Here is a 72,089-nt window from a genome sequence, read left to right as displayed (position 1 = left end):
AAGACCCAGCCACCCACTTCTAAAAAGATGGGCCATGAAAACCCTGTGAATAGCAGCAGAGTGTTGTTTGATATAGCACCAGAAGGTGAGAGGATGGCACAAAAAGATCCAGCAGGGCTCCACCTTGCTATGCACATGGTCACTAGGAGTCCAAATCACTCAATGGCACTAACAGTGAAATCTATATTAAGTTGAAGAAGGTCTGTGTGACAGCTGCCCTCAAGAACCTGAAGATAAAATTGGAGCTCAAACATTTTCAGGGTAATAAAGAAAATTTTGTCACCTGAGAACACTTGTGAAACATTTTGCTTTCTCCCTGAGGGAAGCGTAAATATAAACTCTATTGTAAAGTGTAACTCAGTGGGATGCATCTTTGCGTCATGGGGAAAGTTAACTACTTAGAGTCACTCAAGACAAAGATGGAATCCTGGAAAGATTAGAAGCACAAGAGAGAACAGAGCAGCAAGGCCTGTTGGTCAGAGATGTAAACCACAGGGATGGGCTCCAGTTTAAAGAATTATAATTGCAAGAAATCTTTCATGTTGGTTAAAATGCCCAGGAGTTAAAAATACTAGCAGTTACCTTAAGTTTTAATGGGTTTCAATTGTTCGTTAAATCTCCAAACCAGCCATCATGGTTCCAAGAATTTTATGTTTTTAAGAAAAACAAATGGCCCCCATTTCTGTGGCAGTAGTTATTGGGATGCTTAAAGTAACACCTTGCTCTAAAGAGAAGTCTTTCTCTGCATCCATTCAGATAGGTCCATAGTGCATAAAGAGAGACCCTCCCAGATGAAGTACAATTAGAAGCATCCCCTTGTGATTGTTTCAGCCCCAGTCACATAATTATGCACTGTTGTTCATGATGAGTCTAGACTTCTACTGCAGTGGCTAGAATAGGGAAGTGAAAAGGACATGTTTCACGGCCTCATGAGGATCACATGGAGTTTCCAAAAATGAGGATTCCACTGCCAAAATAGGAGGCCAGGAAAACAATGCTAGCAAAACAAACAAAAAAGCTACCTAAATCCACTGCTTTCTTTACCCTGGCTATTTAATAAATATATACCCTTATCTCTAGTTTCAGTAAATATTTTTTGATCCAGAAAATCAAACTAACAATGGTTTAGAATGCGGAATCTTTTTGGTTTGGTTTGTTTTTACCACACAAGCAGCATTTGGAAAATAAAGAGCTGATGGTTGATTTTCAACAGCTCTGTGATAGCAGGTCCAGTACATATAATTTTATCAGTGTTGGCCATTTTTTAACACCACAAACTCAGCTGATACTGAGGCAAATTGGAATAAAAAGATTACCTAAGTTTAGGTTTAAAAAAGTACAGTTAAGGGGGCCATCCCGGTGGCATAGTGGTTAAGTTCCCTCTCCACTTCAGAGGCCCAGGGTTCGCAGGTTTGGATCCTGAGCATGGACCTACACATTGCTCATCAAGCCGTCTTTCGTGAATTCCACACACAAAATAGAGGAAGATTGACATAGCTGTTAGCTCAGGGCCAATCTTCCTCACTGGAAAAAACAATTATAATTAGGAAAAAATATTTTATTAAAACTTATGCTTTTTAAATCCATATCAAATATTTCAGTTTATATTTAGTGTTTTTAACGAACTAAATATATACTTGAATAGCGAGAATAGATAGAGAAAAGATCGATTAGATTTCTCTTTGGAATGTTGGCCTTACTTCAAATAATCACACTTCTATCATAACTAATAACTAACATATATCATCAAGGTATACTTTCTTTATTCTCTGTTTTCCTTACTGTTCAGCACACATCAGACAGCAGGAGCAGATCAATAACAAAGAACTAGGGCCATCGGGTCAAAGATCTAACAAAGAATTTAGTTCTCAAATCCAAATGTTACACTTGCCTAATCTCATATTTTCCTGAGGCTGATCAAAATCAACCTTCTTTTTTTTTTTTGTTAATATACTTAGAAAAAATTTTTGTTTATTTTTCAGTTAATGTAGTTTTTTTAAATCAAAATACCATGTTTTTTACATTTAATTAAATTTTATTACTTTTGGAAAATTGTAGAATCATATGGAGTCATAAGTCTTGGGGAAATATATTTAACAAAGAAAATCTCCCAATCCAGAAAACCTCTCCATGAAGGTAATGAAGAAAGAAAACAGTATTAATAGTGAATAAGCATTAAACCAGAATGATGTGCATGACAGGCAATCAGGTAAAAGACTGTAAAGACAGAAAGAAATCTCATCCTTTTGTACAGCCAGGCAGATACAACCCATTACATACATGTTCTCCAGATAGACAATAACTAGTCCTCAAGTAAGAGGTCTTGACATCACCATTTGTCACACACAGTTCATCTTAAATTAACTTGGTGATGGGATGATCATCTTTGTTAGCAGATGGGCTTTATTCAGAGAGAAAACAGACTTTCTCATACCTTTATGTCAGGAAGTAGTTTTGCAGCCTTGAGCAAGGAGCCCTCAAAAGTTAGGTTCCTATTTTCCTACAGAAATTGTCAGATTATCAACAGAGAGAATTATGCCTCTTATTTTTGATTTGTATTTGTCCTTACATAATAAATAATGCAGAGAGACCCTGCATCTGTCTTACTCAGTTTCCCGTTCTGGTCATATCTTACAAAACTATAACTACATTATACTATATATTATATATACTATAATATATATTATAGTACTATAAGTACTATAGTACATTATCACAACCAGAATATTGACATTGATAAAGTCAATATACAACTGTACTGTGGATTTGTTGAGATTTGTTTTATGTTTAAGTGTACTTTGCGAGAGGGATAAAAAAATACAATTACTTCATCTTTCTGGAAGCAAAAGTGCCATCCTTATAATTTTTAAGGCTTTCTCTTTGATAGCCAACCAAGAGACAATGACTGGGGTGTATGGTTTATATTTAGCCAATACATGCGTATACCTTTAAATGGATTACAAAATAAAATATAAATCATTCGAGTTTTACCATGATCTTAATTAGGTATACCTCTTTTCTCCTCTGTAAAAGCTAGATGGAAATAATACTAGTATGCCAGTGTTTGACAGGTTTTTGCTGTATAAATCAGAAAAATAAGAAAAATATAGGAGGTTAAAAATACAACCTTACCATCCTCTTATTTTAAAAAGTAAGAAAGAAATAACAAGATTGAGATAAACTCTACCCTTTATTACTGTAATAATTTATTTCTAAACAAAGGATATTTATTTTATCACTAAAATGTGTGTAGTCTATATATTCAGAATAAATAACCGATATTAGTGATATAGCACTGTTAGAAACTTTATGCAGACAAAATAGTCCTTATATGTCACGCATTTAAAGGGTTAAATAAAGAAAAATCACAACATAAAATTTTGTGATAGCATATTGAAAAATCACAGCATAAAATTTTGTTTTAGATGGATCATTGATGCAGTAGCCATCTTGACCCAGGTTGTTAAATATGGCAATCTGTTTATTGCAGTTCAACAGAAAAACAGCACAAAGTCCAACTTTTTTGTATATTTCATTTTTACAGGCATGATAAGAATTGAATTTTACATGGATATTTTGACAAATTTGAAGTACTATGCTGAAATTTATTTTATCAATTCATAATGTTTGAGGAAAACTAAGATAATGTAAGATTCAATACCCTCTAGGCTATCCATTGCATCAGTTGATGACACTAAGCCAGGTCTTTAGCTAGTTAGGGCTCTAGACAAGAGGACTCACTGTGTAGCTAACAGGTGGCAGCTCAAACTTTGTCTGGGCGACACAGTGCTGTGACTGCTCAGCAGGATCAGTTAAGAATTCAGCTGAAAGTCAGATCATGGAGCTGTGAAATTTCCACTAAAAATGACTATTGGTTCACAGGTGTGCAATGATGAATCACTGGGTAAATGGAAGCCCAGACCCAGTTCAAGTGTGTTCTATACATGTGTTCTCCCTTCCTTCTGGGGGTGATGCTGAAGTGGGAGGGGTCGGGGCAGAAAATGATGTCTGGAGATTTTGAACCCTAGCCCCTCAAGGTAATTTATTATGTTAAATTTTACCAGCAGTAGAACATCTGACGTCCTCAAGAATGAACAAATCAATATGCTAAAGACTAAGATAATTACATGTTTAGGGAAAAAATAGCTAGATAAATGGGATGGTGGTAGAACTTTTGAAGAATTATATAAGTAGGAGGTTGCAATTGAAAAGGCAGTAAACTTAGAAAAAAGGTGGCAAAAACCAAGGAAACCTTAGGAAAATAGTAGGTCAACTATTTCGTGGGTATTTTTTTCTTTAAAATATTTTTTTTTTTTTTAAAGATTGGCACCTGAGCTAACAACTGTGGCCAATCCTTTTTTTTTTTTTTTCCTGCTTTATCTCCCCAAATATACCCTGGTACATAGTTGTATATCTTAGTTGCAGGTCCTTCTAGTTGTGGCATATGGGACGCCGCCTCAACGTGGCCTGACAAGTGGTGCCATGTCCGCGCCCAGGATCAGAACCCTGGGTCGCCACAGCGGAGTGCGCAAACGTAACCGCTCGGCCATGGAGCCGGCCCGTCTTTAAAATATTAATAGTTGTTTTTAATTGCAAAACTACCATGTTTGCTATGGAAGTTATGGAAATCTGGAAAAATATACAGGAGAAAACTATCAAATCATTTCTTATTCTCTAACCTAAAGATAACTTCTGTAGAAAGATTTTGTTTTTGTTTTCACTTTAGGAGGGTAATTTCAAATGAAACTAAAAGATTCTTGGATTTTCTTCATAAAAAAGCATCTGCTAGCCCAAGACCCACCCCAGGTTGGCCAGGCAAGAGGTAGTGACATATAAATCAGAAATGAGAAAGAAAAGAGACTGGCATATAATAGAGCCTGAAATATTGTAAGCATGCTAGCTGTCAGTGGTCACTATTAGATGTATACTTGGACTTTACTTCAATTTTACATAATTCTTTTTAGAGATTTGCCCACACTTTAGCAAACACTGTTGTGAAAACGTTCATCTATGAAGTAGCTAATAGAATTGTAAAATGTCACGAGTTTTAGGGATGCAGTCTTAGGGGATAAAATTGCCTTGATCATTCTGGTTATCCTTGTAGTGATAATAAAGGTAACCCAAGAGGTGTGTTTAGGAATTTTGTTGGGTGATTGCCCCCCCCGTTTTTATTTTTGGTGAGGAAGATTGGCCCTGAGCTAATACCTGTTGCCAATCTTCCTCTTTTTGTTTGAGAAAGATTGTCCCCAAGACAATATTTGTGCCAATCTTCCTCCATTTTATATGTGGGATGCCACCACAGAATGGCTGATGAGTGGTGTGTAGGTCTGCGCCTGGGATCTGAACCCACAAACCCCAGGCCACCAAAGTGGAGCATGTGAACTTAGCCACTATGCCACTGGGCCAGCCCCAATTCCCCTTTTTTTATTGCAACATAATATGGGAAAATAATTTAGTCATTTATATGTCATTTTAAATGTATTATTATCCTCGATAAATGCCCTTAGGCCTTGAAGATATCATGAGGAATTCAATTTCCTGGTTAAATATTTACTCTTTATAACATCTAGTGGTGCATATAATACTCAGCTGAATCAAATTTTAATCACTTGTGATTCTGAACTAAATTTATAGATGTGATATTTTCAAACTCCTGGCTTATCATATAATAATTACCATTGGTGACAAGTTAAGATACTTTCAATAAAATTAATACAGCAACATAACATGATTATTTTGTACTAGAATGTGATGATAAAATAAACATTATTGTTATATTTTAAACATAATCAATATCCATGGTTTCTGATTATGCTTTCCTACCAAGGTGATACTTCAAAATAATTAATAGTTTGGAGAAATAGTTTGGAGGAAAAACATAATATTTTTATTTTGTAAAGAACCGTACCACACATCTTCAAGAACTGGGTCACAATATTTTTATGCAGCCACCAGATAATTTATAAGGATATGATATTAAATAAGCCCATGTCAATTATAGAGACTACTTGGATACATAGATGTGTAAAGATCACTGTCCTAGAGATTTTCTCACTGTAGACTGAAGTAATAAAAGGAATGCTTACCTCTTTAGCTGTGAATTTTTCTGAGCCAAATATTAGAACAAGAGTGAATATGCAAGAGAGGACAGAACTATTTGCTTTTCAAGTGTTTTTTTGGACTCTGTTGAGGGAAAAGTATAAAGAGACATTCAGCACTGACATTTTCTCCAAACTATTAATTATTTTGAAGTATCACCTTGGTAGGAAAGCATAATCAAAAACCATGGATATTGTAATACAATGATATTCCTTAAATCTCTTACCTAGTTTCCAAGTTGGTTCTATTTGGTAGTCACCATTCTTGAACTGGGGTTAATAATCTGTCCCTAGACCAAAGAGCTCACCCTTTACATGTGAGCAAAGCCTGCAAATATATCAATGAGCCTAGTAAAAGGGTGCTATGTATGAATTAGAAGTCAGAACAGAGTATTATGAAGCTGGTAACAAAACCCATGGTAATAGAGACTGACGCCCAAGGTTATGAATTCAAATTCTGTGTCCATTGAGGAGGAGATTTCCTGATAATTTCTAACCAGGAATTCGTTTCCTTTCTTGAAATTCATATCCAACTTATTGTTTATAATATGTAGTTTTACTTAATCATATACTTTCTTAAACTGGAGAGTATTTCATCTCACAAAATTAATTGTAAGCACTCTTGAGAACAAGAGTCATGTTTTGTACCTTTTTTCCTCCTACCCTCGATTACCATGAATGTTTAACAGGAATTTCTCAATGATTTTAAGTGGGCGAATTAATCAAACAACGTATGTATGTGATAATATAGATAAACTTTAGAATTATTTTTATGAAATAGTTTTAATCAAGAATCATATTTTTCTAAACTTTGATTTTTTCTTTTAAAGATTGGCACCTGCACTAACATCAGTTGCCAATCTTTTTTTTTTTCTTCTCCCCAAATGACCGCGGGTACATAGTTGTGTATTCTAGTTGTGAGCGTCTCTGGTTGTGCTATGCGGGATGCTGCCTCAGCATGACCTGTTGAGGGGTGCCATGTCCACGCCCAGGATCTGAACCAGTGAAACCGTGGGTCGCCGAAGCAGAGCATGCAAACTTCACCACTTGGCCACAGGGATGGCCCCTAAACTTTGATTTTTAATATTAACAATTTTAGCTAAACTACCTTAAGTCTTCCATCACATCTGAATTTTTGTTAAGGTAATCTGAAAAATGATGAATTTATTGTCAGAGTTTTTCACATTTGTCACAATTGCCATGAACATTCTTCATTTCCTATAATTGTCACACTCATAAACGTTGATGTTTCATCATGCCTGTAGTATATATCATATCTCTCTACATACATACATACATATACGTATATGTATATGTTACATACATATATGCCTGTATACATGCAAGTATGTACATATTTCTTAAAATTCTAGCAGCTGCTGCCAGTTTCTCTAAAATGACATACTCAAGGGAAACATTTTTTGCAGTAAGACTTTCCCCAAACACCTTGCAAAATCATTGGATTGGAAAACCTGAGATATCTAATATGTGAGTGTATTGCTGAATTTTGCAGTATAACTAGCAATGTAAAAAATGTCATTGGCATAGAGCAACAAACATCTACTTCTCATTCATGAGGCTGTAGATTGACTAGGGTAACCCGAAACTGGTAAACAGCCATTGGTGATTAGGTAGCTAGTAGCTAAAGTTTTTTTTTCTTTTTTGCAGTTACTGATTACAGCTTTTAGTTGTTCCCCTGCCCGTTGCTATCTGTGCTCCTTAGGCAATATGCTACATGACTCCCACTAGGTTCCTGTAGATAACATCTCCTTGATGCCGGGTCACCATGGTAATGGGTGTTTTAGCTGTTTTTCAGGATTTAGGACCCCCTTGTCCAGTTCAGGGTTGAGTTCAACCCATCAACTGGGCCAGCACAGATGCCCAATAAATGACCTTTTGACATCAAGAGGCTAAAACTCCACCCTCAGATCATGCTACGTCACCATTTTGTGAACACGCGTCTTATGAAGACGCATGAAGTCTGACTACACTTGCACAGATCATCAATCACCTCACCTCTCCTCACCTCCAGTCATCTATTTCCACATTTCAGACCACCTTGCCCTCTACCCTATAAATATCCCTGAGCCCTGATTTTTCTAGGAGGTGGATTTGAGACTCATTTTCCCACTTCCTCATGTAGCTGCCTTGTGATGAAAACTCTTTCTCTGCTGCAATCTCTTCGTCTCGGTGTTTGGCTTTCTGAATGACAGGCAAAAACCAATCTGATTTGTTAACAGCTTGCTTCATATTTCAGACCTGCTTTACCAATCTCTCATTTTGATACTTTTTTTTTTTTTACTGGGAAATATTTGCCCTGAGCTAACATCTGTTGCCAATCTTCCTCTCTTTTTTTTCCCTCCCTAAAGTCCTAGTCCATAGTTGTATGTTCTAGCTTAAGTCCTTTTAGTTCTTCTATGTGAGCCCCTTCCACAGTATGGCTACTGACAGATGAGTGGTGTTGTTCCACACCATGGAAACAAACCAAGGCCACCAAAGCAGAGCATGTCAAACTTTAGCCATTAGCCATCAAGTCTGGCTCACCAATCTCTCATTTTGGATCCAATGACTCTCTTCCTTTGACAAGCTGAAGAAGTACGAAAGACAAATGCAACTTTCTTGCCTTGTTTAAACCTTCTGCTTGCACTGCACACACTAGCATTCCAATGGCAAAAGCAAATCTCATGGCTAAAATGAGTCAATGGGACAGGACATAGATCATTGGGAGCTACTAAAAAAGTCTCAGTATAAAGGACATTAATGTATAAATCAATAACAAGAGAGAGTAAAGAATAAGGAACAATAATTATATCCACTACAGTAAACCACAAAGACTCTTTCTCCCTCTTTGGTCTAAAAATAGAGTATAATCAACACCTACTCATCCCTGATCTTTTTTTTTTTTTTGCACAAGATTAGCAGTGAGCTAACATCTGCTGCCAATCCTCCTCTTTTTTGTTGAGGAAGACTGGCCCTGAATTAACATACATGCCCATCTTCCTCTACTTTATATATAGGACACCTGCCAAAGCATGACTCGACAAGCAGTGCACAGGTTGTCACCTGGGATCTGAACCAACTAACACTGGCTGCCATTGCAGAATGTGCAAACTTAACCGCTGCACCACTAGAGTGGCCTCTAGATCCATTTTTAAATCACAAATCCCATCAGTCAAAAACGAAAAAAAAAAAAAAAAAAGGAGCACTATTGACTGATATAGTTGAGGAACCTGGTTTGCATTCCATAAATGTTGGATACCATTAATCTAGACAGCCCATGTTTAATCCTTTGCCCCAGGTCAGCAATTTGCCTGGTTGTTTGTGTCAGTCTCAGCATTTCAATAGGCTAGGAGTGCCTGGGGACACTCACCTGGGCCCTAGTGCTGTGAGCAACCACAGACACTTCTTTACTGGGGGTGGATGCTGTGGTTGGACCAGCCCTTGTGGTTCTTGTTATGATTGTAAGATGTACCTCTACAGCAACCGTCAGGGAATTTTTACAAACCTAGATTTATTACTCACAAATCCTGGAGGGTACATGGCACACCCAGGGTCACACAGTGAGGTCAGAGGTAGAGAGAGCAAGAGTGAGACAGAATGTAGACCTGGCATTCTGCCTTTATTGGAGTTGAGGGTGGGGTGTCTAGGGTTTCACGGGTGCATTCTTTATTGGTAAATTGAAAACATTAGAATGAGAATTAAAACTCGAGAAGGAAAAAGCAGGGATAAGCAAATGGTCAGTTATCTAGGTCAACTGGGGCTTTCTAAAAGAGGAACTTCAGGCTGGACTGGTGCTGCAGCAGTTAAATTTGCATGTTCCTCTTCTCGGCAGCCTGGGGTTTGCTGGTACGGATCCCGGGTGCAGACATGGCACTGCTTGGCAAGCCATGCTGTGGTAGGCGTCCCATGTATAAAAAAGAGGAAGATGGGCATGGACGTTAACTCAGGGCCAGTCTTCCTCAGCAAAAAGAGGAAGATTGACAGTAGTTAGCTCAGGGCTAATCTTCCTAAAAATAAATAAATAAATAAAAGAGGAACTTCATGGCTGGGGCAGCCTGGCTCTAGCTGTATAGCTTATTCCAGATGAATGTCTTTGAGATGGACACCTGGACAATCAAAAACTTAATGTCAGCCACTTAACATTATAGTCAAAAAAGCTCATTGTCAGGCACTTACGTTACACTGGTCCATTGACAATTTCTAATTTCCCATCTTATTGCTAACTTCCAAACATATTTGTAAGTTACTCCACCGTCACCTTTCCTTGTGCTACTGTAGGAGCATAGGCACTAGCCATATCGTCTCCTGGATTGCTAAAATACTGAACTACTCCTCTCTAGTCACCAGAGAGTCATGTGCCAGAGTCACCATTCAATGAAGCAGATGTGACCATATCACATACGCATACAATTCAGAATTTTGTAAATAATATGCAAAGCTTTTCATCGTCCAATCCTTGCTTTCTTCTCCAACTTCATTTCTCTCCTATCTTGATGTAGATGATGATTTCTAATTGGTTAGAACTATTAGCATTTTCTTGTGTAAGTTTTCTGAAACTCTCACATATATAATTCATTTTTGTTTTATCTGCCTGGAATTCCATTATTCTTATTCTTTACTTATCTAAATTCTATTTACCCTTAATTTCTTTCAAGCTTTAGCTAGGATGTTATATTTTCTAAAAAGCATGTCTAACTACTGGGTAAAAGCCAACTTATTGCACTATAAATTTTTTAAAACTCATCTATTTTCTTCATTTGTTTGAAATCCTGCTGACTACAATTGTGTCCTCTAATTTGATTCCTGGAATATGGCACATAATAACTGTTAAAAGAATAATTCTGTGCTACGTTTTAAAATGTCTTTGGTCCCCTATTTTTATATATACCTACTTTTTCTAAAAATAATTAATGCATTATCACAAAAGTTAAAGTCCACACTGGTCCATGTAAAGTTGAGAAATTACTATTTTCTGGAAGTTAGGCAAAAATCATTCACTCAAAATGAAAATTAATATAAATGTAGATCTATTTTTCTCCTGGTTTCTAAAAAGAAGTGTGGATGAAAACAATCCATAACCAATCTATAAATGAAAATTTGGGTGAGTTTATTCTGAGCTTAAATCTGAGGATTATAACCCGCGAAAGTCCTTCCACAAAGGAACAGAGCACTTCAAAGAAGTAGGGGTATACAGGGTGGTTATATACCCTCAAAGAGGATGTTTCACATATGATTGAAATGTCCCTTTTACAATAGTCACGAGGCTGCTCTGTCAGCACAGCGATTGATGGAAACAGCAGATAGGTCTGCTGTCTTGGTGAATACAGCAGGGTGGCAGGTCTGTTGCCTTGAGCTGGGTGGTCACAGGTGAGCGCTGCAATCAGTTCCTAGCCTAAGGAAAGATGCTTAATCTTTAAGGAGATGCCAGCGTTGGGAGGGGGAGTTGCACCTTTATCTTAAGGCCATTTGTTCTTGCCATAGTAAATGTTTTAAAGCAGAGATACAATGTGTGCTCAATAGCCACAGTCAGGCCTTTTTGGAAAAAACCAAGTCAGGCCAAATTAGGTTTATACCAAATGGCTTCCTCATATACTCCAATATATCCTATTGCTTGCCATTTTTATCTGTCAGAAGTTTCTTATTAAAGAAGATAAATTTATTTTTTTAAGTTATATGTACCCTGCTTGGTCTAGAGAAGGGGCAAGGTACAAATTAGAAATGAAAAATTCTCTAAGCGCAATATTCAGAGCAGTGATGAAGGAAATCTCATAGGACCACAGGCTTAAAACAAAGTCAACTTGCTACCAAACCAAAAGGAGTTCGCTTCCTGTTGAGTTAAAATGAGACTCTCCACCAGGAGTAGTCATCACACAGATCAAAGTATATTTGCAGCAAATAGGAGACCACGCGGAGTCATTTTCAAAGTTGTGGTGCTTCCCAAACAAAGGGAAGCAGGTCCTTTTATTTCTGATGTGGAATGAATATTTAAAGGAGAAGTTTTGTCATCACATATACAGGTGGGTATTAGCTGGCACAGGTGCAGTCTTAAAACATGCCATCACATACATCACATGCTATGCTAATAAGGCCTAGGATCCTCCTAGGGTGCAGATAATAGTATTAAGATAAGGAAAAAGGCATTTGCCAGTCATCTTCAGGTCATCTGTGCAGCCGCTGCCCTTGCAGTGGGGCTCAGTCTGGTTCAGGTCAATTGACATTAGTCTATCTTCCCCATATAGTTCCGAAAAACAACCTTGAGGGAGTGTCAAGCACCTTTAAACTTCCCTCGAGCTGCTTAGGGAATGCACTGGTGACAAACTAAGGTAAAAATCACACCATTAATGACTGTCTTAGGAACTGTATAAATACCTTCTGTGTTTTAGATAAAATTGAGCACTAACTACATTGTAGCCATACAATTGCATAGGTGTGCAGATACATAACATAAAATAAATTCCTGAAATCTCTTTTGTAATTAGCCTTGTGGAATTAGCAAAATAAACTGTCTGACTGTGTTTCAGGAAATTTTATACAGACTATTTTTATTTTTTCTCTCCGTAGAAAGAAGATATTTAAAAAAGCATTGAATATTTTCAACTTAAGATGAGTATGTTTTAGCTAAACTTTATCATATATAGCTTTGTTGTTGTCAGCACTTCCTAGTCTAAAGAATGACTTAATTTATTAAAAATTTGTTAAGATAAAGTAGAGCCATTTTTAAATAGAAAAATAGACATTCTTCTGTCCAGAATTTAGGAAGCAACATTCCAGTCAAAGATAAGCCACTAGTCCTGATGTAACAACTTTCAGAGGAGAAAGCACGATGAAGATTTAGTCATGCTCTTTGTTTCAAGAATTGGGGTTGAGGGGGAGGCTATGAGCCCTGCTCCACGCTAAACTGGTTTCTCCAAACCCAATCTCACCCTTTTTCCAGGTGCCTTGGCAGGAGGAAAGCCTAGCTAGGTCAAAATCAAAAGAGCCATTAACACTGCATCTGCCTTGAGCTACTTCCACTCTCAGGAAAAAATGCTCTGACCTAAAACTACCATGTGCCCCAAGGTGGGAAAGTGGGAGGCTATGGAGTTGATACCTGATACAGCTTCACTTTCTGGTTGTTCACCACATTCAACCAAAGGAAGCACTCTTTCTCTCTCTCTCTTTCACTGCCTAGTAAAAAAATGTACTGAGGGGCCAGCCCAGTGGTGTAGTGGTTAAGTTTGCATGCTCTGCTTCAGCAACCCAGGGTTCAAAGGTTTGGATCCTGGGTATGGACCTACACACCACTCATCAAGCCATGCTGTGGCAGCATCCCACACACAAAATAGAGAAAGATTGGCACAGATGTTATCTCAAGGACAATCTTCCTCACCAAAAAAAGAGATACCGATTCTATTCAATGATTAGACAAGCGAGAAAGAAGTGATTACTATCCTTAAATTATGCAACAAGAACAAAGCCATTCTGCAAGGTGCATAAACACACAAAGACTTTAATTAATCTTCTCTCTTTTTTGTGATTATCAACACCTGCATTTTTTACTTCCCTGATTTAAAAATTCTAAGTGTAGAAATATATTTCTCAATATATCAAAATCATCTTAAGGAAGTATCAAAAGAAATTGTAAACTAAGCATCTCACAGAATCCTATAACCTATCTACATTTAAGCCAAATAAAAACATATTTGTAAAGAATAAAATTAAATTATAAAAGAGTAGTGGAAGAACGAAAAATAGTGAGAGAAAAGAGAGAATTTTGATATGGTTTGATACGTTCAGTGGGTCTTTTACAGACAATTCCAATGATCAAAACGACAAATTAACTTCGTAGACCACATTCATTCAGTGGCCTGAAAGTATAAATGAAAAAGTGCTGGAAAATGCAACAATTTTCACAACAAGCATAAACCTTTGCTGTATGAAAATAGACGTGAAAACTACTAACTGGAGAATTTCATGCATCATAATTTACCTTTCTCCTCAGGAAACAATCATTGGTTGTTTACAAAAATATTGGCATTTTATTCAATAAAGTATTATTTCAATGAAAGAAAATGCATATTCATCCTTTACATTTGCTAGACAAGCTTAGTTTAAAACGTATATCTCAGAATTAAAGAGATACTAAAGTAATATAGGTATTTTCATAAAACTTATATTTTTGCTAAGATTAGATTTCTGTTACTGCATTTAGAAATATTAAAATCTCTAAAGTTCAACAGAAGTTTTACACACACATTATTTAACATAGATACTGTTTCAAATAAATGACTAATATAAATGAAGTTTAATTTATATGTTGATCTCATTAGAGCAATAAAACTTAAAACATATGACAGCCTTTATATGAGTTTTATACAGTAAATTCTTTGGAAAAATGTCCACAATACACTGTAATATCAGAAACATATACTTCTGTTATAATAGTGAACTCCACGAGATGAGAAGAAAGCAATGCTAAAACTGTGTTTTATGAAAGCCAAAATGCTCAAGAAGTCTTCAAGCCAAGGACAGCAGTATTTTTTCCTATGTGTGAATTTTAAAACACAATACTATATATTGTTTATGTCAAAATATACAGAAATCACATTTTGAAAAGCCTCAACATGTCATCTTGATTTTCCTTGTCTTAAAGGAATTGAGGAATGGAAAACAATTCTGGATTTCTCCGTACTATCTTGAGACTTTCCAATTTCAGTAAATTTAATAAATGCTGAACACAGCAAGACAGAGAGATTTAACCCAAAGTTAAATCACCAAACATTTTAAGACTCGTCTATTACCAAGGGACCTTAAAGATATGTAGAAATAGTTTCTCATCTCATAGATTTAACTAAATGTATTCAATAATTCAAGAACAGAATGTCAATCTTGAAGATAGTCTGACTTTTTACATTTTTAATAAATAATAACATTATCTTATAATATTGAGTCAAATATTTATGCTCTAGTTTCTTAACATGATAATTATATTTTCTAAATAATTGAGCAAAAAAATTTTACTTATGATAAACCCCTAGACATCGACTATAATCTGGTTATAATTTTGCAAGTGTTATTTATTGTGAGCTCGAAAGATGTTTAAATATCCAAGATGCTTAACCCATGTCATCATAGGGCATACACAAATAAAACTGCACTGGAATTCCATTTTTCACCAATTGGATTGGCAAAAATCCTAACAGTGGCAGCATATACTGGAGAATCCTAGCACGATTTTGAAACAAAATTGTGAATAACTCATTACAACTTGAATGTAAGCTTTCAAATAGTCTCGAAAACTGTGATTGTTGAAGAGTCTATACCTTGTAACTATGCCCCAGTTATCTCTTGCTAATGCAGCGTTGATGATTGTGCTAAACCAATATTAGATTTGAGACATGAAATTTCAAGTATCCAACCTTTCACCCAAGCTGATTTCTGCGCAGCCCATTCACTGGCTCTGGGGATGGAGCAAAAGATGCATCATGCACATTGCATTTCATACAAATCCATGGCAAATGACAAGTTTTAAAAATTATCTAAGATTTAGTTGAAGAACCACATTAATGTCAAATCACAGCCTTTCAAAGATAGTGGGATAAAAAGTATTTCCAGTTTTCTAAAGTGTAAATATATATTTTTTGACAGAAAATGATTCAGCAAAGTTGCAAATCTGCTTACAGCTACTTTTTTAATTAGTGAGGACTGTGAAAGTAAAATAAGAGCAATAATCATTCTTTTATGAATTTGCCCCAAATTATGCATCTTTCTTCATCAAAAATTCTGGGTCTAGAAAGCAGATACCAAGAAAAGAATAGAAGTGCAGCAGATTTAATGGGGATAATGCCCATGAAAAGATAAAGAGAGCAGGAGTAAGCAGGAAAAGCCTTCACATATCATGTGAGTCTGACATATCTGCAAAGAATGGGGAAAGAAGGACGCTTGGGCAATCTGAGCAGATGAGCATCAGACCACAACACAGCTCTGAGAAGGTCTCAGCCATCCCAACTGAGACACAGATGCAAGTTCGCCCATAGAGGAGTCACAGATTGAGCAGAAATGGTCAGCCACAGACTGGGGGTACCTCAGAAAAGCACGGACTCCAATCAAATGTCCTGGCAAATCCCGAAGGCACTGCAGCTGGAAAACTTTTGGCTAAAAGTAGTTCTCATAGTTTATTGGCAGTTTCTTACTTACAGAGAACTGATTGGCATGCTGCCATGACTTCCCTTGGGTCATTTATTCATTAACACGTGGAAACATAAAGTATTTGGCAGAGATGCATAGTGAGTGCCACGTTTTGCAGTGACAGCGGAAACGATTAAAAAAATTGTAACTATTTGGTTTTTTTCACATTCCTATTACACAAAGTAAGGGTTCTCAAGTTTTTTGTTTGTCTTTTTGTTCCCTTTTTAATTTTATAGACCACCTTGGAGAAGCAATAGATTCCTGGACAAATCACAGATGTATTTCTTTTTGCAATATTAATTCCAACAAAACAATCTTTCTATTTTAAATCTTTAAGAAATGCCTTTTTGAGGAGACAACTGTTGAGTATGATCTATTTTATATTAAATATCTGAAATGCATTATTAACTCCTTCAGTAAACTAAAATATGAAAAATCCTGTCTAAGTGCTAATATCAGCCTGCACATCACCTGGCAAATCCTTGTCTTGACCATTGTCAAGAGTTCTCTTTAAGAAACACTTTGCCAAAATCATATTCTTAGACTATCAAGTAGCCTAGCAATAGGGAAAACTCACAGGTCAGAAGCAAGCTAATTTTTACCTCCCATTAAAAAGATGTATAGTTAAAAGTATCTACTAAAGCAAGCAAAAATACTCGTTTAGCTAACTTATCCAACATTTGCAATTATACTGTTTTCATTATGCCAGGCAAATTTACCCTTGACTAAACAATCTATGTTTGCATCTATTTCTCACAGTAAAATTACTGAAATGAGACTTATGATAATGATGCATTTCACTTGCAGGGTTTCTCACTTAATTCCAAAGCATTTATCAATTTTAAAATTTTGAATTGAATACATAGAGATAATGTCTAGCATATTAATGACCTTTAAAAAAAAGAGGCTAGTGATGAAATAAGAACCAAAATAAAAATGAAAACAGACACATATTTTTCCCCTTTGTCAAGATATGGAAGAAAAACCATTAAAGCTAACATGACGGTAAATATCACGTGGTACATTTCCAAAACTGACAATCATATGTCACTTATGCTCACAATTAAGAGAAAATTTGGAACATAATGCAGTGGTAAGAGGAGTTTTTGATTCTGTGCGCTATGGACTGAATGTTTGTGTGCCCTCAAGATTCATATGTCGAAGTCCTAATCTCCAATGTGACTGTAGTTGGACATGGGGCCTGTGAGGAGGTGATAAAGGTTAAATGAGGTCAAGATAGGACCATAATCTGATAGGGCCTGTGCCCTTAAAAGCAGAGGAAGAGACCCCTGAGCTCTCTTTTTCCACCCTGTGAGCTAGAAGCCACTAACAAAGGCCTCACCAAGGAATGGATCAGCTGGCACCTTGATCTTGGACTTTCTAGCTTCCAGAACTGTGAAAAAATGAATTTTGTTGTTCAAGCCACTCAGTCTGTGGTTTTTGCTATGGCAGTCCAGCCAACTAAGACTTACAGTTAATTCTGTTATCTCACTTACTGAAATATGATCTACTCATCATTATTGTCTCTAACAAAATGTATACAGTTTTTACTTAAGAAAAAATCTAAGCAAGGACTACTATTATAGTCATCATGCAATCACTGTAGCTTTTCCAAATGCTTAGCATTGAACCAAAGAATATTTGAAATGCATTTTCAATCATTTTTTACATAATTATGTTTGTTTTTTTATAATGTGTCAGAATACAACATAACAAAGCTCTCTCACTTAGTCTGTTTGAAAGGTTAAGGGTTCCTCACTAAAGGAAAGTAATCAATTTAGCCCAGATTGCTCAAGATTTTGCTTAATTCAGAACTATTTTCCTGGGAATTTAAGTTTGTATTATGTGATTATATAGATTAAAAAAGTACATATTCCTAGAATATGAAATATTAAAAGCATTGTATTTTTCTTTTTAAAAAAATACCATTTTGGGAATAAATTGAAATTTCTTTAAGTCACTTTCCATACTTTTGATACTTTCTAATATCCTCTTAGGTCTATTGATTTTCTTTTTATAAATCTAATTAATAACAGTTTTTATATTTAATAATTAACAAAATTTGTAATAGTGTTTTTATCAGTTGTGTATGACTAATAATTAAAATGTTGACTCAGTCCTGGAGAAATTTGATAATGAATGCCTTAGAGTCACAGGGGACAATAGCTAATGTTTACATATATTTTTATAATTTATTATATATACGATTTATATATATAATTTGTTATATCTAATGAGTACATATTATTAGTAGTATAATATATATTTTATTTTATATACATATATGCATTCTATATATATGAATATTTATTTTATTTTATATTTAAATAAAATTGTATATATTTAAGGTGTACAATATGATGTTTTGAAATATATATGCATAATGAAATGATTACTACAGTTCAGCTAATTAGCATATCATCTTCTCACATAGCTACCACCTGTTTTTTGTGATGAGTGCACCCAAAATCTAGTCTCTTAACAAATTTTCATTATTCAATACAGTGTTATTATGTGAAAGACGACATGAATGGAACCATATTAAAATAGAGCCAGAGCAGCCATTTCAGAGAATACTCCCCTGATGATGGAACCTCAGGCTAATCTATGAAATACAAACCTAGCCTGACCTCAGCTAGCACCAGCGACCTCTTCTTTAATACAACTCACCTCATCCTCCCTTTTTCCCATAAAAACCCTAAGCCCTCCTCGTGTAATTGGGACACTATTTGGGTTTCTACCTAAATCTGTGCTCTCTGAATTGCAATTCTGTGATCCCAAATAAACACTTTCTCTCTTAAACTGGTTTCTCTTTTTGTAGGTTGATAATTAACTGTACTTGTCGTGCTGTACATTATATCTTTATATTTTTTTATCCTACAGAAGTGCAACTTTGTACCCTTGGATCAACATCTTCCCTTTATGCCTGCCCCTGGTAAGCACCATTTTACTTTCTTCCTCCATGTATTTGACTCTTTAAAATTCTAAATATAAAGGAGATTTGTAATTTTTTTCTTTCTTGTCTGGTTTATTTCACTTTGCATAACGTCCTCCAGGATGTTTCAACAAACAACTTCTCTAATTTCTGGATACGATATTATTAAACTAATCTCCTTTAAACCTTACAAATACCTAACTCAGTTAGACTCACCAAGCTGATATTAACCCTTTTGATGGGACCTCCACAGCTTTGTACATTGTTTGTGGAGGGTAATGCTAACCAAATTAAAATGGACATTGTCAAATTAAGGAGGAAAAAGTTAACCAGACATTTTACCCTCTTGACTAAAATGTAATTTTTAACACAAGGAGGAAGACATGTTTTTTTCCCACTCTGCATGCACAATGGGAAGAGTGTGGAGTTAAATATTTCTTAATTGATAATTTAAAAATTTTATCTTTAGTGTATCATATATATGTATAGCCATTAATATGAGTGAAATTTTTTTTCAAAAGAAATTGTCATTATACTATTTATCATATGAGAAAAATGTTACTTAGAAAGGATATTAGGCTATCTTAGGAGGTGACCCTACAGAAAAACCTCTTGCATTTCTTGAGTAAGACTTAAGTACTCCATGTTGTAACTCTGTTTGTGTGAGAGGGTGGGAAGAAAAACAGGTATTACCTTTGCAGTTCATATGTGGTCTTAGGCAGAATGCACAGCATGTAGACAACTGTCTTGTATGTTGATGCTATGAAATCAAGAGTTCTGAATTTAGGAAATCCATGGAAGTAAAAACAAAATATGGGCACTATATTATTAGGCATTTGCTCTGTCATATTGCAAGCTTCATTTTTATTTTGTTGAAAGATTTGAAAACATCACAGGCTGCAAAAACAATAGGACCAAGATTTTCCTCATGCATATTATACTAGCAACATTGTTTAAATAACAAAACATACCGCAGGGAGACCAGTTGTGGAGGCCATAGTCCATACAAACTGACTAATTACAGTATATTGTTCAGACCTCAGTAACTCCTGAAGTAACAAATGCAAGAACAAAATAGAAACTGTAAAAGATCAAAGAAAGAGATAAAAACGATGCTCAAAGTCCTCATCAGACGACTGAATTTTTCTCCTAGAAATATGGAGTTTCTATTTAATCCAGCTCAAAATAAGCAAAGTAGTTGGAAATGGGTTCTTCTACTGTTAATACTAATGTATAAGGTAGTCATGCCCAAACTCACTGTTTTCACTGTTCTATTTTGACCTTCTAGAGTCTTTTCTTTTATTATTAAGATGCTTTTATGTTCATTTTTGGAGAAGAATTTCAAACATAAGGAGTTTGTTTGGATATCTATTAGTGTTTAAAAACAGTGAATTATCTGTTAATATTTTAGAAGTATTATTTAATCTTTGGAAAACAATTTTTGTCCAAAGTTTATTCATCTTTGGTAGTAAATATTAAGTATGCCAATAATTTCAGTGTACTCACTTCATTGCATATTGACCAGTTGCATTTGTAAGTACAGGCCCTTTGTCAACTGGGGGGACTTTCTGAGGTTCCCCGTACGGGCCATGTGGGCTTACCCATCTGATCTTTCTTTTGCCTGAAATCTCCACCAAGACACTCTCCTCACTCGTATACCCCTCTCCACACGACACTCCATTCTTCCTTTTCCCATGTAAACTCTTGTTTGTCCTGGGAGATTCATTTCTAACACTTGGTTATTAGAAAAAATTATTGGAAAAATTTCATCATTCTTTGATTTAGTCAACTGCCCTTTTTTAAATCCAATCACTGAGTTATGTACATTCCTCAATTTTATCATTATCACACTGAATTTGTATTTGATCTGCTTTTCCTGGGAACATGAAAATTTGCCAAGTGCAGGAATGAGATATCATTATTCCAAAATCTCAAGGCTTAGCATAATTTAGTCCTCAAAGGCAAAAAATTGAACAATAGAACAAATCAATAAATGGAAATTTCCATGTATCTTCAAAGAGATTGTCTCTTGTAAATAATATCAATAGGCATTTCCAAGATTAGCCATAGAGATGATATTCTCCACTAGAGTCATTGTAGAAACAGTATCTCATTGTAGATAAAATCTTTTATTTGTAACCACACATGATAGTCAATAAACATTGGCAGGGAAAGTGCCCCTTGTCATTTGGGGGAATCGGTCTCAGCACAGTGGTTAATTATAACGTTACTGCACAGTCAGAAGCAAGTCCTTGATCTTGGGCAAGCTCTCCTCCAATTTTTCGTTGAGCCATGTTGAAGTGGAGAGAGTGGGAATTGCTTACCTTCTCATATCCAGGATTAAGCTATCCCCATGGCACAGTTCAAATATTCCACATATCTATACCATTATAACGGCCTCCCCTCAGTCATCCTGATAGAATCTCATGTTGCATTTCGTTTTTATGTGATAACAGCATAAGTGATATTGGATCACTTATATATGGAAAAATATTCTGACCTAAGAATGCTTTTTCCAACATTTTTACTGCTTGAGTCATAGGTCAACTACAGAATATTAGATATAGTCAGAACCTTAGAGGTAATATAAAATAGTCAAATCCCCTCACACCAAATTTGGAAAAGAGGTGAAATAGATGATACCACATCTTTTGCTTTCAATACCAGAAAGGTGACACAGGGATTTAGGACTCATAAAAAAGACATTTCTCTAAGAACGTTTGTCTTTTGCCGAGATAAAAGTTACTATGGCAAATGTATGTTTTTGTTCTAATTATCACTTATTTACATATAACATATACATTTAAAACACAGAATTTTTAACATAGAAGAGAAAAAATAAAAATTGTCACCTAAAATAAATTTTAATAAAAATAGTATATTTTAATAAAAATAATAGCTAACATATTGTTACACACTTACGATGTGCCAGGCGCTGACATTTTAGATGGATTATCTCAGTTAAAGGACACAATGAGCTGATTTTACTTTTATTTTCATTGTGTTATTAAGGCCATTTTTCAAAGCCCTGCACTGTTTTACATTCCCACAAGAAGAATTATGACGTTACCTTCACTCCATTATTATGTAGATGGAATAATATAAATAACATCACATTAATTATGTTTGAATATGTTTGGTGCAAATGCTAAAATTGGTTTCATTGGGGATTTTTTGAAAAAATCAAAGCGCTGCACATTCTTTATTCTATAGTCTTTCTAGCCTCTTAGAACTGTGCTGTAAGGGGAATATTATCTGGAAAGCAGCATTTGATTTGGCAGCTGAAACAGGATTGGAGCTGTTTGCAAAGCAAAAGTCCCAAAGAGTATTTGGGGTGCTTGATATCATTTATAAGAAAGTTTCTTTTGCCAATATTAATAGCAAGTAATTTCTGAAGTGGTTTCAAATTAATTCAGTTATTAAAGGTGAATTAAAATTGAAAGAGTGAAGTCAGTAGTCAGTCCTATTTTCTTACTACTCAGACATTTTGGCATATCTGGAATTGTTATTGGGAGAGTATTGACCCCTCCAGAGATCCCTTGGTGCATATCTCCGCTTTATTACGACTGATGCACTGCTTCAAATGAATACTACCTAAAGCGGAGTTCATTAGACACTATACTACCCTCTTCCTCCGCATCAGCCATTCTCTATCCCAGTTTTCTCTTACTTTACAGAATTCATAATTCTCTGGAATTATTTCATTGTAAATTTTTGTTTCTTGTTTATTTCTCCCCATAGAAATGTAAGCTACATAGGCAAAAGGACTATTTTCTGTCATTTACCACTGAGTCCTTAGTACCATGGCCTGACATGTACTAAGCATTCATTAATGAGATGTTAGGAACATGTTCAATGCTACACAGCTGGTAAGTGGCTGAGCCAGGATCGTAATGACAGCTCTTCCAATGGTTTGCTAGATAATTAACTCAAGAAACCAATTTGTATCATAAGCTATATAGAGAGGCTTTGAGGATACCTCACATCTCATAATTTAGGCTTCCTCATTTTCTAACTTCCCTCTCTTTGCAATTTATGTTCTTATTCTTTCTCTTTTCTCTCTTTCTCCTTTTCTCCATATTCCACTGAGCTCCTCAAGGAATTCAAGGCAGCTATTTCCACACTTTCCAGTTCTGGCAAGGTCTTAGCCTGATGTGTCTATCACATGCTTCTAACAAGTGCTCTATTTTCTATTCATAAAATTGGGTGACAATGTATTTACTTGAGTCTAGACAGTGTTGTTACTCAGTTTTGAATTATTGTTCTTTTCCCAAAGAGTGTCTCTAAGGGCAGTTTGATTTGAATGCAGAGCATGTAGCAGATATTAAACAGTCTTCATTTTTAATATGTGTAATAAATACATAAACCTTGGTAACTGATTTATTTGAATTAATGTTTATGGAGAAAATATAATACACTTAAAGACACAATTTTTATGTCAGGCCGTGTTTATGTGATCTCCAAAACATCCCACTTCAAAGAGTCAAAGCATTCTTTGTAAATAGAGGCAGGCAAGTCATTTCATGATCAGGCTATTACATCAACACGTCAGGGTTCCTTCTGAATGCAGACTGTTCATATCCTTCTGTCTCCTTTCCAGCTGGCAGTTTGGGACACTCCACTGAATTTTTCAGTTTTTTATCATTTCAACAATACAGTCTATTTACTATCTCACATTTTTTAAATCTTTCCTGTATTACAGGCCCAAATGCCATACATACAGACAGATTCTCTCAATCTTGTACTCCAATAATATCTTTGGCTTTTCATTAAAGACAATTAAAAATGTCATATTATCATTGTAATACCATTTACCATTCCAGCAAAATGGCATTTTTTTCCCTCTCAGGTAAAGAAAATGGATTATTGTTACTGTTTAGTTTGATACACTGACCAGGTAGTAAATGGAAGATATTTCCTCTTCTACAATAGATAGATCATCTATGAAAGGAATAAGGTTATTATTTCATCAGATATGATAATAAAGAAAACAATATCTGTCTCAGCTACAGTTAATGCTTCATTACATAATAAAAAGCATTGAAAAGACAACTGACTATGAAAAATGATGCTTTAAGCTGCGATTTTGGATAATAACATAGGATTCCATATTTTTGTTTTGTCTTGTCCTCTTTGTATTTTGTTTATCTTGTTTGGAAGAAGAATGAGGATTCTTATTAGAAATCATGTTCCTCAGTAAGAATTACAGATGTCAAGACATATTGTACTATATTGTCTCTCAATGAAACCAAAAAGGTGCACATTACCTGTAAGTGTACTAGAGATGAAGTGTCAAATATGGGTCAATAAGTAGCTGAATTTAGAGTGGGATACAGTTAATCTTAGGTGTTTGGTGATTTCACAATACGGGCCAGAGCACATGTGGTTTGGACTCACACACTGTACAGCAGAAGATGATGGTAAACCGCTGCTATATTTTTCCTTTTTTAACTTTTTTTATCTTGAGAAACCTGTGATGAAACAATCCAAAGTAAAATATGAGATAATGCTGGGAGATGAGACCTCCAGGTCCGAAGGCACTCACACTTTTACTGGGGAAGAGCAAAGAACAAATAAGAATGGCGTGTTGGGGGCCGCCCGGTGGCCGAGTGGTTAAGCTGACGCGCTCCGCTGCGGAAGCCCACGGTTTCACTGGTTCGGATCCTGGGCATGGACATGGCATGCTCGTCAGGCCATGTTGAGGTGGTGACCCACATGCCACAACTAGAAGGACCTGCAACTAAGATATACAACTATGTATTGGGGGGATTTCGGGAGATAAAGCAGAAAAAAAAAAAAGAAAAGATTGGCAACAGTTGTTAGCTCAGGTGCCAATCTTTAAAAAAGAAAAAGAACAGCAGTCTTGTTAATGTGCAATTAGACTAAAGCTGGAAGGATGTCTAGCTGCTGAAGTGCACGAGGGTTAAAGGAAAGTCTGATGGTGTACAACACACGCAATTGGAACATGCAGTGTGAGAAGCATGAGCCAAGGTAAACTGGAAATTGTAAAGCAAGAAGTGGAATGTTTAAATATTGCAGTGCTTGGTGTTAGTGAACTAAAATGGACTAGAATGAGACACTTTTAATCAGACCACTATAAAGTCTTCTACCCGGGAAACGACAAACTCAAAAGAAACAGAGTGGCTCTAATACTGAGGCCAGATGTAGCACAGGCAGTTAGGGATCCAATGCAAGGTTGACCAAGTAATGTTAATCAGACATCTGGGAAAACCTATTAACATAGCCATCACCCAAGTCTATGCTCCAACCACAGATGCTGAAGAAGATAAAATTGAAAGTTTTTATTCAAGTGTCCTGGAAGAAATTGATCATACAGTAAAACAAGGTATGCTAATAATTAGAGGTGACTGGAACACAAAAGCAAGAAATAAAATGGAATTAAACATTGGCAGAAAATTCGGTCAAGGGGTCAGAAACAAAGCAGGAGACTGGCTCACGGATTTATGTGAAGCCGACAATCTGTCCATTGCAAAAACATGCTTAAAGCAACTGAACAGGCAACTGTCTATATGGACATCACCAGATGGATAATAAAGAAATCAAATAGACTACGTAAGTGAAAGCAGGAGATGGAGAAGCTGTATTTTCTCTGCCAAAACAGGACCAGGAGCAGATTGTGGTCCTGACCATGAAATTTAACTGTCAAATATTAGAGAAAAGTTGACGAAGAGCACTAAAAGAATCACGGTGCCAAAATCTAATGTAAATGACATTCCCGAAGAATTTAAAGTCCACTCAGAAACCAGATTTGCATTGTTAAACTCAATTGACCAAGAACCAGAAGAGCTATGGACTGAACCCAGAAATATTATTGAGGAAGAATGTGAAAAGACGATGCCTGAAGTAAAAAGAAAAGAAAAATTGAGATGGATGACAGAGGAAACACTAAAAATTATTAAGGACAGGTAGGAAGCAAAAGTAAAAGGAGACAGAAGAGGGTGAGAATCCTGAACACAGTTTCTCAGTGACAGTGATGTAGAGACAAAGAGAATTACCATAATGGCCAATGCAAAGAGAAAAGAAAACAGCAGAAAAGGAAGAACATGCAGTCTCTTACAGAAGATTCAAGTAATCGAAGTGAAATTTAAATCTAGAGTAGGAGTGCTGCATGACTAATAGGGAAGCACACTATCTGATCAGGAGAAAATAAAGGGGAGGTAAAAATAGTATACTGAAGATCTACAGAGAAGAGACAGATTCCTTTAAAGAAACTTCCTGTGAGGAAGAACTCAATATTCCAGAAAGTGAAGTGAAAGCTGCCCTGAAAGTATTGGGAAGAAATAAGTTGCCAAGGCTAGATAGCAAATCAATAGAAGTATTTCAAACCACAGACACTGAATCTGTCAAAATCCAAAGAATATGCCAACAAATTTGGAAAACAAAACAATGGCCTACAAACTGGAAATGCTCAATATACATCCCGATCCCCACAAAAGGAGATGCCAAGGAGTGCAGTAACTCCTTGTAGGACCATTGTTCTCATTTCCCACGCAAGTAAAGTGATGCTCAAGGTGCTGTGACAAAGGCTTTCACCTTATATGGAACAAGAAATGCCTGATATCTAAGCTGGATTTCGCAAAAGGAGAGGCACAGAACATCTGATTCAAATTGTTTCTTGGCTACTGGAGTGCTCCAAAGAGTTTCTGAAGAAGGTTACTCTATATTTTACAGGCTACAGTAAAGTCTTTGTGTGGATCATGAAAAGCTATGGGCTGCTCTGAAAGAAATGGACATGCCTCAGAACTTGATTGCCCTGATGCATAACCTGTATTTTGGACAAGAAGCCACTGTTGGGACAGAATATGGAGCGAAAGAATGGTTTCCTATCGGCAAAGGTGTCAGACAAGGGTACATTTTATCTCCCTATCTATGTAAACTATATGCAGAACACAGCAGACCAAAATCTGGGCTAGACTCAGATGAAGGAGGAGGGAAAATTGGTATAAGAAATATCAGCAAAGATTGCAGATGATACCAACTTACTGGAAAAAAACAGTTATGACTTAAAAAAAATTTTGATGAAAGTAAAATAAGTGCCAAAGCAAGACTGCATTTGAACATCAAGAAGACAAAAATCATGACTACAAAAGAACACACAACTTTAACATAAACAGTGAAGACCTTGAAATTGTTAAAGATTTTGTTTACCTTGGTTTGGTCATCAATTCTAAATGGAGACTGCAGCCAAGAAATCAAAAGAAGACAGACTCAGAAGGGCAGAAATGAAAGAATTAGGAAAGATCATCAAGTGTAAGGAAGTGTCATTAGAGATCAAGGCCAAGATTATCTACAACTTTGTATTCCCAATTACTGTGTGCCTACCTGTGTGAAGGCTGGATAGTGAAGAAGGCTGACAGGAAAAAAAATTGATTCATTTGAAATTTGGTGTTGGAAAAGAGCACCTGGACTGCCAGGAAGACAAACAAGTGAGTCCTAGAGCAAATCAAACCTGAATTATCACCGGAGGCAAAAATGTTAAAACAGAGGCTGTCCTACTTTGGGCACATCACAAGAAGGCAGGATTCTTTGGAAAAGACAATAATGCTGGGAAAAGTAGAAGGTAGCAGGAAAAGAGGAAGACCAAATATGAGAGGCATTGACTCCATAAAGGAAGCCGTAGGCATGAGTCTACAGAAGCTCAGTAGGGCTGCTGAGGACAGGACATTATGGACATCACTTATACACAGGGTCATCAGGAGTCGGAGCTGACTTGACAGCATGCAACAACAATAGTTAATTGACTTTTTGCATTTTTTAAAAATGTAAATAATTATAAACTATCATATAAAACATCTTTTAAGTGTTTAAGTCATATATTTTACCATGAGGTGCAGAAGAAATATTTTCATCTTTTTAAAATCACATTACTCTCTACAAGAAAAAAAAACAATAAAACTATTCAGTGGGAAAAGTTGGAGCATCATTTACGATTTTATGTTAAGAGAAACTCTACTGAAAGATAAACTCAAGTGGCCCTACCATTCCTGGATGTCTAACTGACTTAAACAGATATATGAATGGTAACCTTAAGACTGAGGTTTATTAAAAAATCTTATTCTTTATTAATTGTTAATATTTTAAAAATTTTCCTGTAAAACTACAGAAGACTTTTGACCATTCCAGTAATTAAAACATGGTGGTTCTTTCTTTTTCTTGATTACATATTCTTAGTCTTACCACAACCTATCACATTGAATGTTTTCCTATTTATTTATATTATGTTTTTAAAATTATTGTTGATAAAACTCACACACATCTTTTCCAGGAATTCACTAGAAACAGTAATAGAAAGGCCACACATATATCTCTGTGTTACATTAAAATGGCTATCATTTTCCTTTAGGTAAGGACTACTATTTTGTGATCACAACACATAGTGTCTGTTCAATACATTTTTGTGCAATTGAATTTATATAAAATTAGCTATGTCTAGATTACGTCTATAAATGGTGGTGGTTAATCGCAAATCTATGGCTATGTAAAGAAAGGGAGAGATTAAGGGTTTATATAATGCAGAACATAGCCAGCATCATGTGTAAATATTAATTTCTCTCTAAATCATTATTCATTAAAATCATTACCTAGATCTCTAAGTCAAAAAAATGGCAATAAATGTACAGTTTGCATAACAACTACTTGCCTAATAGTGAGTGAAATGATTTTCATGTTGAATAAATAAGAAAGTTAATACAAAAAGCAATTTATAATCCATATTTCCCATCTTTGACCCCTAGTTTAATTCTACAACCTCAGAGTTCACAGTTCATGTAGACATTATACATGGAGTAATATGTAAAAGTCTGGTGTCTTTGAGTTCAAAACTCAAGCTATTAAGTGCAGCTGTGTTACATAAATATAGATAGATTTAATATAAAAACACAATGAGCCATGGTATTTTCTCTTTTCCAAAAGATCTTTTGCAACTCTTGATATCTCCACTGTAAATTATTTATTTTTCATCTATTCTTTCAGATATTTCCTTACTATCTCCCTTATTTCAATGTGGTATTGGTTGTTGGGTATCTAGTAGTGAAACACAAATATCTAGCCCACATTGAACTTACATTCTTCATTGAACAATGATTACAAAGGCATTACTTAATGGGACACCTAAACAGATATATTTGGAGTTAATAACTGTCATAATCATTAGAATTTATTTCACTGCTCTGAACTCATACAACATTAAATAACCCTGGGGTGTATATGGGTTTTGAACCTCATACTTTAGATTATATGCAGCTAGTACTTTTAATAATAGTTTCTGAATATAAGTTTTATGAATGCGTAAAATGGAGAAGCTAATTGGAAAGTTCTCTAAAGTTCAGACCTACAGTAAACATGTATTGTCATTATAAAATGCATTATTGAGGTTAAATCCTAGTATTTACTTTGATCCATCTATTTCTTGGAAGATAGGATATATATATATATAAATATATTAAACATGATCTTATGGTTTTCATTTAGATATTCTTGAGTCCTATACCCTTGAAACTTCAACATGTTCTCTGGCCAGATAGCTTAATTTATGATTTATATCTAATAAGGAGTCATTTTCCAGATAATCTCTGCTCTCAGACATTGACTTGGTCCATTGTAAAAACTGAATTTCTAACTACTGTAAGTTAATATTGGATGATTTATTAATATATTTACCCTTCTTTTTAAACAATGCTATATATTTTTGCTTTTGGAGAGCAAGAAATCTCATTGACTCTTTTACTAAACAAAATTATTTTAAATACACTTCAACTCTTGAACATATTTTATCATCTGTATGAAAATGGACTGAAAAATATTTTTAAACCAGATGACATATATCATTTTCTCAAAGTATCAAGAACATATACGGATTGATGTTTTACAAACATCTCGCATGTTATCATAAAGTTTTAGCATGTAAAAGTTAACACTAAAATGTAGACAAGACAGGAATTCAATAACATTCCTAAGAATGACATGTAAACTAAATCTAATTTAAGGTTTGAAAGTTCCACTGATAAATATATGCCAGATCAAAATTGGGAAAAGATGTTGTGACTGAAGTCCCAGACTTGAATAAGCTCCATATGAATTTAATCATATTTTAAGGATATGAATAAACACAAGAAACTAAAATTGTTTAGTTAAAAATTAAAATCATCAAAATTAAATACAAGGGATAGGCTAATCTGGTTTTGAACAAAAATAATATTGGAATTGATAACTATGTTCAAAATACATTTATTATTGATCAAACCACTCGTTATTTATTAAGTTCCTGTTTTACACAATAAACTAACTGTAATAATTTCTGTGATAGATGTTGGAGATGCTAAGAACAACAAGCGGTGTTTGTGTCATCCGTTATCTTAAAACATGACAAGGGAAATAAGGCAAGCTCAAACATTAACTCCAATACACGCTGAGAGGACTCACCATGCCCTTGGCCTCTGGGTTTCATGGGTTCTGTTTGCTCGACTTTCACACACACCTTATCTATGTCATAATTGAATTATCTGAATAGTGAATTTGAGGGTGCTCATTTAGTGTGCCCTTTTCCTCTCTGGGGGAATCTTCCTTCCTATCTTCAAGGTGTACAAGCTTTCCCTCTCTGCTGCTATATAAATGGTCAATTCTTGCAGGGTTAGGGTAGGCCTGTGATTGTTCTACTATGTCCATCAATGGGTGAGTAATTTTAATTCAGAGTTTGGAATTAGGAAGTGGGAAAGAAGATAGCTCTCAGTGAAAAAAGAGCAGAGAGGTCAAGCAGTGAAGCCATGAGCCTTGGAATGCCACATACAAAGTATTAAGATGTAAAAATCTATGTGAAACTCAGAGAAAGTAGTAGAGTGAAATTCACATCCTGGCATATAAGGCAACATTGCAACATTTGAGAGAGATGTGAATAGAGTAGATATTACCCATTTGAATTGTATTGATAGAGGTAGTTAGTAAGTATATTTCTCTGTTTTATTTCTTAGTAGAGTATAAATCCTCCAAGACTGTTAGCAAATCTGTTCTTTGCTCTGGAAGGAGACGTTATATCTTCCAAGACTGTTCACTATACAAACATTCTCGCAAAAGTAATCTGAATCAAAGCATTTCTTGCTTTTGTTACAACTTGTGAAGAGACATGAGAAGCCCATGGAGAGCTGTCTCCCAATAGGTGGTAGCGTCAGGACAGCAATGATAGAGAGGGTGGCTGGGGAGACTTCATTGCAAAGGAGATATTTTAATAAAGACCTAGAGACAATGGAAGCAGGAGGCATGTAATATCTAGGACATATCAAGATGAAGTCAAAAAACATATACAAACATATTGAAGTGGGACTGGGCTTAGTAAGTTTGTGGAACAGCAGGGAGGCAAGTGTGACTGAAGGGAATGAGGGGGGAGAAGACTAATGCTGGAAGGGATCAAGGAAAAGAGTTTTGAATACTGATCTCTTACTACCTTGTTAAACTCTTCCATTGTTTCTTATGATTTTTCTGTAGTTTATTTTGTGCTATTTATGTAAACAAATAATCTTTAAATTATGAGTTTATTTTCACATTCTGGTTCATAAGCCTTTGTTTTCTTTCCTATATTTTACTGCACTTATAAGGCACCCAGTATGTTGTTAAATGGACTTGGTGATAATAAGCTTCTCTTCTTTTTTCTTGATTTTAAGGAGAATGAGTCCATCATTTGTCATTTAGGACAATGTTATTAGTAAGTTTATTGTTGTTACTTATATTGGGTAAAAAAAAGTTCTATTTAATTCTTAATTTACAAAGAGTTTTTATCATACAATTATTTTGAATGTTATCAAATATCTTCTCTATATTTATTGAGATCATGCAATTTTTTTCTTAAAGAAGTAAATGACATCAATATTTTTTGTAATTTATTGTATTATCATTGACAAGAACAAATCTAACTTTGTCACACTAATCATCTTTTAAATGTACCCTTGCATTTGCTTTTCTAATACTCCTTTAGTCTTTTTAACCACGTTAATAAGCAATATAGAATTTAATTTTCCTTTTTCATATTACCCTTGCCTGTTTTAGGATCAAAGTTATACTGTCTTTATTGAATGAGTTGGACAGTATTGCTTATTTTTCTACTAGAAATGTTTCTGGAAAATGTTTTTGGAAAAGTTTCTATAAGATACGAATAGCATGTTTCGTGACAAGTTAGGTAGCACTTACTTAGAAAACCAGATGGTCTCAATGCTTTCTTTGGGAAAGATTTTTAACTGCTTCACTGCTTTAAAGGGAATATTTATGCTTTTTCCTTCTGTTTGAGACAAATTAGGTAAGTCAAATCTTTTTTAGGAAAATGTCCAGAAAATTTACTGACATTATGTTAACAGTGTTATGATTTAAATTCTCTTACTTATGTGTAGCTATATTCACTTTTTATTCTCTACATATTTCTGCCCTCCGTTCTCTTCTTGTTCAGGTTAATTAGAGATATATTTGTTTTGTTACGTCTTTCTGGGAATAAATTTAGCTTTGTTGACCTTTTCTGTTATATTTTGTTTCCCTACTCACTGATTTCAGATTTTATTTTTATTAACTCTTTTTCTACACGTTTTTGGATTTATTTTATTATTTTTATATTCTTAAGTTAGATAATTCATTTTAAATTTTAAATCACTGTTTTTCTCAAATTACTCTTTTGAAGGCTATACATCTCTGCTACCATTTCATCCCGCTTATATTCACATGCTTGAGAAACTAGTTTATACAATGGCTCAAACAACACTAAACTCAGAACATCTCACATATTAAATTTGTTCGATACCAAGACTAATTAATATATATTCTCTGTTCTGATCATGGTCTATCTAAAAAGATGGATGGTAAAGAAATGAATTCAATGTGTTGAATAAGCATAATGGGTATAAATAAGCAAAGGGTATAGTGAAGCTGGAAGTATGCACCAACAATTCTTGGCTCAAATTAGAAAGCTCGTAGGCTTCTCAGAGAAGTCAATATCTAAATAGCATTTTGCTTCAATAAATATTTACCAGTTAAGCAAGATGAGGAAGGAGGAAATCCTAGGAAGACAGAGGTAATAAATTATATCAAGAGCAGAATCAAGGGCTGAACCTGCTAATTTCAGGAAGTGTAAATAAGCCAGTGTTTGTAGATCATGGATACTGGGTTAATGGTGTACTATCAAGAGAGAAAGCTTAATGGATTGAATAGATTTTGGTCAAATTATAAAGCATCTTAAACATCAAGTTTACCACTTAGATTTGTTCTGAAACTAATAGACATGTTGCCAAAATATTTCCAAGCAAGTGAGTAGCATGTTGATCACTTTTGCTTAAAAATATTCTGGTAGATGTGTGGAATAAGTTGAATGTGGGGAATTTCAATGGTAGAGTCTAAATTTATTTATAAACACAACTAGACTGTAACAGAGAAAAGACAAAAGGGGCACAAATTCTTCAGATATTGTAGACAAAGCATTGATGGTACTCAGAAAATGAGCATATATGGGGGATAACAGAAGAGAGAGAAGTAAAGGTTTATTCAAAACCTTATTTAAGTTCATGATAAATGGATTGTGAGGTAAAGATGGACAGAAGGTCAGATTTTATTATTAAAATTGTTAGATTCATTTGGACTGGTAAATCAAGTGTACTGGGATATTTAATTGACAGTTGATATCACTGAAACTAACAGAGAACAGAGTTTCATGAAAGAGGAGCATAATATATTGTCTAATAGTAGGTCACATAATATAATATTAGGTTACTCTTTTTACATGTATGGTATTATTAATGGCTTGGGCAAGGTGGATTTCATGTATGTTAATTGGAAGCCATGCTGCTGTGGATTGAGGAGTGAAGAGAAATGAAGGAAAACACAGATGACACCTTCAAGAAGATTGACTTTACCCTTTGGCTAAGTTTCACTTATGCAAGATGAATAAGTCCTAGAGATCTACTGTTCCACATGACGCCTATAGTTAACAATACTGTATTGTAGACTTGGAAATTTTCTAAGAAGATCGATCATAAGTGTTCTTGTCACAAAGTCATAATAAATAAATAAAGATGGTGTGAGGAAACTTTTGGAAGTGGTAAATATGTTTATGGCATAGATTGTGGTGATGATTTCACTTATCTCCACACAACTCAAGTTGTGTACATTAAATACGTACCACGTTTTGTATATCAATAATACCTCAGTAAAGTAGTTTAAAAAAAATTGGCTCTAAAACAATGAAGGAAAGGGTGGATAAGGATCTTGAAGTTTGGAGTTCTGTTGTTATTTTTAAAGTGGTAGAATATGTTTGTGTGATGACGGAAAAAAGTAAGCAAATATTAGGGCAAAAACAGCTTAATGTTAGATAAATCAATTAAAAGTGATGAGGGTGAGGTTCTGTAAGTCATTACAGTAGAATTAATTCATGGATGAGAAAATTTAGGTCTTTTCCACATTTGAGAAGATTTTAGAAAGTTCTTAAAATGCCATATTTTGGTTCACAAGAATAGATCAAATAACCTAGCACGTGAAGTCCAGAATACATTAATGATTATGTATATCAATAGATAAATAAAGATGGACTAAATCTCATAGTTGTATAGCTTTTATTTAGGTAATTCTTTTGAGAGTAATGCAATGATTGGTAGCAAAGATTTTATTTTGAGCAAAAGTGGGACAAGAGCCTTATTTCTCTGTAGTTTTACTATTTGGTTTTTAATCCCACTTTTATCTATTTTGCATTGGGCAAGTTACTTAAATTTTAATATTTACTTACTCACTAGTAAAATGCAAATAACACTTATGCCTACTTCGCAGATCATTGTGAAAGGTAAATGACATAGGAATTTGTACCTTGTGACATCTCAATATATGGTGCAGTTTAATTGTATTACATAGTTTCCTGGATGTGTTTTAATCCATTTTCTTCTTCTTCATGATTCTGCCAATTGTCTTTATTGGTGTTCAAAAACGAACTATTGTCTTCTCAAACAGACTTCATATTTCTAGTTAGTTTTGTGAGGAAGATTAGTGCTGAGCTAACGTCCGTTGCCAATCTTCTTCCTTTTGCTTGAGGAAGATGGTCCCTGAGCTAACATCTGTGCCAATCTTCTTCTACTGTGTATATGGGATGCTGCCACAGCATGGCTTGATGAGAAGTGTGTAGGTCCACATCTGGGATCTGAACCTGCAAAATCTGGGCTCCAAACCAGAGGACACAAACTTAACCACTATGCCACTGGGTCAGCCCCATATATTTCTAGTTTTTTATCACAACTTACATGAGAAAATTATATTTTACAGTTTTATTATACCACCAAATAATTTATTAAATTAGGCTTTTTGATGGGTTGTTGCAAAGCTTATTCTCTCTTCTCTTTCTTCCTGAGGTCACAAATGGAGAGAAATGCTGCTTGCTTACTGTGGGATATTCTAGTCTCCCTCTCAGGGATGTTGGTGCAAAAAAGGACAATAGGAACACAAATCAGAAATCGTCTAAAACTGCAAAGAATCTTCCAGCTGTGTCAGTTTTGAGCATCTTGGTTAGTCAGGCTAAAAATACAGTAATTAGAGTTTTATAACTGACACCTTACTCTTTTCAACTCTGTGCCTACAACTCCCTAATCTCGATGCTAGATATTTGGAAGATTGGGCTCTATGATTTTTTTTCAAGTTAATTTTCTAGAGCAGGGTTGTGCAAGAGAAGTTTCTGTGATGATGGAAATGTTCTATACCTCTGCTGTCCTATATAGTAGCCGTTGCCATGTGTGGATACATGTGGATCCACCTGTGTGGATACTGAGTGGTTCAAATGTGACTAGTGTGACAGAGGAACTAGTTTTTAATTGTATTTAATTTTAATTAAAAAAATTGAAATAGCTACACATGGCTAGCAACTGCTGTATTGGACTATAAAGTTCTAGAGTTATGTTTTTCAATTTTCAAAATGTTACTTCTAACAGTCGTACCATTTTTGTAAGCATGCCTGAAGTGAGGGATTATTCTCAAAACTGAGAACCTTTAAACTTTGTACTTAAAGTCATGGTTATCAATTTTATACAAAATAACTGATATGATTGTCAGCCTTTACCACCTCTGGTAAGGTCTTAGAATTGTATTGATGATATTAACTCTGTACATGAGTCCATCTGTATCACAAGGGGCTCTCAATTTCTACTTCCATGCTTGGCCTATTTTGAATGATCTTAGCTATTTCATTACCCCTGTGTGTGTGTGTGTGTGTGTGTGTGTGTGTGTGTGTGTTTGTGTGTTTGCGCCTGTCTTCTGTGTGTTCAAGCTATACTGAAGGGCTGGTGATGCTGGAGATCCAGAAACACAACTAGAGTTAAGACTGAATTCACATATAGAGATTTCACAGACTATCAAGGAGACGCTCCGAGCAGATTAACAAGGAAATGACCACTAATATCCAGACTATGAGAACACCAATTTCATGTGCTTTTAACATTTCGGTGGTTATTTTAATAGTGCCCTTGTTCTTTTCTAGATCAAAGGAAAGTTTGTGACCATTTCTGAAGGAAAATAAATTGTAGAGCTTGTTAAATTTAGCTTCTGATATTATTTTGTATTTGTTTTATTTTCAGAAATGTGAAATTTATTTCAATGTTAACTTTCTCAGATTGAAACAATTAGAAGAGAATGTTTGCCTGTTCCTTTAGGTCATTTCCTCTTTTGCTCTTGCTATTGCCTGTGCTGCTTTAATTTGTAGCCAACTTTTCACGTGTGTTGCACATTGCAGAGAGAAGCACATTAAATCCTACAGTGAGGATGTTAGATTCGCGTGGTTTATGAGAGAATTGCCCACAGTGAGCATGGAATAAAACCAGTGGAAGCACTAGCACTTTATGCTTTAGGGTCAGTTTAGATAACAGTATGAATCATCTTGATCTACATAGGGAGTGGCCCTACCCAGTTTCTCTCCAAAGCAGTGGGTCCATAATTATTACAGCTGATTTAGAATCATTTTGGAAAGAGTTCTCAATTAAGGCATGCTAGACAGCCACTGAGAATCTGCACAGTAAAACTCAGTTTAGAAGGAATTAGTTACGGTTATTCCTCCAAGTCGCCTTTGCCGTGTCTTTGGCTTATAGAACTGGAGCTCACAGAGTGATGGTAGAGAAAGAGGAGTGATTAAACCATCAAATGCAAAGTGATGAGAGCTGCATGGAATAAAACAGGTTTATGAATGGAGAGTTCCTGATTTCCTACAGCCCTGAGGATGAAATCAAAACGAATGCGGACTCTTGCCAGAATCAAGATTAGATATTAGAATAATTTTGTATTTATATTTTACATTTCCAACTTTTAGCAGAAACACAGGGAGCAAAAGCTGAATAATAAAGAGAATAGGAACATAGTACTGACTACAGTATTTTAGTAGGTGACTCGAATATGCCAAATAGAAGTGCAATTAGACTTAGGAGTACCAATGCCTGATGTACTGAGACGTAGTCTTCTAAGGCCCTGAAGGGTGACCAGATCCTTATCAAGGGACAGAGGCCAATTTATTCAAGAGTATGTGCTGCATGAAGAAGGCACTAAATAAATATTAAATCTGCCTGAATGAAGATGAGTAAATTGGCCTCTTTCAAGAAATGGTAGATGTACTTCTTTCATTTTCTTTGGTCTAATTTCAACATGATTGCATTTAGGGAACAGAACATATTTCAAATAAAGTTCTGATATTCCTAGGTATATTTATTCACAGAGATTTCACAGATATTGTCTGAAAATGGAAATGTGCCAAAGAGATGGCGTCAATTTAGCATTTGGTCTTTGACCCTCTGTTCATCATCTTCCTCCTCATTTCAAGCCTAATTTTTATCTGTTGCAATTCTCCATAACATAAAATTATAGAGAAAGATCGTAAAGAGCAGTATTCTTATACAGTACTTAATTTTTTATATATATTTGGAATATTTCATAATATACAGGAGAGAAATTAAATATAATGTGCTCTTTGCAGCTATAAAAGGAAAACAAGAGGAATATTATCCATCCCATTCCATTGTCTATTGTATCAAGATAATGTCCTTTGCAAAGGGTTATCTGATAGTTATTCTTTCTGAGATGCTCCTGCTCTCTCTCCTGATTGTGTTAAACCTGAAATATAAGCATGTTTCTCCCAGAAATAAATTGCCAAATAAAGAAGAATATTTATGGTTGAAAACTCTTTTAAAGTTTTTTAAAGTTGCTAAAATTCAGGAAACACTGAAGCCAATAAGTAGCAGCAGGAGGTGAAGCAACTAGGATTAGTATAGTGAATGAGGCCTAATTCAGACATATTTCTAACGCATATTTTTCTCTGACGTATCAAACCAATTATTTCAGGCATAGTGGGAATCTTTTCCTTTACAAATGTCTCTGCTAGCCAAAATAAAATGTTAACTGACACCCATGATGAATGTTTTAATTCACTGTCTGCAGTTAGAAAGTAGAACCCATAAGAAAATATTAAGAGGAAAGTTCTCTGACAGAAAAGCATTTTGCAGTTCCTCATTTCACTGTGAGTTATGCCCATTGATCTGGAACATTTCTACACACGGAAGTGGAAGGTACTATGTGAAATAGCTAGTGACTTTTCATAGAGGGAAGGGATAGTAAAGAGAATTTTATGATGCAATTCATTAATCTGTACTTGAACATTTGTTATTCTATAGTTTATGTCACACGATTTGCCTCCTCCTCTATGCTTATTCAAAGCTGTAGAAAGCACAGACACTCTAAGCGAATAAAACAAAGGTGACTTTGATTTAATTTGGAACTTCCTTTTTGAATTCTCATACTCTTTCCCCTCAGCTCCCCCTGCCTACTCAATTTCATAGAGTTTTAGGACTAGGGGATAAAAATCCTCTTATAGCCTCAACTCTCCAAATTCATTAGAAACGTTAAAGGAGACAAAATACACCACAAAGACATAGATGAGTCTCTCTAACATAATCCTTGTTTTATCTCTTCTTTATAAAACTAAAATTAATGAATATGAATATATTCACATCACTTTGGAAAGAGATAAGGACTAAAAATAGTCAATAATATTGAAAGTCTACATCACACGCTGCCCATTCAGACAGAAATAAACCTTGTAAAGATTCACTGCTGGAGGTAACTAGATGAAGGTTTGTTTACCTGTTTATTCCCGTTGAGGATATTGAAATCTGGGCTGTAGCATTGAATTATTATACACATCTCCCTGGTGTCTGTATTACAATATCTGCAGACACCTTTAATCCAGGAAAATAGGATGTTGATAAATATTTGTCATCAATAGTCTGAATATTATATCCATTTGCTATTATAATGTAAAAATGTAATGCAATATGTTACATAATATATAAATTATATGTGTAATAATAATAAATTAAGGTTCTAAAAAAATACCCAACAAAACAAAATCATTAACATTGACAGCATAAGGAATATTGTCCAAGTGGTCAAGAAGTGGCATAAACTGAAGAACAGGCAAGAGAGTCCTACCAGCACAGGCCCTCAGCCTGGGGATGTCTGACACAGACAGTCCTCTGCCCTGAGCCCTGGTGGGCCCCTGTCACACACACATCCTCCACAAAGTGCAAAATATATATTTTACAAAACCTCAACACAACCAAGCATCTTGCATGGGCCCTGGGTAAGCAAGAGTTTGGCCCTTCTGGGGCTGAGGAACTCCCTAGAGGGATGGGAGAACCACTTTGTGTTGGTCCCCTTATCGTGAGTGAATAGGGCTTGAGGCACCCTGTTCACGTGGCCACAGGCTAGCTCTCCCATCTCTCAAAATAGTGAAGGGAAGATCAGTTTGGAAACATCCCGAGTGTATGTCTGGAGGCCTCTGTGGGGTTCCTGCTCCAGGGGATTCTGGAAATACGACAGTGACTGCAAAGTATTTGACTATCTGTTTTTCATAGGGGAAAAGGCCCCCCAGCCAGGCGTCCTTGAACATCTCCTCAGTTCAGGCCAAGGTGTTGTGCAAGACTCCCGAGCAGAGGCCTCAGGGGGGCATCAATAAGGAACACCTAGAAAAATAATTGTAATTATGTATGGTGACAGATGATGACTAGACTTATTGTGGTGATCATTTCAGGATATGTAAAAACATCAAATCATTATGCTGTACACCTGAAACTAATATAATGTTATATGTCAATTATACCTCAATAAAAAAAGAGACATGACAATCTAAAAAAAATAATAAGGAATACAACATATGCAATTAGAACACATCGTGAATTGCTTCTTACAAAGGAACTAGGAAAAACTTTTAATTAGCGTGACTACAAAACATATTTTTATTTAGTCTAGAATCTCTGGTATGCTTTCCAAATTACTGCTGTTCCACAGAGGCACTGGGAATTTTGCTTCTTGTTTCACCATCTGTGGTGGTTTTATAATGTGATAACTTTTCCAGACTGAACTACATTTCCCAGAATTCCCTTCTCCATATGTTTTTGGTTAGAGGGGGTCAGAAGAGAGTCCTGCGGAAGATTCAGAAGCAGGAACCATTTGGTAGCCTCACCTACTGTTGCATATGTGCTGGCTCATCCTGTTAGTGTGGGACAGCAGCCTGGTCTGCAACTGCTCCATCTTCCTTGAGATCCTCCATCAACTTTGGAGACTCTTGAGCCAAGTGCATGTGTCTAGCTCTGTGACAAAGGGCCTGGGCTTCTGAGGAATTCATACTACCAACATTAGAGGCAACAAGAATGGAAAATAAGTTTGAGTCCTTTCTCATGGGTTCCAGCTTGGTCTTGATCTCTCACATTTTAAAGCCATCTTCCCTGCCTAACTGACTGCCCTGAGGACTTCAAAGTCCAGCATTGTATATGAAGACAACAGGCTTATTATGCTGCTCTCACAATTGCACAAGTCAAAAAAGGTTAACTGTGGTAGCCAGACTCCAAGAAGATCCTCAATATTCCCTGCCTCCTAGTCTTTACACCTTTGTGCAGTCCCCTCCCACATTATACCAGGGTTGTCTGTGTGACCAATAGAATATGAGATAAGTAATGTATATCACCTCCAAGATTAGGTTATAAAAGACTGCAGCTTTGTTCTTGGGCAAGCCCTTGTTATCTCCCTCTGTTGGATAGTTCATTCTGGGGAAACACACTGCTACAGTGTGTGCCGCCCTATGGAGACCCCGTGTGTCAAGGAACTGATGTATCTAGTTAATAGCCATAGAGAAACTTAGAAGTGCCAACAAGGACATGAGTGAGGTTGTAAGAAAATCCTTCTCAGTTATGCCTTCAGATAGGACTGCAGCCCTGACCAAAAAACTGACTGCAATCTCATGAGACACTCTGAGACCGAACTACCCGGCTAAGTTGCTTCTGACACACGGAAACCGTGCAAAAATAAATGTTTGTTAAGTTGCTAGATTTTGGGTTAATTTCTAACACAGAAATAATACCTAGTATAGAAATATCTATCAATTCTTACTCTTCACAAATGAATTTACTAGAAGCACAACTTTAATGAACTAGGATCTATAGAAGGTTTTGATTTCCTCCTGAATGATATATGTTCAGATTGTTACTACGACGTGACGCAGCTTTCTCTCTGACCTTAACAATGTTTATATCTGTATTATCTTTGCTAAATACGCTCCTTTTGTTGTGTATGGCACTTTTTCCTCTGTGTATCCTGGGACTAGGGAAAGTGTTTTAAAGGTCAATTGCTAATTAGAATATAAGGAGAAAACAGCCTGAGCATTTGCGAAATGCACAAATGGGAGGATCAGCTTTTCTCTTCCCAAATTTATTTATTCTCTAAGTCACTTCATCCTGTCTCATAGGTTTAAACATCACCTATACATTATCTTTCCCTAATATATACCTAGACTTATCCCATTTCTTTGATGACCAGATTCAAATATGTAAGCTCTGTTTCTCCAAAAGGTTTCAAATAGCCACCTCCAACTTAACACGTTCCAAATATCCCATATTACATTGCACTCGACAACAGCACTGTACAAATAGTCTGTATTGATTCCCACAACTTTCATGCAATCATTTTTTTTTTCTTGTTTGGGAAAGTGGAAAGCTAGATATCATTAGCTTCTGAGTACAAAAACAGTTTTTAGTAATTAAGGTCTTTTTTACTCCTTTGTTTGCTGTTTCTGTTGCCAAAGACAGTTGTTAAAACATGAACTTCTCGCCTGCAATATGCTATCCTTCAGTTTCATGGGTGTGGAATAACAGTGGAAATTCAGCAGCGACGGCAATGGCTTCTCCACCTGGCTTTCTAATTGCTGTATTGCATCTATGGATGTCCATTCTCTAGCTTCCTTGGTATCTAGAAATGGATAAACTGATTGCATGCATTGATGAATAAGTGGTAGGATTTTTTTGTTCCAGGGTTCCCTGAGAAAGGAATAACTCCTAGTACCAACCTTACTTAGGTCATTTCCCTCTGCTTCCAGGAGTTCTTCTAAGAGGCTCAGTCTAGAATTAGGCCCTTCCAATGTACTTACCTACTTTTGTATTAAGTCCCTTGCTGTCTAAAGTTGTATGGTAATTCCTATGTGCTAATGAACTTAAACTTGAACTCTCTTTCACTTCCTCAACCTACCCTTTAAATCAGTGTTTTTCATCTCAAGCAATTCCAATCATTCAGTTGCTTAGTTATAATTCTTGGAGTCAACCTTGACTCCTCCTTATGTCTCTTCCTCATATGCAATAGAGCAGCCAATCACATTGGCTAATATCCCCCTGAAATTAATTCAGAATCCCACCACTTTTTGGCACTTCTAACTCCACTTCCAAGGTGCTGCAAAAATATCAATCAAATCTCACAACCTTACATAAAATAGCAGCAACCTCGTACCATGGTTAACTCCCTAGCCACTTTCTCTTGCTATATTATGTTTCTCCATAGCACTTAGCACTTTCTAATAGAAGAGATCTTTACTCAGCATTGGTCTGTTGGCTATCTAACCAATTTTTGCACTTCCACTGAAAAAATTAATAGCCATATGAGGTAAGTAACATTTTTTTGTGTTTACTGCTTTATCCCCAGCATCTGGAACAGGAGCTGATGGACAATAGTATATCCAATAAATATTAGTGAACAGATGAATGGCAGCTCTGCACTAAATTCTTGTAGTGACTCCTCATCTCTCTAAGGATGAAATACTTGGTGTTTTTTCTTCCTGTGATGACCCACAGGGTTTGGCCTTCTGCTAAGTCTCTGACCTCATTCCTACCTTGTTCATTCTGCTGAAGCCATAAGGACCTCACTACTTGTCTTTGAATAAGCTGTAGAATGGTCATTTTTTCCTAGAATACTGTTTTTCTAAGTTCCATGCACTTTATACCCTCACTTCTCAGTTTTTAATATTTTCCTTCTATAGAAGACAGTACTTTAAAATATTCTTTGAATCCTTAAGAAGAGGTCAGGGTAAATATACTCCGATTTTAAATATATGTTTTAATCAGAAGCATATGGAATATTGTATGTTATTTTCATCCTGTGTAAGCATATGGGAACCCTCAGATAGACTTAAAGTGAGCGTCTAGGGCAATATTTTCTGCAAAACTGCAGACAATATATCAAATGGATTTTTAGCTTTGTGAAATGCCAAAGGAAGAGCTGAGACATTTGATAATTGCCAGAACCTTTCCCTGAAAGCTCACCAGGACCATGAGTCATTGTTTAGGTGACAAGATGTCAGGATATGACAAGATATTCCTGTTATATAACATGACAAGAGCTTAACCCAGTTCTAATGCTGAAAAATACAAGTCAAAGTAAAAATAAAAATGAAATAGGTCTTCCTTAGTTTCTTTGATGGAAAGATATCAAAGGACTTCATAAAGTACTTCTATTTTCAAAATGCACAAACTCAGAACCTGAGCCAAAAAGTAGGAGCCTTTATAAATGGAAACTCAAATGTTCTTTTAATCGTGTATAAGGCAATCTTAAGACACACCTGGCAAAAGAACACCTCTCTGTCAGAGTACCATATTAACCATGAGGAAGTAGTTTTTATTAAAAACAGAAAAGTTTAGTTGAATAAGAATTAAAAGTTTAGAAATATTGCATCTTTCATAGATTTATTGAATTGCTTTGGATTTATTTAAACTATGGTACTATGGGAAAGGAGCATTTTCCTGAAGAAAATAGGGCAGTTTTCATATTCACGTAAGAATAGAGATTTAGAACGATAGCATTTTTCAAAATATAAGCCTTATTATAAAAAACTTCAATGAAAAAGGATAGGCTTGTCAGTAAAATCAGCTACACAATTTGTGAAAAAAGGTGATTTTTGTAAATCAACTCATATTGAAGAAAAGAAAAGAATTTCAAGTGTCACTTTTAGCTCCATCAATTAATAAGAATACACAAAGTTTACTGTCATTATTTTGCGGTAATTATGAGTTGAAAGGCATTTTATAACCATAGAATAGCAGTTTCCATTTTAATAATCACAATTACCTAATGAAGTAATTGAATAATTTACATATACAATGAAAATTTCTCTTTCTATACTAGGATAATTTCAGATATTTATAGAAAAAAATCTTAGGTACATGATAATAATCCACATGGAAACCAAAGTGATCAACTAGATGAATATTTGAAAATGTTGTTAAAATGAAAGGTTTCTTTCTTTCTATTGTGTCATATATCCAATTTTCCAGATTCAAGCTCGTTTTCTTTTTCTTTTTTCTTTTCTTCTTCTCTCCAAAGCCCCCCAGTGCATAGTTGTATATTCTAGTTGTGAGTGCCTCTGGTTGTGCCATGTGGGATGCCGCCTCAACATGACCTGATGAGCAGTGCCTGTCTGCACCCAGGATGTGAACCGGTGAAACGCTGGGCCGCCGAAGTGGAGCATCCAAACTTAACCACTGGGCCATGGGGCTGGCCCCTATTTTCTGAAATATACAGTTATGTGTCACTTAATGACTGAGAGATGTTTGGACAAATGCATTGTTTGGCAATGTCACCATTCTTCAGACATCACAGAGTGTGCTCATACAAACGTAGATGGTATAACCTGCTGCACACTTAGGCTATATGGCACTAATCTTATGGAACCACTGTCCTACATGCAGTTTGTCGTTGACCACAGTGTCGTTATACAGCTCATTACTGCAACAACATCCTCAACTTGTTGGGGTTTAAAGCTCATAACGAAGGGTTTCCAAGCTTTTAGCATCCATGGATAATTTGGATATTCAACATATATGTGAGCAACCAACTTTAGGTGAGGATTATTTGTTAATGGATGTGAACCCAGAAAAGCCCCAATTTTAGATCGTCATGGCCCTAATTCCTGCTTGTATTTTGCTTTTAAAAATTCATTTTCATCAAAGATGAACTTTTTTTTCAGCCCATTCAGATTTTAGTTCTATAATTGAGTAGAGGTTTTGGTCATCACTTATGTTATAAATATTATCCTGAGTTATAAAATTTATCTTGCTCATACATCACTATAAGTGTACATTAGTCAACCACTTTAGTGTTTACATAGCAACTGTCGTGAGTTGAAGTTCAAATGAAATATATTTTAAAAATAATTAAAAATATTTCATATCTATAAATGACACAAAATTATTTGAAAATGTATTAGACAGAAGTGTATTGATTAAATGAAGGTTTGGTGACACAAACTCACGGACACATATCTTAAGACTATATATGTGGAATTTTTGTAGAAGTTTGTGATTAAACTTACAGTTCACTTATGAAATGTTTGTGAACCAAATTATTCATTTCTAAATCTGGTTGGCAATCAGTGAGTCACTTAAAAGATAGCTGAGACCCCCAAAAGTTGATGTACCTAATTTGATGAATACTGCTATTTTACATTGTTTTCTCATTCAGCTATATAGAGAAATATTTTGTAGCTAATTTATTTAGGTAGATGTAACACAAATTTAAACTTTTCAAAGCAAGATGCAGTGAGCTAAGGTAATTTAGTTATACCTGCTTCATATTTCTTCCATCCAAAATTATTTTAGCACTGTTTCTTGGCATGGCTCTATATTCTTGTATTACGCATGTGTCTTTGTGTTAGAAAAACCTAATGATATTTTCTGAGTGTAATCTTAACCCTATTCTTACTTCAAAAAGCTCACATCCAAAAAGTCCCATTAATGTTCTGCTGAAGGCTGGATCTTCCTTACACTCTTAAGCATTTGCACGATGCTGTTCTGGAGTCATCTGGCTGTTAAACCACATGGCTATGTACTTAACTTAGGGGCTACAGGAAAAACCTTGAGCTCACTGTAACCTCAGAATCTCAGTTAAGAAAGCAGTATTCGTGTATGATTGTCTGGATTTATTTAATCCATCTGTGACTCTAGTTCCCCTGAAATCTATTTTTGTATTAAACCAACTAATCAGAGAATCACGTATCTATAGAACTGTTTTCAGGAATTGAGATTTGAGTAATTGCATCTGCAGAAATTTTTGAGGGAAATGGTAAGAAATATCTCTGAGAAACACATTGCCTCCATTTTGTTCTAAGATTTTATTTTAGGGACATTGCTTAATCAATATAATAATAAGAATAAATTGCCAGGAAAAAAAATGGGAGACACTATTGTAGAGAATTAGTGTAATATAATGGTTAAGGGTTTAAATTTTGGAGTCAATCAGATCTGAGTTTTAGTCAAGCTCTTCTACTTCATAGAATGACCTTTAGAAAGTTAGTCTTATTTAGTTTCCTCATCTTTATAAGAATTTTAAAGAATATCACATGTAATTTAGTTGGTACATTTCACAGATCTGCATAAGACTCATTAAATATTAAGAATTATCATCATTATTATAATTTATATTCTGCCTTCTTGGAAGATCTATGAAGGAAGAGTAGTTTTGCTCTTAAAGTGTGGAATGATTATACTGCTCCTGAAAAAGGTTTTTACGTGATAGGAAGTTATGACTTTTCTAAGGAATGCTTTTTTCCATCTTTGACTTTACTGCTAAAATTTTAGAGGTATATATGTACCCTCCTCTAAAAACATTTTTGGCATTATGACTTCACTTTGCTCTTTTAGAAAATCATTTTGGAGCCAGCCCAGTGGTGTAGTGGTTAAGTTCACACGCCCCACTTCAGTCGCCCAGGGTTCACAGTTTCAGATCCTGGGGCGTGGACCTATATACTGCTTATCAGGCAATGCTGTGGTAGCATCCTGCATGAAAATAGAGAACGGTTAGCACAGATGTCAGCTCAGCAACAATCTTCCTCAAGCAAAAGGAGGAGGTTAGCTGAGGGCCACTCTCCCCACCCCACCAAAAATAAAGAAAGAAAATCATTTCACCTTTGCCTCATGTTTAAATTTACATTTAATTAAATATAGCTTATTACTTTTCTATAAAGCACCTGTGCCTATACAGATCAGGCAGGACACCAGAAGCCACTCTGTGTAATCAGGTAAAAAGTGTTTAGTATAATATTGGGTTGTATAAGACTGTCAAAGGAGCAGGGGGGTGGTAGTGAGGTGAGCTTCCGCTGACAGTCAGAGGACTTGACACTGAAAATCTCCAGTTGAAGCAGTGAAAAATGTGGGTTTCTCCAGTTAACTTGAAAGTTTCTGGAGTTCTTAAAATTCTGTACAGAAAGCCTTTCCAACTTCTTCTTAGATTACAGTGGTGAAGTGAGTGGCTCTTAAGAGCCCAGGGGACAGCCTGTAAATCTCTCCTTTGCATGAGCTTCAGATTGCAACTGTTTGTCAAGAATAATGGCTTCTGCTTCACTTCTTCAAGCCAAATCCCACGTGAGCACCTATTATTGGCAAATTCTAACTGGGAACCACATACAGGGAGGATGATTCTGGGAAATATAGTCTTTAGCCTTAGAAGAAAGTGATGCTGATGCCTAATTGACAACAGGTAAGAATGTACACCACTTTAAATATTGTTTCATTCATTCATTCATTCAACAAATATCTAGACTATTTAGTAGTTCTTGTCATTCACATTGAATCAGATTCATATCATTTCTGATATATGGAGCTTTAAGGAAGATAGTAATTGGGCTAGAAGTCATAAACATGGTGGGTGCTGTGAAGGAGAAATCTAGAGTGCTGGAAAAGAAGTTTGCAGACGTAAATACCCTAGGAGTAGTGCAGTAGAGATGGAGGAGTAAAGTCATGGTGGTCTTCTCTGAGCGTGGGTTTTTAAACTGACAACTGAAAGATAAGTTGAAATGCTATTTATTATTTGCCGTATAATTTACATCTGTAATGAACTGAATGCTTGCATCCTCTCAAAATTCCTGTGTTAAAATCCTAACCCCCAAGATAATGGTTTTAGGAGATGCGGCCTTTGGGACGTACTTAGGTCATGAGGGTGGAGCCCTCATGAGTGACATTAGTGTCTTTATAAAAAAGACCCCAGACAGCTCTCTCACTCTTTCTGCCATGTGAGGACACAGCGAGAAGATGTTGTCTGTGAACAGTGGGAAGTGGGCTCTCAGCAGACACTGGATCTGCCCAGTGCCTTGATCTTGGACTTCCCAGACTCCAGAACTGTGAGAATAAACACACTGTTTAAGCCACCCTGTCTATGGTAATTTGTTATAGTAGCTGAACTAAGACAGTATCTTTTATTTCCTTTTATTCTTACAAAAATCCTAAGAGGTAATTGTGAGTATCTTCATTTGATAGGGAAACTTGCCTAAATTCACATGGCTAGTAAAGGAATTAAACAGAATTGGAGGTTTTCCTGATTCAATGGTACATGCTTTCCACTATTCTGTACTGACTCCCATATCTTCCAGAGTTACCTTAATAAACGCAGGCATTGTATACACAATATAAAGACAAACAATTAAAATTTATTGTTATAAGTATTCCAGGTATAACATTATCAAACTTACAAAAATAATAAAATTTAAGCTTTATGTATTAAGTTATTTTAAATGTAAATGCAGAAAGGAAACATAGAATATTATAGAATGTGCTTTAACTTCCTAGCTTTACATATTAAAAAAGAAAGGAAGGAAGGAAGGAAGGAAAGACGGAAGGCAGGCAAGAAAGCAGGCAGGAAGGGAAGGAAGATGAGAGGGAAATTGTCTGCTTTCTCAATTCATTAATTCAGCAAAGATAATTCAGAACCACAATAAGCCTGCCCCTATGCTAGGAGCTGGTGATGAAAAGCTAAAGGATTCATGATACCTGCCCTCAGGCCCTGAAAGGAAATTCGGACATGTAGTCATTGACGACAGGTGTTATATGAATGGATATACTAATGCCCTGTGAACAAACATTTATTGTCTTAAGTGTCCTCCCATTTCCCTTTTTCTTCCAGCAGATTCTTTCCCTGAACCACTTACTCTGTGTTTTAATGTCTTCTACTGGCCTAGCAATACTGTTTACTTCCATGCTACAACCAACCCATTCAAAATCCTTATCATCCTAAACCCACTCAAATCTCCATTCCCATTTAAGTGCTCTTGTTTAATTATCAGAAGAGGAACATCTGATAAAATCTACAAGGAATACGTTATAAACAACTTAGAGCATGTCTTAAATTACTAGATTTTCCATCTTTGTTTATATATTAAAGGAGTCACTTGTTATAACAAAATGATAGAGAAATTTCAGGGGATTTATTTGAGGAGTAGATATTTCTACACACAGGTACTTATAATACAGAAGCCAACTTCGCATCCTACTTTCATTTCCATCACAAAATTATTGACCCAAATCAGCCAGACTAATGAGTCCCATAGCTGAAAATTTAGTTCTTTAACACACTGAGTGTCTAAAATGTTCATTTCTGGATGTACTTAGCACTGGAAACACTATAAATAAAAATATATTAAGTAAAACACAAATTCCTATGTATACTAATAATAGTGTAAATGCTCTTTAAAAGCATTATACTAAATATAAAATAAATAGCTAAATAATTAATCTATCATATTAAAACTAGCCAAACAAGGAATAAGTATTTAAATCACTCAGGGTCCAACCAAAAACAAAAAAAAACAGACCAGAAATCAACCCAGATAATTCAAGAGGGAATTCAATAGGAGAATCTAATTATAACAGTTATGAAAAGATGAAAGAGCAAAAACGGTGAGACATAGAAATTAGTATTAGTCTAGGATCCTGGACACTCACTCTAGGATACTGCACACTCTCAGAGCTCAAGGTTCAAAGAGAGATGTGGGTCTTACCAGAACTCAGGAAGTTTAGCTGCCCGGTGGATTCTACAGCAATGCAGGGTCTTCTCAGGAGACATACAGTCACTGCCAGAGATGCCACCTAAAGTGGATGGGGAGAGAGTGCCATGGCTTCTCCTCACACTCTGTCTCCAAATCTCTGGCGAAAGTCTCCCAGAGGTGGAATTGAACTGAAAGCTACATCACCATGGAACCAGAAAATACAGTTTATAAGAGTCAGCCCTTGAAACAGAACAGAGCAGGGGGAAAATGAGGTTGTCAAAGCAAATAAGTGATTGGCAGGTCATCATTTATAAAATGGTGACTGCTTCCTTCTCATTTCCTGAAATTTTTGAGGACCTTGATTTACGTAGTTTTGCTAATACTATTATAAATAGAATTAACACACGCTCTGAAATGAACTGTTTTTTTTAAATGAAAAATCTGTCCGTTTGATGAATCTATTAACTAGTTTATGACTACATACTCAAATTATTACAAATAGCAGCCCATTTTGTGTACCTGCTTAAAACCCAACTGAACTTAGAATGAAATAGTAAGTGTATACCCTTTTCTACTTTGCCCTCCATGGCTTCTGCCTGCTCATGAAATCATCTGCTGTTACTCTTCCATCAGTTGCTGGATTGCTCTTGCCCTGGCTGTCTTTCTTTTTCTAAAACTCATCACATTTCTCACCATACCATGTTTAAACTTGCTTTCTATTCTGACTGGAATATTTTCTCTCCATATGTTGTGGCTGGCTTAGCATTCAGCTCTCAGCTGAACCTTTGCATCCTCAGAATAGGATACCTGTCTGTTTCACTTGAGGAAATAAATCTGTCACTCTTTCAACCCAGCAAGTCGTTTTCTACATAGCGTGAATCAATCCCTGATATTTTCTTGTTTAGTTATTTTTTTGTTGTCCCTACTACAGTTGAAAAGTCCCTCAAAATAGAGACTGCTTCTGTCTTGGCTTCCAAGGAATCTATCCTCAGTACTTAGGAAATGCTTGGCACATGAAGACGCTCCATAAATATTTATTAAATGAATAAAATAAGTGAATAAATTAATAGCCTGTTGAAGTTCCTATGTTCTTTCTCACATCTGGTCCAGCTCTGCCTGCTCCCTTAAATGCCTGCCACATCCCTCAAGGGAAGACAGTTTTACATTGATTGCTTTGCTACTGCGCCACTATCTGGACCACATTTAACTGGCTGGCTTGAGACTTCTTCCATAAATTCAGTTCTAGACTTCACTCTCTCCTTGGGCATCTGGAATGCATAAAGTCAACAGATTCTCCACATCTTTCTCACCCAGATTTTCAGGATCTTTCCTATAGACTAGTAACTTAGGGTCAGAATGAAGAGTAGGAAACCTCATCCACGTGTCATGAACTCAGGCAGATTTTCAAATCAAACTTTCTCCAAAACTGAAACAAGTATTTAGGAGCTTGCTAAACCTTTACTTCATCTCTCTCTCACTTTTCATCTAGATGTGTATAACTTCTGAGGCAAGGAGTCTTCATGTGAGGAGGATGAGTGATAGGATGAAAAAACTCCATCTTTTTCCCCTAAAACTGATTGTATCATCTAGTATGTTTTTTTACATTTCACTTTATTTGACTGTAGTGACATTACAGATTTAAAGACAGATCCAAGTTGGTAAAAGGTTTGCTCTCCAGGAAAAAATAAAATAATGAGAAGATAGACATGAAATCATGGTAATAATAAGGAGAATAAAGCTATGATGAATGAACCGTGGGTCTTTTCTCTACACTTGTTCACTATATGCTTAGTTCACATACTAAAGGAAAGTCTGTCGTTTTTTTTCTTTTAACTTTTGTGATATGTATGTATCTTTAAGTTCTACTTATTGGAAAATGCAGCTCCTGTGTATTGAGTAGTACTAGCTTGTTGTTTTCTTACCCTTTTCCATTCCGCAGTCTCCAGTGCCACGTGTGGGTCCCATCTCACTTCCCTTCTCATGTCTCTGAAACTTTCACTCCACTATCTTCATAATAGTCTTGGCTCATTTCCACTCTTCTTTCAGCTCTGGCTTGCATCTGGTTTTTCTCCTGGCTCTAAGCCCTGTTCCCACCATCTCAGCCCTTTCAAGTATAACTCGTACAATAATCTTCAGTGCACTTCATCTCTAACTCCAAATTTACAATCTCTTCTGGCAAATATCGGCACAATTCTCTGCCCAATCTCAACTTTCTCATATATAGCACCATTTCAGTCTCAGAAATTAATCTCTAATTCTTTCAACTCCACAGAGAATAAGCCTTTCCAAATTGTCTTTATTACTGAAACTATTATTAATATCACTTTGACTTCCAAATGCATAGAGTTTTGGGCCACACACTCCATAACCTTAAAGACTAAATCCTATATTTTTTTCCCTGTCTTTCCCATCATCTTTCTTCTCTTTAAAAGCTCCATTATTTTCCTGGCCTGGAGACATTCAATCACTTCCAACACTAAATTTTAAAACTTTTCAGGCATATGTTGTCCTACCACAATTATTACCCAAAATTGAATTCTTCCCAACATGTATCTAGTCCAAATAGTAGCTTGTTCCTTTCTCTTTTCAAGTACCCAAGTCCTAATAACAGATTTCCCCTTCTCACAAATTCCATTTTTCTTCCCAAAGGCATTCTCTGGAACCCAGTCCCTTCTTCCCTGTTATTCCCATTATTCTTTTTTTTTTCACTTGCACTGTCCAACAAAAGCACCCACTCACACCCTTTCTTTGGTTTCACAGAGAAGCTGTGGTTTTCCTTCTCCTGCTCATTCATTCCTATGCTCTTAGTCATATCCCATGATCTGGAGGGTTCGGTTCCACTCACACAGCTTACTCCAAGTATGCCACATGCTTAATGGTTACCAAAGTTGCAAAAACGTTATACATGAGCACCCAAAGAAAAGGAAGTCCTTGTATTTGGGAACTCATGGCATGCAGTGTTCTCTAAAGGGTGGGGCCTCATCAGGCATCCATCTTGCTTGGATCTAAGAACAAGCAGCAAAGCTCCTCATTCCAGAACAAACAGAAGACTCTGCCTGAGGACATTCTGTGGATGCAGAGACATGTCTGGTCCTAATTGGGGAAGGCTGGAGGTGTTGGGGAATTATCACATAGGAACACTGATGGAATGAACTTGATAGACAGATACCTCAGATCATTCACCTCTCACATGGGACAGTACTAAGCTGACTTCTAAATGCATTTCTAGAAGTCCCCAGGGAGACAGGGCATCAATTAATCGAGCAGTAACTTTCCCAGTGTAGCGTATGGTATTGTCCCCTTCCCATTCTCATTTCTCCAATCCTTTCCTTCTATTTCCTATCTCCAAAATAAAGTGTCTACATTCAAATTCTTATCTCAGAGTCTGCTTCTGAATTCAAAGTAAGAGTGAGACTGCTATTTAGTCCCCATACACTCATTATGCTGTAGCATACTGCTAGAACTCCATTCAAGCCATTATCGAAAATTTGGCTTAAAATCTAAAAAAAACCAGTGGAGTTAGAGACCCATAATTATACTGGTAAATAAATAAGCAAACAAACAGATAAGTATTACTATTTCTTCCTCATGGTTTAAAAACTCCACTACATGTATATATCTTCTTTGGAAAAACATCTGTTCATATCCTCTGCACATTTTTGATCAGGTTGTTCATTTTTTTTGTTGTGGAGTTGTATGAGCTCTTTGCATATTTTGGATATTAATCCCTTATCAAATATATGACTTGCAAATATTTTCTCCCAGTTGATGGGTTGTCTTTTTGTTTCGTTGATAGTTTCCTTTGCCATGCAAAAGCTTTTTAGTTTGATGCAGTCCCATTTGTTTATGTTTTCTTTTGTTCCCTAAGTAGACATGATACTCAACAAGATACTTCTAAGACCAACATCAAGAGCATACTGCCTACATTTTCTTCTAGGAGGTTTTTGGTTCCGGGTCTTCTATTCAAGTCTTTAATCCATTTTGAGTTAATTTTGTGTATGGAGTAGGATTATGGTTTACTTTCATGCTTTTGCATGTAGCTGTCCAGTTTTCCTACACTGTTTATTGAAGGGACTTTTCTTTCTCCATGCTGTGTTCTTGGTTCCTTTGTCAAAAATTAGCTGTCCACAGATATGTGGGTTAATTTATGAGCTCTCAGTTCTGTTCCATTGATCTCTGTGTCTGTCTTTCTGCCAGTTCTGTACTGTTTTGATTATAGATTTGTAGTATATTTTGAAATCAAGGAGTGTGATACTTCCAGCTGTGTTCATTTTTCTCAGGATCACTTTGGCTATTCAGGGTCTTTTGTTGTTCCTTATAAATTTGGAGAGGATATGGAGAAAAAGGAACCCCCATACACTGCTGGTGAGAATGCAAATTGGTACAGGCCCTAAAGAAAGAAGTATAGAAATTTCTCAAAAGATGAAAAATAGAAATACCATATGATTCATCTACTCCACTTCTGGGATTTATCCAAAGAACATGACAACACTAATTCCAAAAGATATATGCACCCCTATGTTCATTGCAGCTTTATTCACAATAGCCAAGACTTGCAAGCAACCTAAGTGCTCATTAACAGATGAATGGATAAAGAAGATGTGGTGTATATACACAACGGAATACTAAGCTGCAAAAATGATGAAATCATGCCATTTGCAGAAACATGGATGGACCTTGAGGGTATTATGCTAAGTGAAATAAGTCAGACTGAGAGAGACAATTACCATATGACCACTCATATGAGGAAGATAAATAAACACAAAGATATGGAGAACAGATTGGTTGTTACTGGAGGGGAAGGGGTTGCGGGGAGGGCAAAAAATGTAAAGGGACACATATGTATGGTGATGGATGGAAACTAGACTTTTGGTGGTGAACATGGTGCAATCTATACAAAAGTCGAAATATAATGATGTACATCTGAAATTTATATAATGTCATAAACCAAAGTGACCTCAATAAAATTTTTACAAATAACAGAAAAAACAAATTAGCACAAGAAAAAAAACCTCCATTACATCTAGTATATTTATTATTCTAAATTGTTTGTCTATTGTTATTTATATTTATAGCAATATTTATATTCTGTAATCTTTTTATGTAGTTATTTATGGCCATGTTTGCCATATTTCAATGAGGATTTTGGTGCAAGTATGTACCTTGTTAGTATAGATTTCCTCAATAGACACTTTGAGTACCTGATACGTACCATCAGGTCATCATTCTAAAGGCTTTATGCATATTTACACCTTTAATCCTCAAAGCAACCCTATGAGATAGATATTATCATTATTCTAGTTTTGCACATGAGTAAACTGGGGCAAAGAGGTAATGAAACGTATGTTCAAGGGATGACAGCAAATGGCATTGGCGAGAATCAATGTCCTCCTTACCTGCCCTTGCACAGCAGTCTCTCCTTAGTACCTATATGCTTAACCATGATGTTGTACACTTATATATTCTTCATTCAAATAAAGTCTAAGATATTTAACAGAAAAAGTCATCCAAGTAAAGAGATTATTTTAACATATTGAACTAACACCACCAACAACAAAAATGCTTACTTGTCATGTATTCTTTCACTTATATGGATTGCACCAAAATGCCTGGCAATTAGTTTTAATTGGTTTCCTTAAAAAATCCGGAACTTGCAAACATTTTCTAACTTCTTTCTTATTACTGATATTTTATGAAGTTACAGAGAAATATACATTGCACATTGCACAGCATGTGTCCGATAAAAATTATTCCATATTCAACGCCTCTGAAACTACCCTCCCCTAGACTTCTATCATGTCCTCACATGGATTCCACTTGTTTCAGCCCATTTCTTCGTGTAGTACCCATTTTACTGGGTCTCCTTGCCAAAATACCATTGAGGCCTCCCATTCTTCCCATAGAACTTACAAAGTAATAAGTTTATGAAAACAGGGGCCAGCCCCGTGGCAGAATACTTAAGTTCATGCGCTCCACTGCGGTGGCCCAGGGTTTTGCTGGTTCAGATCCTGGGCCCGGACATGGCACTGCTCATCAGGCCATGCTGAGGCAGCGTCCCCGGTGCCACAACTAGAAGGACCCAAAACTAAAACATACAACTATGTATTGGGGGGATTTGGGGAGAAAAGAGCAGAAAGAAAAAAAATGTTTATGAAAACAATGATTTTTCCAAAGAAGTTCAGTTAAAAAATAAATAAATGATAAACAAAAACAAAGCACAATAGTAACAATAACAAAACCCTCCAAATTTAGAAAGGGAATACATTTATATTTCATATATATATATGATATATAGAGAGAGAATATATATAGTTCCTATTATGTGCCACGCAATGTGCTGTATATTATATAGATGTTATCTTACTCAATTCTCATAAAGTCCCTTTAAATTAGGCAACATTGCTTCCAGAAAAGGAAATTGAAAAATCTGCCATAGCCTCTGCCCCTTTCCACTCTACTACATAGAAACAGACTAACTTATTGACCACCTCGGTGTAATGTGCGTAATAATTCTGAGCTAGCCAACTAATTCACACAATTGCCTACGGTCAAGCAGTTTTACAAAAGCAAGTAGCGTACCTAGTGATTCTCACTTTTATTCTAGTGCTTTCCCACTACATCATAATGTCTTATCCTTTCTTTGTTCTTTGTAAAAAGAAAATGAAAGTTCGATATACATTAGCCGATTACATGATTATTTATAAAGTTGAGAAATTAATATTCAATAGAAATTCCAAGGAAATGACAGTAGATATAGCAAGTAAACCAATTCATTGATATATATTAGCTATAGGAAATTAATTCTGCTTAGGTAATAAAACATTTTTATATGAACGCATATTAATGCTCACGGGCATTCATCCATGGTAATATAAAAGATTTCTAAAAGATCCTTATGCCTTTACTATTTCTTTAGTCATAACTCTATAATATTATGGAGTGAATATACTTGGAAAATAGCATGTCAGTTCATGCATAGTCCATCCTGAGTAGAATTAGAATTCAGTATAACTTAGCTAAATTAAAGTAGTCAGGAAGAAACATTATTATCTCCAAAAATGAGAAAAATGCAGTGAAGGGAGTAGAGTTATGGGAGAAAAAATTTAAGCTTTACAATTATGTGATAAATATAGACAGATTAGCACTAAAGACCAAAACTGTCAGGATGAAAGAGAAAAGTAGCATGAGCAGGCAATCTAATGCTATTGCTTCAAAAAAGAAAAGCAAATGTTACAGTTAATTCTAACTATTTTCTTGTGGCCTACATTTTGCGCTGAATCATGTTCCACCAAATATTGAAGCAAGATGGCCTTTCTTTCTCAAGTTGTTCATTGTATGACTGTTTAGATGAAGATATGACTGTTGGCAGACAGATGGCTTAGAAACAGTTTATACACACAGTATACAGACAGATGGTACTTTATTTAGAGAATTCAAGATCTGGTGTGAATGCATGAAAAAGTACAAGGATTTTGTTTTAGATCATAGAATGCTTCGATATGTATCAAAATGTAAAGTATGGGTCTGGTTAAATATATATATATGTATATGAGAAGATTAAAAAGCCAGAATTTTAGAATATTTTAATTATTACTGATAATTATATCCCCATAATAGTAATGCTAAGTATGTTACCAGAAAACTCATAATTTTTCTTTTATCTAAAAATCTGTGGATGATTATAACAAACACAGTAAGTACTTTATATCACATTTATTTCTTAGAAATTGTTTAAAAATAGAGGTAACTTTTCTTTCCACACATTGGTTATTGTTTCAAGATAGTTTTATTATAATGCAAAAGTAAATTTTAACTAACTTCAATAAGCAGCCTGAATAAAACATAAATTAAAGGATTCGCATATGAAACATTTTGCCATCTGCCTTCAGTTAGCAGGTCCAGCTGAGCATAGTATTCAAATTGAGGTGTTGCAACATGGTCCATCCAGGAGATACTTTCACCAGATGAATCCCGTGGTGTTGTAGCAAAAAGGAGAGGCAGAGTGTTTACAGAGAAGATTGTGCGGAGCCTTAATTCAGAAGGAAAAGTGAGAACAAGCAGCAAGTTTAAAGCCAAAAGTCCCAGAACAAGGATTGAATTTGTTTTGGTGAAGCGGAAAAGACTGGATGGCAAGAGAGTCCCCGAGGTTTTTTTGATGTCTGCTGCCTCTTCATTGAAAAGTAATAAATCAGGTCAATCATGCAAGAGGACAGAATTCCCTCAGGGATGGGCACTTCATTATTTATGCAACATGGTTCAAAATTGTTGGAATAGCCTCATATACAGCTGCAGATTAGTAACCTGTTCTTTCTATGAATCACAAAATTGGGCACCCATTTAGACTGTGCCTCCTAGTGGTCTATATCTGGTAACATCTACTGACTACCTGTTCAACACCTGTGACCGCAGACAAATAAACGTGTGTTTTTTTCTATAAATAGTTTTTATTTTTTTCCTAAACTTCAGGAACTTTAGGAAAGAAGTTCAAGAATTTTCAAAACTTTCCTGAACTTCAAATAAAATTGATGTTTTGGAAGATGAACCTTGACTTTGTATCTTGACTATGTATAGCCACTGGCACAATGCCATAGAGTTCAGATGTGTTCGTACCTCTCTTTGAGAAGTATGGCCAGATGTGCATAACAGCCTGCCCAAGGGAGGAATGAATGCTGGATGCCTAAGCAGGCTAGTGTCCTACTGAACTATTATGACAAATAAAGGGTTCTTGATATTTCAAAACTCCTTTATCATGTAGCAAAATATGTAAAATATGGGATACCATTCATCCCTACTTACTTTTTGATTATATTTATGTTATTCCTAACATGTATACCATTGTGTTCATCCTCAATAACATTTCAGTGTTTCAGGCTTGCATCATCTCATGCCTCCACTTCCGTATATTTTCAATCTGTACTCCTTATTTTTCCCTTCGATGTACTTGATACATATATCTGAAAATACAGATTCCTTGGTTCCATTCCTTGAATGATTTCCCTTTCCTACATCAGTATTAATCCCACTCTGTTCTGCACGACTGTGGTATTCCAAAGAGGTACTTAGTGCTACTCACATTCAACACCCACACAACTCACACACATACCTACATACATACACTCCTACACATGACACAGGCACCCCGTATGTATACTCACGACTTACACACTCACAGATGCACATACTCACATATGCCCACTCTCACAATTACACATGTGCTCACATTCACTGATTAGCACACACACTCGTGCACATACCCACTTGCACACGTGCACCTACGAGTACCTGCAGTATACGAACACACACATACACACAAACACACGCACACACACATGTGTACACAGTACACACTGCCAAACAATAATGGTTTGTAAGGTCTGAGTAGTCTTTGGAACATTTTTTTCTATCATGCATAGTGGGGATCTGTGTAATATTTTCTCTGAAAGCATGTTAATAATTGTAAAACTTTAAATTGATAGGACAGATTACAATTCCTTGTCGTAATAATACAAGTATTACCAATTTATCTTTTCTATCTCTTTTCATCTCTCCTCTTTTGTCACTCCAATCCCAAGGATAAACTACAGGACTGTCTATTATTCAGTTTGGCAACAGATGAGTGATTTACTGATTATTTTTCCTCCGTTGGCTTTTTACACACCTTTTTTCGGAATTAATACTTATTTTTTAAACTCCATTCAAATTCCACTTCTGTGAAGCATTTACTAACCTCCCTAGATCAACTCATTGGTTTACCCCTTGTGTTGAATAGAATTTGTTAATTCTTCCCTTACAACTATTTTGATGTTGCATTTCAGTCAATTTTGTATATTTGTTTCCTTTGCTAGATTTTTAAACGTCTTGAGAATAAGAATGATGAGCATTTTTCTTGTAGCTGCAGCTGTTTAGAAGAATAATTTTTAAAAGGCATGTAATAAATCAGAAGATACTGTATTGAGTAAGGAGACATTGCATCTGTTCTATCATTTTGTTAGATAAACTTCAACCTAAACATGTCTCTTTATATCAATTACATAAATAGAAACTTTCCTCAGGTAGGAGTCATGCTTACATTGAGATTTAGCTACTAAGTGATAGAACAAAGAGTGTCTCTATAACTGAAAAAAAGAGCCAACATTAAGGTGCAAAACAGAACATCTCGAAAATGTGAATATTCGTAGTTCAGGAGATAGTTTTACAAAGAAAGTTGATTTTTTATCACTCAACAGAAAAAGGGCACCTTTACAATCTATATATTTCACGGTATTTTTCAATTTTTGCCTTGATGTTTATTAAAAAAGAATGGTATTAGTGACATGAACATTAAAATGATATAAAACAGAGAAACAATAATGATAGAGAGGAAATAGAATAAAAGGGGAATTCTATGATGTTCTTAAAATCTTTTCCTCAGCACATTTCTATAACAGGGGCAATAGCAGCTTAACTCTCCTATGCTCTAGGGATCAACAACAAATTGTCAGATACTTTATTCATATTTAATAGCTCTATAACATTTTTCTGATTTTCCTTCAAATAAAATAAGTTTCAAGGATTTGAATAGTTTATAGCAAGCTAATTTATTAAAAAAACTTTGAATTAGATTACTGTCTCTATAATTCCAATGAAAACTGTGTAGCCTTATAAACGTGTTCGTTTTGTGTGAATGCCTTTCACAGCCCTTAATTTACCCTTAATTATCTGGCACAAATTATTTGTAGTCAATATTCTATGATTTTTCTGCCCTGAAAAAATATGTCTATAAAATAGAATTGCTGATGTTAGAAAGAGCTTTCATATCTTAATCTTTTTTATGTCATTTTGTGAATAGTAATTAAAATCCTGTCAATGCAAACACAGGCTTCTAAAGTACTTTTGTGATTTTTGAAACTCTTATGAGGCTTGGATTTTTCTAGTGGAAAAGATTCAGTTAGTTGACTTACATTCTAACTGAGGTGAAGCTGGAGTAATAAGTGGTGACTTATTGCATGCTTCTTCAGCTCCTTGTGCATCAGTTATTTTTATGTAAATTGCTTCAGGGATAGCTGACCCATACTTAACTCCACAGCTTAATGATACAGGAAAAAGTCATGTTGAATTACACAACTCACATCTTGATAGACTGGCATCCCTTTCTTTTCCTTCTTGGATTCCTGGTAAAAATAAAGGAGAATATGTCAAAGCATATGATTTTCTGCATCAAATTGAATCAATGAAATTATCACTCAATACAAAGTTGATTTTAAGCATTTTTCTGCTCACATTCATCAATTACTATCCATCTTTAAGATGACAATTGTTTTCCTTAAAAATAAATAATTCTGGAAACTAATCTTAAATCTCAGTTTTGTCACTTACAAAATGTGGCTATACATGAGTACCCCACAGTACAGTGAGGATGAAATAATTATGGTCTATCAAGAGTATTTCAGGGCTGGCCCAGTGGTGCAGTGGTTAAGTTCCCACGTTCCACTTCTCGGGGGCCTGGGGTTCGCCGATTTAGATCCCAGGTGTGGACATGGCACAGCTTGGCAAAAGCCATGCTGTGGTAGTCATCCCAAATATAAAGTACAGAAAGATGGGCATGGATGTTAGCTCAGGGCCAGTCTTCCTCAGCAAAAAGAGGAAGATTGGCAGTAGTTAGCTCAGAGCTAATCTTCCTCAAAAAAAAAAAATTAAAAAAAAGAGCATTTCAGAAGTTCTGGCATTTGGAAAACCTTAATTGTGGTACAAATCATATTTATATAAAAATTGAATAGAGACACATTATAATCTTTAGAAAAAGCAAACTGCAGTTAAGTCAAGTAATGTGTAATATTTAAAAATGGTATATTCTTCTTGAAGATTTCCTATTTCTTTTTAGGAAAACATAGTTAAAGTTTAAGGATTATGATCCAGAAATTGCACAAATTTGTCCATTATACCTCATTGACAGAGCTCAGTCACTTGTCAACATCTATCTACAAGGATGGCTGGGAAATTCAGTGTTGAGTTGGGAGACCATTTGCCCAGCTATAAGTAATGCTTGACTACCAAGGGAGAACATTTAGACTGGATATTCGTGGACAAGCAGCAGTCTCTTCCCAAACCTCTTTACATTTATGATGATACGTATATAATTTCATTTTTCATCCTACTTTATATTTAATCTTGTTATGATATCTTCTTTTTTCTTCTCCTTACATGTGCTGACTTGATAAGATTCTTCTTTATTTCACCCCCATTCCCTCTCCACATAATTTGGCTGTATTTGGTTCTCCCTATCAAGTCACTCATCTACATTCCTCCTTGTCACACCTAATGTGAAAGTGTAGGCTGTCCCAGTGCAGCCCCATGTCTCTGGGAAGCTATCTTCTCTTTTCCCCTTCTTTAGATATGTAAAGATCATTGTTGTTAGTGCCTTTGAGCTGATTCCAACTCCCAGTGATCCGTCCTGTGCATGGCACAGCAGAACCCTGCCTAGTCTTTTTTGCCCCATCCTCTCACCTTCCGGCGCCATATCAGACAATGCTCTGCTGCTATTCACAGGGATTTCATAGCAAATGTTTTCAGAAGTGGGTGGCCAAGTCTTTCTTCTTAGTCTGTATAGTCTGGAAACTCTGGTGAAACCTGTCCACCATGGGTGACTCTGTTGGTATTTGAAATACCAGTGACATAGCTTTCAGCATCACAACAATCCGCAGCCACCACAGTATGACAACTGACAGATAAGTGGTCTGGTTCCTGACTGAGAAACAAATCCTAGGCCACAGTGGTGAGAGTGCTGGATCTTAACCACAGGACCACCACGGTGAACAATGTGATGGTTTAATATAGGTATACATTGTGAAATGATTACCACAATCAAGTTAATTAACACACCTATCACCTCATATAGTTACCATTTTTTGTCTGTGGTGAGAACACTTAAGATGTACTCTTTAGCAGTTTCAAGTAAACAACATGGTATTATTAACTATAGTCACCATGCTGTGCATTAGATCCTCAGGATTTATCCATCTTATAACTGAAAGTTTGTACTCTTTGACCAACATCTCCCCATCCTCCCCCCACCAGCCGCAGCCCCTGTCAACAACTGTTCTACTCTCTGCTTCTCTAAGTGTGACTTTTTAAGATTCCACATATAACTGGGATCATACAGTATTTGTCTTTCTCTGTCTGACTTATTTTACTTAACGTGATGCCCTCAAGGTCCATCCATGTTGTCACAGTGGCAGAATTTCCTTCTTTTTTATGGCTGAATAATATATGTATATTTACACCACATCTTCTTTATCCACGCATCCCTTGATGGGCTCTTAGATTGTTTCCATGTCTTGGCTATTGTGAATAGTGTTGCAAAGAACATGAGAGTACAGGTATCTCTTTGAGATACTGATTTCATTTCCTGTGAATACATACTCAGAAGAGGGATTGCTGGATCATATGGTAGTTTTCTTTTCAGTTGTTGAATTTTTAAGTTCTAGAAGCTTTATACAAAACTTTTTCTTTTAGATTCCACTTCTACTGACATTCTATTGCATGTCTTCTACTTTCTTTAACATATTAATCAGAAATATTTTAAAGCCCATCTGTAATAAATCCAGTATCAATAACATCACAGGTCTGTTTCTATTTTTTAAAAAATTGATTCCTTTATGTCTCATTATTTTTAATTGAAGTTTTGATTGCTTAAAAAAACAACGTGTAGTTCAGAATGTTATTATCTTTCACCAGAGATGATTCATTCTTTTGTTTCTCATATACAGATTGAGTAAGGACAGATCATCTTTATCTAGCGAGGAGCTGAGTGATTTTGAGATTAGGTTTTAGTCTTTGTAAGGTTACGTGTAGTTTTAATTCACCCTCATACCTAGGGTAGAGCAATTCAGTTGATCCAGCTAAAATCCTACATGTTTTCTAGAACTTCTCATTCTGTACAGGCCTTGACTTGCAATTATTTTTTCTTCTCACCGGTGGTTATCAAAATTCTACTTCTCTTCTCGACCTCTTAGCACTTTCTACAAAACTTGCAACCTCTAAGCCAGCATTGAACACAGATCAACATGTATCTCAAGGCAAAAAGCAAGGCAGAATATTGGGCTCACCTCTCATACTTCCATTTTCTTCAGTCATAGTACGTGAAGTCTTAATGCCTTTCAGACCATGTACTCCAAGGTTAATTCTCCCTTGAATCGTGAGACTCTTGCAAGCTGTGCTTACCTAGGGCTTTGCACACAGCTCTCTATTCATGTTAACTTCTTGCAGGGTGTTGCTTACTAATTGACAAATGCCTGGAGGAAAAAGGCAGAATAGCAGATTAGGTTCGCTTCAAAGTGTTCCTTCTATCTCCAGAGATTTGGTCCCTCAAATCCTGCCTGCATTTGTAGTCAAACAGCTTTTCTTGTTGTTTTTAGACAAGAGTAAGTGTTTTGTTACTAAATCATATTATCCAGAAGAGGAAGTCCTTCAGCCTACGTTATTATTCTTCCTCAAACCTTTATACATACTGTTCCTACTATCTGGAATACCCTAAGTTATTCATCTAGCTAATATTTTCTCATCTATCAAACTCAATTGTTAAAGTGTCATCATCTGGAATTTTCCTTGACTTCAATTTTGAATAAATGACCTATCCATATGCTATCACAAAACCTTGCGTAGATAATTTTTGATATAAATGACCAAAATTACTCATTGCATTTACTTTGAGGGCAAGAAAATATATAAGTATAAAAAATATATATACACAAATATATAGATATAGAATTATATTTTCTTGTGTGCAGGGAGACATATATAATTATGTATTATATATAATTTATCTCTATATAGTTATTGTATATGTGTATATATATTTATATATGATATTACACTCAAGGAAATGATGAATAATTACAGTCATATACAGTATAATATATATTATGTAACACATAAATATATATTATGTATATATGTGTATATATACACACATATATCTTTATTTCAATTATACTATCACATTGCCTAAAACAATGTGTGCTTTAAAACAATGTCTTTGAATGAGTGATTTGGGATGCAATGGAATTTATGGAAACAGAGAAATCAACATAGATATTATTCATAATTTTTAAACAATTAGTGTAACTGTTGGACAAAAGTAAACTGAATTCTGCAGAAGCCTCATTTACCATCAGGGGACATTTTAGGACTGATAGATTAGGATATTAATAGGCTTAGACACAATCTGTTGTTCATTAAACGTCGCACCTGAACAGACAGTCAAGATCACCTGTAGAAAATGAGACCAATCATTCTAAAATTTTCAAGACGCCTAAGGAGAAGATACAGCAGGAGCTAGTCAGCTTGTAGAAAATCATTCTAATGCGCTTCTGAAGTGTTGTTTTCGCCTCTTTTGTGTCTTGAATATGTTCCACCTATGACTTGTATTTAAATATGATTCATCTAACAAGTTTTAATGTTCTTTATGTTTTATATTTGCTTGTTCTAGCTCCTGGGGATATAAGAGTAGGCAAACAGTAATAGACAAAATAAATGTATAAAGATGATAGCATCACCCAAGATGATATGATTTGGGAAAAATGAAGCAAGGAAAGGCAATAGGGAGACGGAAAATGGTATTTTAAAATACTGTGTGTTGAGGGGAAGCTTCATTGAAAAAGTAGCATTTGAACCAAGACTTGAAGAAGGCAAGGAAGTGAGTGATGCGGATGCAGGAAGGAGGAGCTTTCCAGGCAGAGGAACCTAGGGAGGTACCTTCACTGAGTGGCTCTGTCCTCCTCTAGAAACTCTGATCCCTTTCTATTTGGATAAAAGATGGAGAAAAATAACACACAAAAGGCACCTCTGCTTCTTAACCTTTTAGGAACCACAATGGCACATCATTTCTCTTCACATTTCATTAGTGATAACTAGCAAATGGTCCCTTATATTGTTAGAGACGCCGGGAAACATCCTCCAGCCATGTGCCTCAGAGGAAGGTGCAGTGGGGTTAGGGGTTTTGTGTAGTTCACAATGGTCTCCTCCATATCAAGAGAGGCATTGTTGTTGTTTTAATTTCATGACACTTATTTTTAAAATATTTTTAAATTTTAGAAGAGTTTTTGATTTAGGAAAAAATTGCCAAGATAGCAGAGAAATTCTCATACACCTCACATCCAGTTTCCCCATTTGTTAATATCTTACATCACTTTGGTACATTTGTTACCATTAATGAGCAAATATTAATATGTTCTTATTAACTAAAGTCCATACCTTATTCAGATTTCTTTAATTTGTACCTGTCTTTTTTTTTCTGTTGCAGAATACCATAATACGTTTTGTTGTCATGTCTCCTTAAGCTCCTCTTGACTGAGTTTCTCAAATTTTCCTTGTTTTTGATGATCATGGTAGTTTTCAAGAGTCTTCTGTTAGATATTTTGTAGGATGTCTGTCAACGGGGATTTGGCTGCTGTTTTTCTCATGATTAGACTGGGTTTCTGAGTTTTGAGAGAAAGACCAGAGATAAAATGCCATTCTCATCCCTTCACATCAACGGTACTTACTAGCCACAGGGCTTATGATTGTTTATGTGAACATTGATTACCCAACTAATTAACCTTCCTCACCCAGCTCATTTTTTTTAACACAATATATGCTACCATATTTGTAAACTATTTAGGAAAATAGAGAAGAAAATGGAAAATGGCAGATGCAAGAGAGTTAGGGAAGCTATTGATCTCGTCCACATATTGAAATTCCGGCATTTACAAGAAGCAAGGGCAAGCCTTTCTTATTAACTAGAGAAAAACCAGGGTTTGGGGACCGAAGTCTTCTCTTTTCTCAGGGAAACGGAAAGCAAAGTCATTATCTGAGTGTGTTGATAGGATCTCATATGCTGATGGTTTGTGGACAAGAGTGAAAGCATACGCAATTTTATCATCGGTCTTTATTTATGAGGGGCATATTAATATGTGTGCCTTGTATTTTTGTCACACATAGCTGCAACTGTTTGTGTATGCAAAACCAAAAGCTAAGGGGAGCCACAAATATATTTATTCCAAGGATTATTTTTTAACTCTGTATTGACACTGATGTTCACAAAGAGTGTTTGTATGTGCATGTGGGTATTACACATATTCAAATGTGGGTATTACACATATTCAAATGTGGGTATTATACATATTCAAATGTGGGTATTATGCATATTCAACTTGATCTAATGGTGGTCATTCAGAAGATTTTCACCTGTTCTTCTGACTGAAAATGAGTCTTTGACTCATACCTTTAGGGTTCACAACTACAGGAGAAAAGACAAAAATGTAATAAAGAAAAGAAACCATTTCCCACATTACCTACATCTAAGCACCACGGAGAAAATATCTTTTTTGTTGTTGTTGTGTGCATATAACTCATATCATCTTAACTGTCATTTATGCAAATATATATTTGCACAGTCATATCAAAGAATTATTGTGTGGCAAACCTTTTAACTGAGACGTATCAAATGATATGGAAGTTTAATCTAGTCCCAATTCATAGCTTTACTTTAAACGTACTTTCACATTTGAAAAGAACACTTTTATTTGATATCAAAATGAAAACATATGGTTATTACGACTTCTGGAAAACCCTTGCCTTTTCAGACGGAACATCTGTTTACAAATGAGGGTTCTGTTGCTATACTCATGGTAGTTTTCCTCTTTACATGAGAGAAACTGTGAGTAATGGGAGTTGTTTGACACTGGAGGTGAATCAAACAATGACCATAGATTGCACTTGAATTTATACAATCAAAATACATTTCAAGGACATGACAGCTTTGCTGTAGGCCACTTGACTACTTGCACGTTAATTGAGCTTTTATATCTTGGATCACTGACAGGCAAGTGAATCTTCTCAAAGGTTATATATAGTTTGTTCTCGTTATCAATGTAATTCCTTTATTCTAAGGAAGGAAAAGCTTTCTTGCAAGGCCTAACTCACATAACTGTATTTGCAACATAATTGTATCATTTCGGATTATTTATGTAGATAAATAATTTTCATTGCTAATAGATTTGCTCACTCAAAAGGATTAGAATGTTTACTTAAGTTTAGTTTGCACTTTTATTTTAAAATTCTAGTAGTTTTCAAAAAGTAAATGGTTAAAGTCACACTTACAACATAATGCTTCAGCATTAAAGAAAAGAAACAGAACGTTCAATATATAAGAGGAGACAGCAGTATAAACTAGTACCTCCTTCTAAGTGAGAAAAATTTTCCTGCAATTATATAGATCTACAGTACACAGAGAGTATTTTGTTTAACATTTTTAAAAACACTTAAAAATATGTATCCCTCATATATTTATCTCGTTCAACGAGACAATTAAAATTGCTCTTGTGCATTTCAAATGCAAATTTTATTACATGCTACTTGAAGCCAACCACATGCATACAGTTGTATTTTTAATACAATCTTGGCTTTCACAGATTCTAAAAACTTTGAAAAAGCGATGTATTTGAGTACATTCTTAGAAATGTTCTTAGAATTCCTAAGGAAAAAAAAAATGTTTTGATAGAGATTATTTAGTCCGTATTTTCTTTCTTTCCCTGTGTAACACATAAACTAGCGCCCTGGTAGTATAGACTGTGCTACATCAGACACGTCATCCTAACCATATAGGGCGTATTCCCAATGATCTGAGCGCAAAGCATCATATTTAAAGAGACAAGCTGCTTATATTTGCATTCCACAATGGAAAAGTGAGAGAGTGTGAGCCACCCCAAAGATCACATGCCATACATCACGGTTGGTTCAGCTCTATCTGTTGGCTTCACCAAATTATAGCCCTTCAACCTCGGTAAAAATAAAGACATGAAGGTCTTCCTTCTCCTTTTTCACATAAATTCTATGGTGATTTGTAGTAGCACTTCTTTGAATCCTCCAGAATGACCCTCTTTCTACCTTCAAACCCAAATTCCTTTCCATTTTGCTTAGGGCCGTGAGTTGAAAAGAGAATTTTATGTCTTCTTTAAAGGTATTAGAGTAAGCCACGCCTACTCCACTGTACGTGAAAGAACGTGTCTTTTTATCCTCTGCCACAGGGTAGATCGTTGGAATAAAGATGGGAGATATTTTCCCACATGACTTATCCTGACATGGCAGGGATCAGTTTCTCCCTGTCGTGGGAGTATCCCCCAACTTGAAGCTGCCTTTTGTGAACTGCTACACCTTGTGGTTTATTTTACTGTTCTGCTAATATGAAGGGGGAAAAGTGAGAGAAAGTGGAATGAAAGGAAACTGAAATCCCCGCTGACCTTCCAAGTACAGGCACTGTGCCAGCTACATAACATGCCACATTTTATACTGCAGTGATGACCATCACATGAGGTAGGCATTTTCTTATTGATTTAATTCTGAGAAAAGATTAGGTTCTTACGTGGTAACTGTTTTTCCCAGGTGACGCAAGATCAATAATCCAGATCCAGGAATCAAATCCAGGTCTTACTGGATCTGCATTGTTGCTGTCCCATTACATCCTTATTAAGAAGCTGGAGCATAGGCAAGGGCATAGTGAGGGTAAGTATTGCTCTCCAAAACCATTTCCTAATGTTGGATATTTTCCACATTAAAAAAATATATATACACATTGACATAATATCAGTTAAGAACATAGTGAATAAATATTTGAGGAAGCATTGTGAGAGCCGTCTATGAGAAATTTAGAGAGACAAGCAGATGATAGCAAACTATTTTCCCGCCCTTGCCCCCACAGAGCAGTTATGATGGCTTCAACGTCAGAGGGTACGATGCCCTGGAACAGATATTTATCCAGCTGAATGTTGGAACCTAGTTATTCCTAGGAAGGGAAAGAGAGATGAATATTTCTATCCTCTGAATGTACAGAGTCATGCATTGCTTAATGACAGGAAACGTGTTCTGAGAAATGTGTCCTTAGGTGATTTCATCATTGTACAAACATCATAGCATGTACTTATACAAACATAGACAGTAGAGCCCACCCTACGTCTAAGCTATATGGTACTAATGTTAGGGACCGCTGTTGTATATGTGGCCCATTGTTGATCAAAACATTGTTATGTGGTGCATAACTGTATTGTGTTACTTGTGCTTATGTTGGAAAATGGACCTTAATATGTACCAAATCCAAAGTTCTCCTGAACTTGAAGATGTATTCCATTTAAAAAACTGAGGTAATTTGTACATTTTAGTGATTTATGCCTTCAAAATACAAATCTAAAACTCTATATTGACACATCCCTTCTTACTTGTTTTGATTGCCTCCTGTAACTACCTAACTGCACTGATTAAATTACTATTGTTTATCCTTTTCAAGCAGATTTCCCCAATCTGTGATAATGCAGACACACCCCAACAACACAACACACACAAACATACACACACATACACAAATACAAAAACAAAGAACCCTCAACGCAATGTTGAAGGAGTTATTTCTTCTTGCCAGTGGGAGTAACTGTCAGCAATCCTCAGGAAACAATTCTGAAAGTGTTTCCATGGTGAGAACCACAAAAGATGAGGTCCCAAGGTTATCTTCTAGGAGAAAATGATAGAATTTTATATTTTCCAAGATCATCTTTCTCTACAGGTTTTTGGCATTATTAAATATGATAAATGTAATGGTAGATATGTCATCACGATTTGAGTTAGACAATGTAATTTCCAATTCTTGTTCTACTTTGTTATATAATGGCCATTGATTTAATTCCTGAAAATAATCCAGGCAAATTTGGAAGGTCAGATAGTGCATTAATTCATTCATTCAATAAATACTTACTGAGCAAGTAATAAATGCCAAGTACTCTTCTAGAGCTCAAATACAGCAAAGGAAAACAAATTTCTGTCTTTTGAGCTTACAATATAGTTGTGTGTGATAGAGTGGTGCGATAGAGAATAGACAAATGTTTGCTATACTATCCGTGGGTAATCAGTGCAATAAACGATCATGAAAGAAGAAGGGGAAGAGGCTGGACAGAGTGTGCAAGGATTTCTTACACTCAAGGATGACTCCTCAGAGAAGAACTATTTTGAGCATATGCCTCAGTGGAGTGAGTATGTTACATCACTTTAGTCAGTTTTTTCCCTTGTTTACATTAATTTCTTACATTCTTGTAAATTATTTAAATACTTAAGATATTAGTGGGGCAATAAATTCACATCCTTTTTCCTGCTCTCACAGCACTCTGTATTTTCTGATATTACAATCTGTATTGTTGTTATGGCTGTGTGCATGCCTCCCACTGAACCCTGAGCTTCCTGAGCACTGAGCACATGCATTTTAGAGAGTAGGCACTTAATATAAAAACATTTTCTGTTTGTTGAGTGACTGAATGGCCCTCTTGAAATTTTGGGGGATAAAATTATTTCTTCCTTGCTATAATTTACAGAGTTATAAGAACTCTGCAGGTGTTCCTATTGGAGCAGATCCAAAGGTCCCTCCTGAAGGCAAATTTTGCTTCACTCTGAAGCTACTGTCTCTGGAAAAAAGGTAGTTTTCCGTTTGGATGAGAATCTAATGCCAACATTCCAATTTGCCCATCTGGTTTCCAAAGCATGTGTGCGCTTATCAACCACGTAGAACACCGGTTCTCCAGGCATTAACCGAACAGCCTGTTATGCTATTCCTAACCAAACCAGAGTAACAGAATTGATGCTCTTTTAGACACTGAAGATTACCTAAGAGACCCACAATATTTACATTTTCTACTTGGATCAAGTTTGACCACGTTCATTTAATTCCTTGCAATTTCACCTTGATTGAGATGTGTTTTATTATTGCCTT

Source organism: Equus quagga, chromosome 6, assembly GCF_021613505.1.
Source record: "Equus quagga isolate Etosha38 chromosome 6, UCLA_HA_Equagga_1.0, whole genome shotgun sequence".
Taxonomy (NCBI): Eukaryota; Metazoa; Chordata; class Mammalia; order Perissodactyla; family Equidae; genus Equus; species Equus quagga.
This window is presented reverse-complemented; position numbering follows the sequence as displayed.